At 36.6% G+C, this 72,089-nt stretch overlaps 2 long non-coding RNA genes and 1 other non-coding gene across 3 annotated transcripts; all 3 read right to left on the bottom strand.

Annotated features, from left to right (window-relative positions):
• Positions 1–3,860: 3,860 nt before the first annotated feature.
• LOC134476124 (uncharacterized) lies at positions 3,861–5,821 on the bottom strand. The gene is made up of 2 exons (XR_010047631.1): positions 5,546–5,821; positions 3,861–4,004 (listed from the first exon to the last, which is right to left on the bottom strand). It is a non-coding gene; the product is annotated as an uncharacterized LOC134476124 (long non-coding RNA).
• A 13,777-nt stretch (positions 5,822–19,598) lies between these two features.
• On the bottom strand, positions 19,599–55,738 carry LOC134476123 (uncharacterized). The gene is made up of 3 exons (XR_010047630.1): positions 55,390–55,738; positions 24,574–24,735; positions 19,599–19,704 (listed from the first exon to the last, which is right to left on the bottom strand). It is a non-coding gene; the product is annotated as an uncharacterized LOC134476123 (long non-coding RNA).
• Positions 49,428–49,552, bottom strand: LOC111753483 (small Cajal body-specific RNA 15). Its single transcript, XR_002788273.1, has one exon. It is a non-coding gene; the product is annotated as a small Cajal body-specific RNA 15 (non-coding RNA).
• Positions 55,739–72,089: the final 16,351 nt, after the last annotated feature.

Below are 72,089 nucleotides of genomic sequence, written 5' to 3'. Positions count from 1 at the left end.
GCAGTCTAACCTGATACTACATCCAATAATCTAAACATTGAAAGACTCTTCACAGACAGAGTTTTTATTGTTGTTGATAATGGGGTGGCACTGCACCAGGTATGTCTTTCTGCTCTAATGCAGTTTATTCTTCTGTCCACAATTGAAAACAGAGATGTATGTGTCTAAAATAATGGACCTAGTATGAGTTATGAAATGTGCTTTATTAAGTCATTTTAAGATGCAGTTTATTATTCCCTTAAGAACAAGCTCCTTTAAGTTCTTGACACTAGTGCTGAATTACTTTAAGAAATGTAACTCAGTAAAAATCCTCTCGTTTTTTTTTGTGTGCTCCTCTTGCGCTTTGCTGGGTTCATACAGCAGGTAGGGTGAGCAGGGCTCCCTGGCTTCTACGTCACTTCCTCAAGCTCACCAACTAGCAATCTTTCCTCCTTTTCTTTCACAGAGAAGCTTTTAATTAACCAAGACAAGAAGGACCACCGCTCCACTTAGTGTTTGAACCTTGAGTTAATCATGAAAGGGCCTGTTTGTCCAAAGTCTGCTTTAGTTCTACTAGGGCTTCAGCAAACCTTAGAAATTTATAACTTCCCAAATTTTTCTTGTGTATTTCCATCTTATCCCTTAAGACTTCAGTTTCTTTTTGGTCTGAGTCTCAACTGAAAATTAAAACTCCCTCTCCTGAAAAAGTGTCATTAAAAGTTATGAGGAAAAGAATGAGATTTAACTAATTCACAGTACTACATGAATAAAATAGAAAATTGAAATATACACATGCTATTTAACTACCATGATACTTTTCTTTCCTTTTTCTGCATGATCTCTAAAAATAGCCTGCTACTTTTAAAAAGTACTTCTTTTTAAAAATATTTTTTATTTCAAAGAGAATAAAACCAAACAAAACAAAACCAATCAAAACAAACCAGTGCAAGTGACACAGGACTTCAAAACAATATGAAATCAACAATGGTTAGTATAATGCCTCTTGTCTTCAAAATAGCTGCTGATACCTTCAGACAGTAAAAAACAAACAAAACAACAGAGTTGAATTCATAAAATCAAAACAATGAATGCAACAAAGGACCTCAAAACAAGCTAATAGTAAATCCAAAATGCTCCCATCATAGATCTTGCTGTCTTTGACCCAGCTGCCTTGCCTTTGGATACAATACAATCAAACAAAACAAAACAGAATAAAACCCAACCCAACAAAACAATGAAAATGATACAGGACTTCAAAACAAGATAATAGGGAATTAACAATGGTTACCATCCTCTGAAGGAGATCTGCCTAGATGCTGCACTGCATATCATGATCCTCTGAATTGATGGCCAGACCACTGGCCCTAGATCTGCAAAGTCAACGAAACAGCAAACACCATAAGCATCAGATGGCATTTCACCTCAATAGCTATCATGGCAGCCTGTGTTTCTCTGGATCAGCAGGTTGCTTATGGGGAGGGAGTGAGGGGGTGGTTGGCTCTTGGGGTTTCCCAGCCCATGTGCCAGATATGGTGTCTTTTGGTTTATGAGCATTTCTTAAAATAAGTTGAGTTTATTTTTTGGGTAGTTGGAATACATTTACCCATAAGTAATGTAAACAATGGCTAGCTTTTTAATCACTACATAAAATTCTGCATTTAACTATTGTCATAATGTAAAAACAGAGCAGTATTTACAACTACTGCATAGGTGAGTAATTAGACGTTAGGCAGGGAAGCAAGTCAACCAGTGGAGGAATTGAAGGTGATACTTGTATGCTAGGAACATTTTCCTCTTTCCTTGGGCAAAACACTGCCTCAGTGGAACTACGGCAAAATGCGCATTGTCTTTTGTGTCTGACTTGCTGATTTCTTTTCAACTTGTCCAAGACTTCTCTCCAGTTCCTGGCTACCCTCACATGTAAAGCCTCTGACCTTGTTTTACTGATGAAAACCTCCTTCCTTCAATATTATCTATTTCTTCCCTACCTGGATCCTTCAGACCTTTTGAATAAAATCTGCCTTTTCTGAGATTTTGTCTAATCAAACTTTTTCTAAGAAAATAATTTGACTTAAATATAAGACTCCAATGTGGTTTTTGGTTTTTTTTTGGTCTTTTTCCTTTTTTATCGGTACCAGGGATCGAACTTGCGACTGCCTGCTTGCAAGGCAGGCGCTTATGCTGCTGAGCTAAATCCCCAGCCCTGATGCCAATGTGTTTTAAAAATTGTGTTTTAAAAAGCAGTTATGTGGCAAGACAAAGATGCAAACAATAGTAACCATTTAAATTAGTTGATTAATGCAGAATGAAAGGATGCATTTTCATCAGGGGATAATCTCCTGCATATCAGTTTTCAGAGCCACCCCTCATTTTGTAGCTTCTCCTTTGTCCTTTCAAACAATAAGAAGATTATGGACATAGATCATTTATCTGAAAGTTGAAACATCTATAATAGAATTGGATTGAATGTATTTAACATTTATTCATTATTTTTTGCATGTGTACTAATGCAAAGACTTGCTATTATAATAAAACACTGGAATTGCATGGTATTCCAAGAGGCTGAGAATGGTGCAGTAGGTACTACAATCCTTGAGACATGGATGTGATCAGGCTAATATTCATAGTTAGACAAAAAACGAAAACAAAACAAAACTAAGAGCTTATTTTAAGAAATAAAAGTGATTTACATTGACCAGGAGAAATCCCAGTTCCAGAGGCCCCAACACAGACTTTCTAAGCAAGGGCAAGGAAAAGTCAATGACTGTTACTGAAAGGTCTTTCCAAGCCCTGTTAAGTCTTCGTTATACGTAGAGGAGTCTTCTGCAGCCACTACATCTGTGTGCCTGTAACGTGTGATTCTCACACACTGTACATGTGCATCCACACAGACATTCACTCAAGTATGTATTCATAGAGTTTCAGTGACTGTGAGATTTTTTTATGTGCCATTTTGTTTAGGTGACTGGTCATTGCAAATTCCTACTTTTAGTTGTAAGAAATAATAAAGTGCATTTGTTATAATTTTGTGAGTAAATGTTGGGCTTTTTTTTTTTCAAATGTAAAGGTGAGTGATTTAAGAATTCTATAACTCCCAGACCATTTCTACTCTCCTACTCAACCCTTTTCCATCACCATCTTCAGAAAGGGGCAGAGTGACAAGACCCAGTAAAGGCTTTGAATCTCAGGATACGAAAGGATTGGGAGAGAGAAGCAGACAGTTCCAGAATGGGGATCAAAGAGAAAGTTACTTATTTATTCATTTATCTTTTATCTGCTCTTTCCTTAGTTTTGGCAAATGAAGGGCTCTAGTGTATGTGCAATTTGAGAACACTGGAGAGGGAAGAGGAGAACAGGCATTTGGGGAAAACTCTGGTGGGTGTAGAAATGGATCCCTTTTGTTATTATTACTAAGAAATGGAATTCCATTTAACGTGTTATGCTTTTTCACATGATATGTGCAGTGTGGAGCGAAATCTCCTAAATCATAACCCAACCCTGGGATTTATACGTTTTTCAACTAATAACATGGAATAAATGCATCAGATAAAATTCAGAGACATAAGTGCCTTGGGTGCTCACTTATGTCTCACCTTAATAGGGCTCCATTTAAAGCCATAAAATATCTTTTCCTCCGCTAATTTACTTTTTGGTGAAAACTTTAAAATTTTTGAGAATGTACAAATTATATAATTTGAAATTTCATGAATATAGCATTTCATTAGAAAAATAATAGAACCACAGTATAGAAAATTTGGAAAAGAATAACAAGAAAGCTATCACTTGTGATAGTATTACCAGAATGCAAACTTCTTCAAATGAATACAGTGCCATTTTGGCTATTTGCTCCCCATTTTTTTCTTCCAGAAAAATCTAGTTATGATTATACCAAGATCTTTATTTTAGGTTAAAGCATTAGGGTCTCACAATTACCCCAATGTAGTGGCTCTCAGGGCATTTGGATCTGAGCGGTCTGAGCTTTGGTAACCAATTTGTCCACTGCAGGAGTTTACACATCAGGGTCTCTGTCAAGTAGGAACATGTTGAGATTTGTTAGATTCTAAAACTTTGGAAACAAACTCTAAATTTATGCTTAGGAAATACAATTAAAATAATGAGCAAAAATTTTAAATGAAATATCATTATAATGATCAGATTTAACACTATACTTGTATCGCCCCCCCCCCCATATTCTTATCAGTACAGCATTATTTGTTCAGTGATCTCTGTAGAGGTCAATAGGCAAAGATAGCTGAGAAGGTAAAGAAACCAATTTTAGCCTTTCTGGGAAAAGATTTCAGTTGTAACAAGGAACTAGAATTGAATTAGATAATCACTAAGGCTCTGATGATATATTCTGTTGACTTGAGAACATGGAGTTTCCTTCACTTAGCCTAGAGTTATTTTTGGACAGAAGTGCATTTTGTGTTCTTAAAATATGTATGACAGCAGTTTTCTAACAGTTTTTCTTACATATTGCTAAAATAGTTTTGTAAGCCTACATATCCTATTGCACATCTAAATGGACATTTAAAACTTCTCATCACTAAAGAATTATAAAGAATTGTGAAGTAATTTTCTGTATAATATTCTGTATACCTGTTATCTTTCTACAAATACATTCAATATAAACTAAAAACTGTGACAATGTGTCCCTAACTATTCCATTTAAAACTAGGTTATTAAAATTTACAAAGTAGAAGTTTCACTTACAGTTTTCATTGTATTTTTATCTCCACTGTAACTCCCCTGAATTATATTCTAATTGATTTGAATGTTTTAAAAATCCTTTCTTTACTAATTATCATATTACTATGTAATAAAATATATATACTTTTTTAAGAACTAATTTTTAAAAATGTTTATGTTTATAAGGTATAACTATTCAAACATTTCTTTTGGATTGAGTTTTAATTACAGTTATTAGTATAAAATTAAACTAGATAGTATAAATATAAATTTTGACAGATAGTATAAATATAAATTATTCAGCAAATGCATTTCTTTGGGGGAATAGATGCATATTTTCTACCTATTAGCTTATATATAGATGAATATTATTGATATACAAGATTGAACATCAATTCTGCTCTATCCTTGTCCTTACAGTTCAAAAGATTATGTTTACTCTAGAAGGTAGGTGGAAATGGAAATTTTGTTATGGTAATATCACTCTGTTCTTTGAATTCTTGAGTTATATGCATGTGTCCTAATGCAAAGACTTGCTATTGTAATAAAACACTGAAATTGTGTGCATACACAATTTTTTTGACAATTAATTTGAGTCAACTTGGCTAGGTTGTAGTGTCTAGTTATTTGGTTAAATCCTAATGTAAATGTTGCTGTGAAGGTATTTATGAAGATGATTAACAATTATTACCACTGATTTTGAGATTAATTTCCATAGTGAAGTTGAGCCTCAATCAGGTGAGGGCCTTATACCAAAGATAGGTTTCCTGAAGAAACATTCCTTTGTCAAGACTATAGTGTAGCAACCTTGATAATGTTTCAGCTTGCTGACTTATTCTAGAGATTTTGCACTCAAGATAGAAATATCATCTCTTACCTGAATTTGTAGCTTGTTAGCCTCATGTTTTAATTTTTTATTTACTTGTTTCAGGGAGAGAAAAGTCAGCATCTCCTGAGAATCGGCCGTGCTGGGACCTGGGGGACCAACTCAAGCAAACAACTAGCCAGCCTTCCTGGTGAGTTGCACACCCTGCATGGGTTCCTGGGAGATAAAAGTCAGACAGCACATCCCATGAGCCTACTGGGCTGAGACTCAACCCAACCTTAGCCAAGTAACCAGATGGTTTAGAGAACAGGCTGAGTTGATAGCAGCTAAAGTACATTAGCAACTAAATGCTTGTATTGTTTGGTTGATTATTCAGGCCTAGGGCCAAAGGTCTGAGCATCGCTCGGGAGGATGACAGTATGAAATACAGCAAATATGAGGATTTCTATCTTGTCTTTGAAGTCCAATATTGTTTTCACTGTTTTGCTTTGTTCAATATTCTATTGTGACAGATTTTACTGTGTTTTGTTTTTGGTTTGATTTTGCTATACCTGATTGAATAAGCAACTATTGTGAAGATAATAAGATATACTATGGTAGCTATTGTTGTTTTCCTTGTATCCTGCTCTGAAGTTCTGTATCAATTTTGCTGCATTGTTTTAATTGGTTTTGTTTTGTTGGATTCTACTATCTTTAAAATAAAAAGATAAACTTTTATTTATCTTATTTTAAAGAGAAAAAAGAAAAGCCCAAAAAATCAAGAAGCAAACAAATCTAAAAACAAAAAAAAAAAAGCAAGATGGCAGCAACAACAAAAACAGTAATTCTATAGGTTTTCAAAATAAGATGATTGGAATGTAACAATGGTTATTGTGCTGCATATTGTTATCTTCAAAATAGTGGCTTAGATTACCAGATATGGAAATAAAGCAAGATAATAACATGGAACAAAAAAAGGTATTCTCCACAGTTGCCACAATGTGCACACTGCCATCCTCCAAATAGATGCCCAGACCACCAGCCCCAGGCCTGCAGTCAATCAAACAATACAAACTTCAAGCTCTTCCTTTCACTTCAGTTGCTATCATCTTACCCTGGGTTCCTCTGGATCAGCCAGTTGCTCACGGGTGAGCAGGGGGATGCTCTTCTGGTTTCTCGGCCTGTGCATTGGCTGGCACATAGGTGTGGTTTGTCTTTTTACTGAGTCTCTTATCATTCCCTATGGTGGACCCTGGCTCACAAGAATGTGTGGCCCATCTTCTTGTTAGCCTCATTGTAGTGTCTACATACACATTAATCTTTATGTTTATTTCTATCTTGTTCTCACTCTAGTATCTATTGGTTCCTTTTTTTTTTTTTTTTTTTTTTTTTTTTTTGTCTTTTTGAGACAAGTTCTCGCTAAGCAGTCCAGGATAGGCTCAAGCTCACTTTGTAACCCAGGCTGGTCTTGAATTTACATCAATCTCCTGCCTCAGCCTTCTGAGACGGGGATTACAAGCATGTGCCAATGCCCAGCTTGGTTCCGTTTTTTAGGGAAACACTAAAGCAACCTGTGATGATTAATTTTGATTGTCAACTTGATTGGCTTGAGAGATGCCAAGGAGATTAGTAAAACACATGTTGTGACGTTGGGGAATATATCTGGTCCCTGGCCGCTTCTTGTCTGGTTCTTCTGCTTTCTATTTCTAGATGTCATAATCTGAGCAACTGTCCTCCACCAGATCCTTCTCCCATGATATTTTTTACTTTACTGGCAGCTGATCATGGACTGCAGCCTCTGAAACTGTGAGCCAAAATAATGTTTCCTCAATTTTTACATCTCAAGTGTTTTCTCCCAGTAGTAGAAAGTGGGTTAATATGCAATTATCCTATCAAGAGTATTTTTAATGATGTATCATTGACAATTGAACTATTAAAATTTTTCAGGACAAGAGATTGAGTACTCTGATTGCAATAAAACTATTTGATACTTAATCTTAACATTCTCAACAACTATACTAAAATTTCAAATCATGTCTTTGATACTTTGGAGTTTTTTTTTTTTTTTACATATTTCAAGCCATTTTCTTTCTTTTTTGAAGAGGAAGTGGGAAGTTGTGCAAGGAAACTGTCTCAGATGGATTTATCTCCTTAAAGCCATCTTTGTCGCAAAACCCCAGTGAGAGTGATAGATAACCTTGGGATTATATCTCAGTTTGAAAACTGCTGGTGTGCCTTATCTTGCTATCTACATGCTTAAACACACTTTTGTTGTTATTTATTAGGAATTGTATTTTGACTATGATAAGAATAAAATGCACTAAATGATATACTCAGAAATAAAGAAAAATATCAATGAGGATCACATATCTATATACTATGATATTTTAATGAGATTAAAATATTATGTTATTGATATTCAGCTAAAGAAATGTCAACAAAACTCGAATACTTGGACTTATAACCTGAAAGGGTTGTTGGCCCAGATGGGACACTGTAGCCAGAAAAGACCTCAGCCAGAATCAGAGAGCTCCTGTCTCCCCCGCCCCTAGAGATTTACCTGTAACCCTATATCCCCCCACCATTTAGAATCTGCCCCTGGTGCCAAATGTGTGCCAATGAAATACCTGTGCATCTCTAATGGCCTTAGGGCACTGCCCTAAGCTTAGGCTACTTATATTCCCCTAGCCACTTGTCCTTGAGAGAGATCCCCAGACTTCAGTGGCCGGCGTGCCAGTCATCTCTCTCCGTGTTCTCAGAATAAAGGCCTCTTTTGTTTTATACTTCTCATCTTTTGGAAATATTTTTCATCTTTTGGAACCATTTACAATGTAAGAACACACATGTCGGTGTCGCTCCCGGCCGGCAGGAAGAACACGCGACAGTATCGGCGGTGGTCAGGCTTTCTTTATTCTCCTTCTCCGCACAGTCTGCCCCGGGATTCTTCCCGGCCGAAGCCTCTACCGGTCCGCTCTCCGCGGCTCCTTCCGTGCTTCTCCTCTACAGTCTGTCCCGAAGCCTCTACCGGTCCGCTCTCCGCGGCTCCTTCCATGCTTCTTCTCTACAGTCTGTCCCAAAGCCTCTACCGGTCCGCTCTCCGCGGCTCCTTCCGTGCTTCTTCTCTACAGTCTGTCCCGAAGCCTCTACCGGTCCGCTCTCCGTGGCTCCTTCCGTGCTTCTTCTCTCGTGGCGGGAGAGGCACTCACTTTTATAGGGTTACAGTGGCCAATCAGTTCAAAGCGCGCGATGCGGGCTGATTGGTTAACATCAGTTGTTGCTAGGCAGACTATCTTACAGAGTGGGTTGTTTACCAAGCAGGAAGCAGGAGATAAGCGCCATCTTAGCACACTCGATGGGAGGGGTAATCTAGCTCAGGCTTTGCTCTTTCTTACAGGCCTCACGTCCGCCAAGTAAGGCGACCGGGCTCGGCCGCGGCTCCCAACACACACATTTACATATTTTTAGTTGATGGTTATTTATTTTGTTACTAGGAGAATTCACTAAACTGTGATTTGGAATTTTTGACCTGATACAGTATCTAACACTCTGCTTTAGCTCTTATAATGCTGAAAAAGATTAAAAATATTTTATGTCACCTAATCCAATTTCTTTTGATTCTCAAAGTACCTTCCAAACAGTATAGTATTTGAAACATGATGGGGACTTCATTTTTTGTTCGATTGACTGAACATACTTGAGATGTTTAGTACCCCAAAATTATAGCTCTCAGGATTTAAAGAGAAGCAATAACTTTTATGAAAATAAATATTTTTATTGATGGACAGGGAAGATGATAGAACATGCTGACACACAGGTTTAATCAAAGAGCCTACTAATAGCATAAGATAGACACACCACCTGCAAGCAGTTCTATTTTGTTACATAATCAATTCTACCAACATTGTAGACTTTTGTCATTAATAAAACATAATCTTAGTTAACTTGCAAGAATACAATTTAAGAGCCCTGTGTGAATTCATATGTGTAAGTTCAATAACTCTTAGTCATCGGTACAGTAGTTATTACCCCTTTACTTGCTTTGTTCTTTCCTTTTTTTTTTTTTTTTTTTTGTCTTTTTCCTTTTATTGTACTGGGGGATCGAACTCATGACTGCCTGCTTGCAAGGCAGGCGCTTATGCCACTGAGCTAAATCCCCAGCCCCTTGCTTTGTTCTTTCTATAGGCAGTACGATAGCTAACAGATTGTGTCAGCTTGATTAAGAAATGACCAAATAAATCGCTTCATCATAATTTTGGGGGTGGCTGAAGGGATTTACTGAAGACAGAAGACCACTCCGGATGTGAGTGACACCGATTACTAGGCTTGTTACATGAATGTAGTAAAAGGTAAATACAGGAAGGCTTGCTGCTGTCTCTTTGGAGGGGAGCCAGTGCTCACCACACCTTGGATGCTGTCCCTTAGCTTCCAGCATAGCCCCTTCAACCTCTTAATATAGATTTTCACGGGGTGCTACAAGCCTTAACTGGATCCTTTGGCTCTCCAGGGCCCTGACAGACCTCTTGACTTTTTATACCTGACTCTGTGGGCAGTTATTGTAAACCAATTTCATGATTTTTTATTTATTTGTGTATCTTGCATTAAATGTATTTCTCTTGTAAGCACTGACAGAGAGAGGCAGAATATTGTCTTCATTACAAAATTCCATGACTATGTTCGATGAATGGACCAGCTCAGTTCCTGTTTGAGGCAGCATCTGTATTTCTTTTATTCTTTAAGAATTGAAATTTCTTTGGTAATAGGGTTGTAAACAGACAAATTTCTAACATTTCTCTTTTTGTCTTGTTCTCACCCTTGCTCTCACTCTCTTTGTTTGGTATAGTATGTAAAGCTGAATGGAACAAAATAAGCCAATTTTTGGAAAATTATGTCTTATTTCAAAAATTCAGACATCATTTAGATGGTACAATCGGTTAGGGGAAAAATGAGATTTCACTTCCTGTAATTTCTCAATTAAAAAAAGCCTATTTCTAGGTTGAGTGAAAATGCCAGCAAGATCATTTCTTCTATTTGGAAATCTCCCAAAACTGGTGTTCCACAGGCCGGAGTGCAGCTGAATGATATCTCATATTTATAAAATCTTCTGTCTGTTTTACAAGGAAAATTCTCAGTATGAAATTGATGTTGCATTTCTGGAATAACAGCTTGAAAAGTCTTCTCAGGGCTGAACAGACTATGAAGGTAATGGTTTTTATGTATCTCATTTTATGAAAAAGACCAACAGAAATTCTGCCTGTCTTCAGATCTTATAATGCTGAAATTAATGACCTTAAAATATTTCTCGAACATATATTTTTGTTCTGCTCTTATCTACTATTATCTTGTTGAATTTTTTATTGTGAAAACATATTCAACCAACTTTCTCCTAGTTTTGATACTAGAGAAAGATGATGTCTGTGTTGCAAGATATTTTGTCTAAGTAAAAAACAAGTGAGTAGAATATGAGAGATTTTTGTTTAGCGTAAACCATATACCTTCCATGGCATCACCAGATTAATGAGATGCAGATTCTTCAGTTCAGTTGTGTTGGTTCCTGTCTTGGTTACTTTCCTTTCATTGTGTGACAAAGTACCTGATGCCCAAAATTAGGGAAGGAAAAGTTTAGTTAGTTCACAATTTATGGAGATTTCAGTCCATTATCAGCCGGCTCCAAAGCAGGGTGGCATGGCACAGGGGCAACAGCTCAAAGTGGCAGAGGACAGCAAAAGAACAAGAGCAAAAGAGGGGAATAAGCCTCTTTTCCTCCCTTACATTGTAAACAGGCCACACCCCCCAGGTGGTGGTGCTTACACCATTTCCACGCCATTCTCTTGCACAGGATGAGAATGCTTACAGAATGAGGACTGTTTCTCTCTGCTGAGTGGCTTAAACTTTTAAACTTCTTAAACTGACACAATGTGTCAACCATAACAATCTTCCTCTTATCAACTTGCCAACAAGATATATTTTTAAAACCATTTTCCAGATAAAGATGAATCTCACATTTGGGATTTGATGTTTTCATATCATTTCATAACTTGAACATTATGACACAGGTTTAACAGTCCTTAATCAGTATTAAGTCTATCATCATTATACTAGAACCATAACATTCCATCATTGGCCCCCAAAGACCAGGCACATTCCTTTAGTCAAAAGGCATTTAGTCCATTTTCAAGAGTTTCCAAGGTCCTGATAGTTTCAGCATTGCTGAAAATTTCAAGTCCCAAGTCTTCTCCAAGATGTAAGGCAAACTCTTAGCTGTAAGCCCCTGTACAAATGAAAACAAGGTTAAACACTTCCAATATTTAATGGCACAAGGTAAACATTTCCATTCCAAAAGTTACAAACAGGGGAATAAAAAGAATTAGGATCAAAGCAAGTCCAAGATCCAACAGAGCACATTAAGTTCTGTAGTTCCACAGTCAGCATCCCGAAGCAACTGATAGCAAATTGGTAGCAAAAATCTTCCTTGGTTCTACTCTTATGGCACTTCTAGTGGTTGCAGCTCCTGTGTGTTCTCTCTTAGGCCTGGTTTGCTCCCTCTTTGTGGTTTTCCTTAGATCATTCACATTCCAGGCTTTTCCAAACTTCTGGGATCTTTGGCTTCACATTCACAGCTTCACACCTTGCCCTCTCAGGGGCACACTGCCTGGCTTCCCAGGTCTTCTGAAATCAGAGTGGAAACTTTCTTTTTCCATAACTCTTGCATTTTGCATGCACATAAAAGCAGCACCTTGTGGGTACTGCCAATGTCTGCTGCCAGATGGAGCAGAAACCAGGTTTTGTTTTCTCTTGGCTACTGTGGTCGAATGCCTGGATCACTGGACACTCTGAACCCAATTGTGAGAAACAAATTCTCAGTGTCACTGCTGACTGGGAACAATGATGTTCTGTGGCTTTATCCTTATAGCAAAATCTTTCATTTTTGCAGTTTTGAGGCTGAAAAGAATAGAGACTTGCTGTTTCTTGTGATGCCCTCAGGACATATTTTCTATTCTTCTGTTCTTTCTCAGGAATTAACATTTCCTCAGTTCTATCTTTGCTGTTCATAGCCTTATTGGAGCTTCCCTTTTGGCAAAATGCACAGTGTTTTAAATCATCATTCTGGGCTATTTGTTCTTAATTCTCAACATAGACTTGAGTAAAAGCCTCCAACAATAGCTATGCCACAACTTCAACCTTTGACTACTTTGAATTTGTTTTCTGCTAGATAAGTTAACCATTGCCCTTAATCTTAGTTCCAGGCAAAGTCTCTGTACATGAGAAAAATACAGAGAAACTTTTTGCCATGCTATAGCATCTGGAGTCCAGCACTCAGTGCAGTCCCTTTTCCCAGCAGAAATGTCCCAAGCCTGGTTTTTACCAGCAGGATTTCCATCAGCAGTCTGGTCTTCTGAGCTTTGCCCAGAATATCACTCAGAATGGCCCAAGATGGTCCAGTGTTACTGTTTCAGACACTATCTCTGAACATTTCCAAATTCTTCCAACAAACCATTCCCAAAGGCTCTTGAATAACATGATCAGGTTTCCCTGGTTCAAATTCTGCCCTTTACTTTTCTCTCATCCTGGGACAAAATACTGGAACATCCAACATTAAGGAAGGAAATGTTCATTTAGTTCACAGTTTGTAGAGGTGTCAGTCTATAATTAGCTGGCCCCAAAGCGGGGTGGCGGCACAGGCACAGCAGTTCAAGTTGGTGGAATACAGCAAAGAAACAAGAGCAAAAAACCGGGGAACAAGTCTCTCTTCCTCCCTTACATTGTAAACAAGCCACACCCCCCACCCAGGGTGAGTGTGTCACTCATACCATCTGCATGCCCTTTTTTTGCACAAGATAAGGATGAGGATGTTTACAAAGTAAGGACCATAGCTTCCTGCAGAGTTGCTTAGTCAAACATCTAAACTTCTCAAAGTGACACAATGTATCAACCATAACAGTTTCCAAGCATTGCCCTCGTCTAATGTGCTGAAACTGTCCCGTGTCAGTTTGTGAGAACTAACTTAAACTTTTAAAAGTCATAGAGGTAGCGTGCAATCAGTCATTGGAGAAAATATTGACAAGAAGAAGACCAGCACATTTTTTCCTTAGGAAGAGAAGTCAGTTAGACATTAACCTGCATGCCACTACCTATGTCATGTATTACCTCTCTGTCATGTATTACCGCTCTGTCCCTGTCTCTGTTTCTATCTCTATGGTTAGGGGTGAACAATTCAATAATTAACATCCAAGAGGCTGTTGAAATTGTCTACAAAGTTGTAAATCACATACACTATATTTTTGGGAGAAAAGGATGCAGGCTGGACAAAAGAATATTTTGTAGTAATTCATGAACTGGTTTTAGAGCATATAGTTCTACATTTTCTCTCCAGTCATGAATATGTCCTATTAAAATGAATAACTGGTTTACTACTGTAATAAATAATGGCATCATTTACAACTCAGCAACTGTCTGTTTTAGAGGAAGTTTCTTAAGAGATTCTTTCTTATATCTGATAAAAGGAGCCCAAATTTAGACACAATTTCTATTTAAGATGAGGCAATATTTCTTAGCAAAATAAGAGAACTGTAGTGGTATTCTACTAGTATAGAAATGGCTTCAATGTACTCTGTTCTAAATACTGTTACTAATATTAATTGTACCTATGCCATACATACACGTAGAGAAAGTAACGTGCATTGGTAGTAGCCCTGTGCATGGCACACATTTACTTGCCTGAGTGGTTGTATACTGCAAGACCAAGTAGTGTGTGAAATAGGTAAAATTAATACCATTTGTGCCTAAATAGCTTTCAGTGTGAAATTCTGCGATTCTTGTTCCATGTTCTAGAGTTAACATAATGCAAGTCACTGCATTTAGTGCTCAGTCATGGTGATACACATCTGTACTCCTAGCACTCTGGGAGGCTGAGGCAGGAAGATCATAAATTGGATCTTGCCTCAAAATAAAAAAAAGTTAAAATACCTGGGATATAGCTCAGTATGAAGGCCTTGGGTTAAGTTACCAGTGCTTCAAAACAAACAAACAAACAAACAAACAAATGCACAAACCCCAAAAGTTATTGAATTCCATGATTCCTAAAACAGATGTGCAGATCAATGGAGTTCCAATATTCTCTCACAAAGCCACTTTAAGAAAATTTGTAGATCATATTTCTTTCATTCATATAGTTTTTTCTCCCCATACAGACAGCCTTGTACCATTGTTGTGAAATACCTTGCAACAAGCTGAATGTGTGAACCATGCCTGTGATCCTAGCACTTGGGAGGGAGACTGCGACAAGAGAGTTACTGTAAGTTCAAGTCCAGTCTGAACTACATAGTGAGGCTCTGTCTGTCTCAAAAAAACTAAAAAAAATCTTGCAACATAGATTTCATTTTTTACTATCAAGCCTCAGAGAAGATAGTTGAATACAGCTGCATAGAAATGTTCTATAATTTTACATTTTTAAGAAACCATTTTGAAATTTTGACAAAAAGTAATCTTTATAATAATAAATTGTTTATTCACAATTGACACAGGCATCTGTGGTTATATAATAATTTGGTCTGTTATCTTTAATAAAGGGTTTTATGTTCCATTTATCTTTTTGCTATTACATATTAAGGCATCAGATTTCTATTAGTCATTACCTCTGTTTACTGTGTTATTTTGTTTGAATGAGTTTTTATAAATCATTTATATAGGATTTAAAACTGGGATGCACCTCAGAGTTTTTTGTCCTTTAAAACGTAAATTTCAGATGGGCACATTGGCACAGGCCTGTAATATCAGCACTCTTAGAGGCTGTAATAAGAGGATTACAAATCTGAGCCCAGTTTGGGCAATTTAGTGACTTAGGAGACCATATCTCAAAATACAAAAGGGGTTTGGGATACAGTGCAGTGTAAAGGCCCTGGGTTCTATCACAAGTACCACGCACACTCATACACACACACACTCCCCATAGGTACATTTAAGCAATTCATTTTTTTATTATTGGTAAATCTGAACTATTTTGCAATGTCATTTTATGTATTCAGTTTGTCATTCTTTTTTTTTTGGTGTTTCATTTTCTATTTATTGTTGGGCTGACAAAGATGTATTACCATTTCTATATATACTTTGGATGTTGTACATTTTTATTTTAAAAAAATTTTTTAATTTTTATTCATTTTTTTATAAAAAGGGTTAAAAAAACCCAACAAAACAGAACAAAGCAGGTCAGAAGAAAACAATGCGAAAGTGACACAGGATTTCAAAGCAAGGAAACAGGAGATCAATAGTGGCTACCATAATGTCTCATTTTCTTCAAAATAATTGTCTATGTTTTCTCACACAATGAATTCAAACAAAACAAAGTAGTATGAAACTGATCAAAACAGAAGAATGAAAGCATTACAGGTCTCCAAAACCAGACAACAGGAAAATAAAAAATGGCTACATAATGTCTCTTGTCCTCTTCAAAATAGCTGACTATATCTTCATATATGTTGAAATTAAATAATACAAAACAGACTAAAACCACTCTGAACAAAGAATAAAAGTATTACTGGATTTCACAGCATGAAGATAGGAAATCACCAATGGCTGCCATGATGCCTCTTTTTCTTCGAAGTAGATGTTCATTATCATCACACATAATATAATCAATTCTCATAACCTGCTTAAGAGAAGTTCTAGGCACGAATAAGCTTCTATAAGTACATCTATCCTTTCTGCATTAGAGGGAAAAACAAAACAAAACAAATTACTAGAAAAACAAGAAACAAAAAAGATAAATATCAATAGCAAAGAGCCCAAAACAATGATAATATAGGCCTTCAAAATAAGGTGGTAGGAACATAATTGAGATTGTTATTTTACATAGTAATAACCTTCAAAAGAGTTCTTCAGATCACCAGATAAGAGTTATGGGAAGAAGTTTTCCACCTTGAATTCAAAAGGCCTGGGAGGCCAGGCAGTGTACCCTGAGAGGGGAGGATGTGAAGCTGTGAATTTGAGGCTCAAGGTGCAGCAGAGACTTCAGAAGTTCGGAAAAGCCTGGAACGTGGATCGTCTAAGGAAAGCCACAAGCAGGGAGCAAACCAGCCCTAAGAGAGTAGTTGTGGGAACTTCAACCACTGAAAGCGCCTTTTTTTAAAAAATTGGTTTTATTCTGTTGTTTTATTCGATTTTACTATGTCTGAAGGTAACTACGGGCATTATGGTAACCACTGTTAATGTTTTATTATCTTGTTTTGAAAACCTATGTCACTTATGCAGTCTTGTTTTAGTTGGCTTTATTCTGTTTTAATTTGCTTGGTTTTTTTTTTCCTCTTTAACATAAAATAAAAGAAAAACTCTTAAGAAATGAACATGAATGTTTGGGGGATCAAGGTCAAACTGTTATAGTTCTAAGGGCCAGGGTTTTAGCTCAGTGGCATATACCAAAAACAAACAAACAAACAAACAAACAAACAAACAGCAAAGTGTTATAGTTCTAATGTACCATAATGTTGATCTTTAAGGGTTGTTAAACCTGTGTTCTTATGTTCAAGTTGTGGAATGATAAGAATAAGCATGTCTTTATACTTGGAGACATTTAAAAATGTGTCTGTTTGCAAAGTTGACAAGGAATGGATTGTAATGGCCGATACACTGTGTCAACTTGAAAAGTTTAGAAGTTAAACTAATTGATTCATCATGGGGCCAGGAGTCTCATTTCCTAAACATCCTTATCCTGTGCAAGAGGAGAGTTTGAAGACCATGTGAGGGCTCCATCTGTCCTAGGGAGGGAGTGGCCTGCTTACAATATAAGGGGGGAAAAGAGACTTTTTCCTCCCTTTTTTGCTTTTGCTGTCTTTTGTCGCCTTGATGTATTGCCTCTGTGCCATGCCACCCTGCTTTGGAGCCAGCTGATTATGGACTGAAATCTCTACAAAATGTGAATTTAATAAATGTGTTTTTCATTAATTATGGGTGTCGGACATTTTGTTCCAGTAATGAGAGAAAAATAACCAAGACATATAAATTATGTAAAACAATTTAAGTACAAATGTAGAAAAATTTTTTAGTGTTAATATGATTCTTGAGCTTTGAGGAATGCTAAAAGTTCTTCTATAACAATGTTTCACTATTTTTTTTGTAGTATTACATTTGAGGAAAAGATTATCTTTGAAAAAAACAAGTTCAAGTGATTTCTGAAAATCTGAAGTATATTCTGAAAACCATATTATAGATACTATTTAATTAAAAAGTTCTTGATAAATGAAAGGTCACACTAATTCTTTTGGTATTGAAATCATCACCTTTAATGTGATTAATTGACATAACATTTAATACATAATTGTGCTTACATTCCACTGTTATTATATGGAGATACTGATTTGGATTCAAGAAGAATATCAAAACAATTATTAATTGATTCTAGTTGTGCTAATCTTGCATTTAATTCCCTTATCACTTTAACGACATGAAATAACTTCTCTTTTATAAAATGTAACCTACTTTGCATTTTAACTTGTGTTTTGAAAAATAAAAATTCAGAAAGTGTTATGTATGAAATGATACTACTAAGCATTTGTAATATAAGTTATGTGATCATTTTATATGTTAAAAAGGAAAGCTTGCAAAGTAGTTTTTTATTGTTAAGGAAAAGCAACTATAGAACCTTTTACCTTTTATTTCTTTGCTGTCTAGAGATGGTTTGTGCTAATTTAAAATGTGGAAATTCTCTTATGTGAAAATTCTCTATTTTCCTTCCTATTCTTTGTAATAGGTAACTATGTTGACTCGAATGCAAGCAAGTTCTGTTTTGACCCTGGGTCTTGGTATAACATTTAATTCCTCTTATTAGTATGTAGGTTGTGGTGGATTAATTTTAAGTGGTAATACTCATTTGAACTGAGTCAGTGTGGTTCTGGGGACGGAAGACCCACCCGAGGATTGCTGCCAACAGCTTAAAAGGAGGACAAGAGGAGAAGATTGCATGCTGCTGATTTCTCAGAAGCTTTGTTGCAGCTGGTCTTCCTGATATGAACTTGGGTCCTCACTGTCACCAGTGCTGGCTGTTGTTCTCTTTGGGAAAGTTCTGGTCTTCACCTCAAGTGTTGTTTTCCTGGTTCCAGGGCAGATCATCTTCTGTTACAGATCCTTCACTTTCTAGGTTCCATCACTGACCTTTGGGACTTCCCAAAGGGCAGATCCTTGATATGGAGTTGCATAAGACATTGCTGTAGGTTCTAAACCTTTGGCTGGACTCATATGGGACATGGCATGGGATCCAGGCCATGGAATCTTTAGATCTCTAGCATGTAGACAGGTCTCTTGCATTCTTCTGCATTTGACTTTTTGGGTGAATGTTATGAGATACTTCCATAAATTTATGTGTCTTGTATGAAATCTATTCCCTTGCAACCCACTGACTACATTTGTCTTCTTGGTAAATAGAATCTTAGGCTTTGTAACTTTTATCTTCATGTTGAACAGAACATTTCTTGATTTTGCCAAGCACTCATGATCTATTTTTTTTTTTTTGTCTTTTTCCTTTTTATCAGTACCAGGGATCGAACTCACGATTGCCTGCTTGCAAGGCAGGCACTTATGCCGCTGAGCTAAATCCTCAGCCCCCATCTATTACTTTCAAAGCAGCCTTTAACTTTTCTGGGGACTCCTTTAGTTCCTTTTCTAATAGTTTAGTCCCCATAGACCTCAGATATTTTGTTCTTAGACCAAAACCAGATATACTCAGCTGGTTAGGGCTGGGCACACATGTGTGGTCTTGCTAAGTTCTGCTGAGCTCACTTAGGTAGCTGGAGACTATGCTCCACGATGCAATAGCCTAGGTTTAGTTGAAAAGTCTTAGCTGGCCTAGCTTTTCTTGATTAGCTTATTTTCCTGAAACTAGTAGACTATTACATGCAGAGCAGAAGTACAGGAGTAAACAAGCAGAAATGTACAGTCTCTGGAAGCAAAGGCTTAAAACTGACATAAGTGTCAGCTAATCATATCAAACGGAAGAGCTCAGAGTAGGAGCGCACAAGATTACATCGTAAGTCTTATGGCGTTAAGCACATTGAGGAATTGGGATTTTTAAATATAATTTGTCACAGTAGTTAGAACCATATCATACTACCCCTCCTTAGCACCAAGGAAACAAAAGCACTTGCCTGAAGACACTGATGGAGAAACAGTGCTTATTTTCATCCTTTCTTCTTTCTCCTTTCATCCTTCTCTACCTTGTCCTTTCCTTCATATTCCTTTTTCCATTTCTTTTAGCAAAGAAAAGAAAGTAGAAATAGATATTAAGTGCACAGTGAACATTGACAGTCATTTTCTTTATAGTTCTCTTATTGCTTTGCTGCAATTGCTATTTCTCTTTGTCAGCCTATCCTTCTTGGTATCTGTATATTTTAATTTCTACTCCTAAAACTCTAACATTGAAAGTTGCATACATACCAAATTTCTCACTTGTCCCCTACCCTTCTCCTGGTGCCATCTCTTGCTGTGTCTTGGGAGTTCTCTGAATTGCATATGCTGAATCTGGGGGTCTTTACATTCTAACCACTTCTAAATCTCCAATTAATTCTGACCAATATTAGATGAAAGAAAGTTGAAAGAAAAAATAATGGTATTTTTGATGGGTGTTAAATACAGATGATCAAAATTACTTGTCATCTGACTAAATGTGACTACCAAAAAATAAGATTAGATAAAATATAATAGATGAATTAATGCTGAAGAAAAAGTAGAAATGAGAAGCTTAAATCAATAGCTATTACTGAGAGCCTAATGTGGGCAGGGTTCCTTAAATTTAATGGTTATCAACTGAAATCAGTGGAGGAAGTCAGGTGGAAAGCTCCGTGGGGAGAGTGGGAAGGTTGATGTGAATCTGGAAAGACAAGAAAAAATGACATGAAGTCCCAGCTGGATAGCAAGTCCCGGTAAGCCAGTCTTGTTTCTGACATTTTCAAGACAATTTTTGAAGCAGATTGAATTTTTGTGTGTGTGTGAACTAGACTTGGATGTTGCCATTCATATGTTCCTTATAAAATCAAGGTTTTAAATATTATGTTCCTCAACATTTGTTCCTTGCTGCTCCCATTATTTTTGAGTATTTCAGATGTAATTATGATATTAAAATTAAAGCAAGTTTTGCATTCAAGTAAGACATTATAAAATATAATTTATGAGACAAATCAAATAATATCGTCTAATTTTTAAAATTTAACATTGATTGAATTTCTTGGAATCCTGGCCACATTCATCTGAGTGAATATTTGCAGTATATATCTTAACTAAAAGGTACAGTATAAACATAAAGCAAAAGTCTAATTGAGAGTTTTAATTTTTATCATTGTCACTGGCACTAAATTAGATTACAAAATTCTTTATTTTGATTTTTTTAACTTAAAATTTTTGAGTTTTATTAGTACATGTTTGCAGTATAAACATGACTACATTCACTGTAGGGCATAGGTTCATTTACATAATATATTTAAATTCCCTTCTTTTTTTCCCTCTCCTTCAAATCCCTTTCATCCTTCCAGCATCAGATTTATTTATTTACTTTATAAGACTTTACAAAATTAATTAACATTCATGCAGATTGAAAACCTAATAGGAAACATAAGGATTTAAACATCACTTAATGTCCCTAACCTCAATCATACATCTGAAAAGCTGATTGTATAAAATTATATTATTTTTAAGAAGTTATGAGTATAAATCATTATTAAATTAAGTTCATAGTAATAAAGTCAAATATTTATTTGTCTCTCTAATCCTTAATTTTACATTTTATTCACCAACAATAGTATCTTACTGGTATCCTATAGAATTTCAATAATTTTACTTGCTTAAACAAGTAGTAGAATTCCCAGGCCCTAATGGAAGAGGAAAGCGGACCATTGTATCCTTGATGTGCAGCATCCAGCAGGTAACTTGGTAACTCTGGGCCCCCGGGGAAGATGTGGGTGAGAAATGACCAGTGCCTGCATGCCTTGATCCCTATATCTCAGGTCCTGCCTTATAAACTGCTTTGTGTTTAATTTCTTTTTCTCCTGTGTCCTGGTGTTGTTTTGTTTTTCCATCTGGATTTGAGCTCTGTCTTTGAGCCTCAGTCTTTGGGCTCTACTAACTCCTGATTGTTTTTTCTGAAGCCAAGTACAGCTTTTCACGTTGTAGAGCCAGGTACTCCTAAACACACCCAGTTCTCATCTAAGTTCAAGCCAGTCTCCTCTTGGCAATATGATTGTCCGAGTGTGGCAACCATGTCATATGGAAACACATAGTAACATGGATATTTTTAGGTCTGTGGTGTTTTCTCACATGTTTACTGTAAGTTGGACCATAAATGGGAATCTCAGGCCAGCCTGAGCATCTGAAGGCCAGGATGTAAGCACAGTGGGGCTTAAAGTTATTGGCTCTGAGTGTTCCCACAATAACCTCAAACTATTACTTAGATCTTTCTAAAAGCAGACAGATATTTGGCTGCCACCGGTTCTAGCACAGATGCCTAGAGGACTGCCATGAAGTTTGCTGCTGATTAACTGTCTAAAAAGACTACATGCAGAATCTGAAACCTTTAGATTATTGATGGATTTTCCCAGAATAACTTTTCTAGAAGTTAGGTTTCTGTGTCAGCTATTCTGTTGTCTAACATGCTGTTGTATGAAGTACACAGAGCCATTGAAATGCTTTTGCCATATTTGGTTCAAATTTAAAAGTTCATTAAATAATATATGAAGAGTGAATTGAGTATAGGCTGAAGAACATATATATGTGTTCTAGTCAAAAAGCAAATCCATAGGGAAATTTTTAAGAAAATGATTGTCTTAATACATATATCAGATTAAAAACGTTATGTGAGACTTAACTAAGTCTACTGGAATACACTGTCACCTAAATTTTGGGAGAGAGGTTAGAATACAAAAAGTCACGAACTTAAATGATTTTCTAATTCTGTTCATTTACCCATAGAAATTCCACAGATTTTTATGTAATTATTTATTTAAAATTCTCTTATAACAATTACAGTGGAAGTGAAAATGATAGAAACACTTTCTCAGGGTAACCCAGCATTAGAGCTCTTGCTTAAAATGTGTGAGAAACTGGGCTTGACCCAAGATACAACAAAAACAAACAAAAGACTCCAGCAAAAACTCCATTAAAAAAGACATATTATTCATTAACACTTAATTTTTTATATTTTACTACATATGTATGTAGAAATGTTCAATATTTTAGTTGTAAGATTATCACATATACTTTTCTTTTTTAAAATAAGAATATTTCTTTTTAATTTTAATTTTTATTAGGACATGTTTACAGTACATAATGATCACATTCATTATGAGGAGTTGAATACAGAGAATAATATGAACAGATATGTACATATAACTAAGCTTTAACACATCTCAAGAAAATCTCATAGTTTCTTCAGCTATATCTCTTAAAGTAATAAAGGGTAAAAAAATTAAACTTTGTAGGCAGTCCTCCTTCTCCAATCAGATCTTCTAGTTTTGCTTCCTCTTTTCCTTCGTCAAAGTAACTATTATCCTGACTGCTTATTTCTGTCATTCATGTCATTATTTTTTTTTAACTAGGTAATGGTTTTCTCTTAAGCAACCTGAAATATTGTTTTCATGGTTTTATACATCAAATAATGTTTTACTAGGTGTTGTTCTTTATGTACCTTGCTCATTTTCCTCTACAATTGTGTGCTAGAGAGTTATTTATGCTGATGCCTACAGCACCAGTCCATTCATTTAAAATGCCACAGCAGGTCATTATGTGAATGCACTATGGCACTAGTCTTTTCTCACTAATCTGGGAGTACAATTATTGCTTTGTAAGCCTGGTTACTGGAGTGGTTTGTTATGCAGGTTTACTATGGCAATAGTTAATCAGTACATATGTATGTAGTACAAAGGTATTAGACTGCCAAGTCACTCTCCTTGAGATGTGCCATTTTCTCCCACTGTGCCCTTCTTACATAATGTCTCTGTCTGGCCATAGACCGAAAGTGATGGAGCCAGCAGACCATGACTGAAAACTCTGAAAGCTGGAGCTGGACTAAATCTTTCCTCTTCTCAATTGTTTTATCTCATGTATTTTGTCATGACAACCAAAAAATAATTTTCAGATATTAACATTTTAAGGTTATGTTCACTGTAGTACTATTATTTTAATCAACTTTTTAACAGTGTTTTCCAAATTTCTCCATAAAGGACTGCAGTTTTCTCATTTTATTTTAGGAATCTTTTAGATCTTTCTTGTTATAGTGAATGGTATCTTTTTTTATTCTATTATACTGGCTTACTAATAGTAATAGGCAATCTATTTTTGTTTATCATCTTTATGTTCATTAACCCTTCTCAACTCTCACTAATGTAGATGATAATTCTCTTGGCTTTTTTATGTGGACATTTATTATGAGCAGGTAAGTGTGGTTTTTACATTACTTTTTTATTGTCTTTTCATTTGTTGTTATAGATCTTCCAATAGACTGTTGAATAAAAGCAGTGATGAGAATATTTTTGTATTAATTCTGGTTCTAAGGGAATGTCCTTAATGTCTGTTTGTCTTGTTGATAGATAACCTTTATTAGGTGTACAGGTCATTGAGCTCTTTACTCTCAAACTTGACATTTTCCTGAAAACTGCATCTCACAGACATTAGCAGCTGAGTTTTGGATATCTTTATCCATAGAACATACTGTTAGGGGCCTGGAGTAAAAGAAAAAGCATTAGGGGAGTTCTCCCCGAGCCTTGACACTTTAGTACTTATCTGGCAGTGGCTCCATCTCCTCCATAATATCATTTCCTAATTTCACAGTCCTAACTTATACTAGACAGTATCTATGTACATCTTTCTCTTGCCTGGTAGCCTTACATCTTGATTCTGCTTAAATTACCTCCTCCTTTTTTCTCTCTCTTGGAGATACAATAGGTGCATTAGTTCCTGTTACTTTTTTGGCTTTCAGCTATCTGAATACCTTTGTAATGCTGAGTGGCATGATTCCCACTTCTATCCCTTAATTTCTAGTGAGGAGAGAATCAGTACCATATATTGCGCACTGATTCAAAGCAGATGAAGGTTCTGGAGAAACTTACCACAGATCTGCAAAGTACTGTTACCTGGCTGGCTCTGTAACTGCATCTTCCAAAGGCCATTCCACCCTTCTCTCATTTAAGCTGCCTCTGGATGGTAGGGAACATAGTAATATCAGTGAGTTCCATCCATGAGTTCACCGCATCCCTTCTTTGGCTGTGAGGTACATTCTTCGGTCAGAAGCAATACTGTGTAGAATAACATAACAGTAGATGAAGGATCTTGTAACTTTACAGATGGCAGTTTTGGCAGAAGAATTATATGCAGGGGAGGCAAATTATACTGGGAATAAGTGTCTGTTCCAGTAAGGATGATGCACTTCTCTTTCCATGATGGAAATAGTTCAATATAATCAACCTGTCACCAGGTCACGGGCTGATCATCCTAGAAAATTGTGTCATATCAGGGACTCAGTGCTGATAGATCAGGCATTCAACTGTGGCTGTAGCTGGATCAACTTTGTTATGTGGAAATCTATGTTGCTGAGCCCATGCATAACTTACATTACTGCTTCAATAGCCATTTTGTTCATAAGTCCATTGTTATAATCATGGCAAGCATGGCTGTTAAAAAAGATTGATTGCTCACCACAGAATGGGATTATTATGTTCTGTTCTGTTGAGGTCATCTTTTGATGAATATTTACATGGAACACAAATATCTTTACATCCTTCACCTCTCTATCCACCTACCTCTCCCTCCAAAATTTTTGTCACCAATTTTCTATCGCATTATTTCAAATCCATGACCATCTGGCTAGGACATTGACTACAGTGCATTAATAGGTATATACTTGTACATCTGGCCATTTGCTCTTCCAAGAAAAATGTGCAAACAAATACACTGTCCAAAGTTCTGTTTCCTGTGAATATTTCCTTTGACATTGCTTTTCAGGTATATCCTGGAAAGGGATTGTAGCACTTTAAGATGTAAATTTTCAGATTTTATATAATATACAAGACAATCTGCATGTTTAACCACACCTGGCTTTCTCTTTCTTTGTCAAATAACAATATGGCATACCCCATGAGACCATAGGTACATGCTGGGAGATGTACAGCAATGTAGCAAGAGTATGAAACATGGATAATTATACCACTTCATGTTACTTACTTGTACCTCTGCACTCGCCTAGGCTAAATCACATACTCACCATTTCCATTTGATGATGGACTGTTGCTATGCCTGTCCAATTTTATGGCTTAGTGGGTGTGCAGTTCATGATGGACAACTTAAGTTGTTTGATGATCTGGTATCCTGTGTTCAAGTATACAGTTTCTACTAAGGCCCAGTAGCAGGCCAGTAGCTGTTTCTTAAAAGGAGTGCTGCTGTCGGCAAATGACTTGCTGGAAAATTCTTGCTTCAAAATTCTCAGGCCCTCTTCTGTGGTTCACCTGTAGGGGTCTTTCAGAGGCTCCAAATAGCATCACTACCTGCCACTGACACCTTGAGTGCCACTGGATCTGGTGTATCATAAGGTCCAAGTGGTAGAACCTGCTTCACAGCCTTCTCTTGTTATGGGCTCCACTTAAAACTAGCAATTTTCTGAGTCACTCAGTAAATGGGCCAGTATAAGACACCCAAATGAAGAATATGCTCTAAAAATACAAATGAATTCTACAGAATCAAGAGAAGAGACCATGACAACCTTATGTCTCACCAAAGTAGACAGCCAACTCCAGGATTCACTGCTCCTTACAATTCTGCTTCTCTAGCACCATGCCTGGTACCAAAGTCTGTGTTAGAGTTCCCTAGAGGAACAGAATAAATATAACAATATATGTATAATTATGCAAAGGAATGTATTAGGTAGGCTTACAGGATCAGCAAAAGAGTTGCAGTGGCCATCTTCAAGAACAAAAGCAGAAGAATCCAAATGGCCATCTGCATCCTGGAGAGCTGCATATGTAACAAACTGAAGATCTGGAGGTTAACTGTAGAGTTGGTGCACATCTGTGTCAGGAGGAAAAAAGTCTGCATTAGAAGGTTGAAAATTCTAAGCCAGAGGGCTGAAAAAACTGGAGATGAGTATTCAAAGGCAATGACAAAGGCCAAAGTTCTCCACAGAAGAGAAGACTCCCTTTTTTTTCCTGTATATATTCTATCCAGGCTTCAAGCTTTTTGGCTGGTAGCATCTATGTCTGAAGGGCATCTTCCTTCTGTAAGGTAGTTCACATAGATGTTTACATGTTTTCACAGAGTTACTTACACAACCCTAGTGTTTGCCATGGGCTAGTGGCAAAGGATATGGCTGCAAGTTTGGCCCCATGGCACCTGCAGTTATTTCATTGTACTGATGATGTCATGTTAGACTTTGATTCTCTTGCAGGACTGGAGCAGGTTGCTGGTTTCCAGCAGTGCTTAGTGGCATGTAGGTGGGCCATCAATGAGACCAGGATCCTGGAACTTGTCCTCTTTGTCACATGATTCAGAGTTGTCTGGTTGGGTGGAAGAGAGGTTAATACCAGAGGCTATTGTTGGTAAGATACAGAAGTTTCCTCACTCTACCACAGTGAAACAGTTACAGACTTTCCAAGTCCCGTGAAGTCCTTGTAAAGATGTGGACAACTACACAGTGGCTGGGTGGCTAGAGTTTTAGATATTTATCCCCAAGACAGGGGTCACTCAAGTGTGAATGCTGACTAGATAAAGTAACAGAGTGCAGAACATATGCTTAAAAATGTTTCTGCTAAGTTTCAGCAGGCATTAGGACTGATGGAGTATACAGATGATGTTGTACCTCGGTCTCTCCACTCAAAAATCCAGAAACCTCCCCCCTGTCCCCCAGGATGGTCAGCTACCAACTCCAGCAAATGTTTGGTGTATGGATGGGTTGAGGCATGGAACTGCCACACAATAGACAGCCATTTCTGTAAGAGTGGAAACAGACAGTATTTAATTTGATACATGTACTAGACAGAGGGTATGTAGGTCATTACCCAGGAGGAGGGCCCTCTTATTGTGTACACTAATAGTTGGTGATATAGAGAGGCTTTATGTTATGACTTTCTATATAGAAGGCCACAGGTTATCTAGTTGCCCATTCTCCTGGGTAGAGCCAAGTCATGTGGCAAGATCTATAAGAGGTAGGTCTCATAGAAGAGGGAAAACATATAAAATAGACATGCCAGAACATGATTGGCACTGGGACTAACTTGTATTGTTTTACAGGTTAGGCACTATACCAATGTCCACAAATAAGAGGGGTTTGTTCAGAAGGGAGAGCTATTTTCCATTCCCCACCAAGGCACTGTCCTGAGTGGGGACAGCCCAGCAGGAAGAGGCCTCTGTCTTTAGATTCTTGGAGATTCCTGGGTTCCTAGGGTCAGGAAAAGAGACTATGGTGAGATATTTAAAAAGAATTGGAAGAAGCCACGCTGGGTCTGGGAGGAGCACTTCAAGAAGCCAGTTTGTCTTTCCGATAAGCTGTGTAAAGCATGCAGGGCCCAGGAAGAGAGAAGCCAGTTTTCCCTTCTTGTAACCAGCTGTTTTGGAGGATAGGCTGAGTTGAGAGCAACTGAGGTACAAATATGATTAAATGCGTGTATTGTTTGATTGACTTTGCAGGCCTAAGGCCGGTAGTCTAAGCATCTGTTAGGAGGATAACAGATGCAAGATAGCAAATATGTGGGACTTGTATCTATCTTGTTTTCAAAATCCAATATTGTTCTCACTGTTTTATTCTAACTTAGTGTTTTGTTTTATGCAATGTTCTGTTTTGGTTTTATTCTGTTTTGTTTTATTTGATTTTAGTATGTCTGATGGGATGGACAACTATTGTGAAGGTAACAAGATATATTATGGTAGCCATTGTAAGTTTCCTATTATACTGATTCAAAGTTCTGCACCACTTTCACTGCTTTGTTTTAATTGGTTTTACTCTGTTTTGTTTGGTTGGGTTTTGTTCTCTTTAAAAATGAAAAAAAAAAGTTGGAGTTGGCTTGGTGGCAAATGCCTGTAACTCCATCACTTGTGAGGCTGAGGCAGGAGGAACACTACATTTGAGGCCAACATGGGCTGTATACTGAGTTCAAAGCCAGCCTAAACTACATGGCAGGACCCTATTGAAAGAGAGCAATGGAGAGAGAGAGAGACAGAGAAAGAGAGAGAGAGAGAAACAGAGAGAGAGAGAGAGAGAAACAGAGAGAGAGAGAGAGAGAGAGAGAGAGAGAGAGGAACAGAGAGAGAGAGAGAGAGAGAGAGAGAGAGAGAGAGAGAGAGGGAGAGAGAGAGAGAGTTGGAGAATTAATTTGGTTCCCAGCCTTCTGCTAGCTGAGTGTGTATTCTAGTCTGGCCACCAAAAGTGACTGTACACACAGGTGTACAAGCTACTATATTATGACCTACAATGAGTTCTTCTAACATGCTGTTGTAACATGTGCATATGAGGATTGGCTCTCGTGGTCTGCATATCCAAGCAATCACACCCCACAGACAGAAGCAAGGGAGTATGGGGAAAAATGAAACTCAAGATAGCATAATAGTCCAGGCTGTTGGGGTCTGATAAATTCCCATGTCAGCAGAATTCCAGCACGGGCACACCTTGCTGTCTCTGTGTAAGTAGCTTATATAACCAAGATCACTGCTGGCAAGCAGCCACTATTTTATACTTTTACTATAAATCTGAATTTCTGCAAGAATTGAGGGACTGAGAATCCAATTCTATAGTGATAGTTGGGAGCCACAAGAGCAGTGAAGCCTGTGGGCTGGTGGGGCCTGAGCTCTGCTGTGAGTGTCAGCTAAATAAAAGTTGGCCTATGGCCAAGCAACTGGATGGCTAGACCGATGAGACAAGCCCATTTAGCAGCCAAATAAGGGCTTATCTGATAGTCTCTGGCTTTGGGCTGTCCTTATCTCAATGAACTTTCGCAGTCTGAGTTGGTGACACAACACATAATTTCTTATGAAAAGTCATGGGTTATTCTTATCATTGTTCCTCTGTGTGTGCTGTGTCTTCCTTTCCAAGCTGTTTTTAAAACATTGTCTTTGGTATTTAGTAATTTGACTGTGATACTTGTAGATGTGCCTTCTGATATGCATTGTGCTTGGGTTTCTTGGACTTCCTGCATCCGCAACTTGAAATTTTAGCAATTAATTTTGCACAATTACAATTTTCTCTACATATTTTCTTGTTGTATTCCCTTTCTCTTCTTCTGCAACTTTTATTGCACATATGCTATGGCACTTTAATGTATTTTTAAAAGTAAGTGCTTTGTTTTTTTTGTAAACTATTTCATTTTGTCTTTTGGTTTACATAATTTTTATTGGTTGCTGGCCTGTAGTGTCTTGTTTGCTCCTAACCTCTTCCAGCAAATTTTGAAATTTAAAATATCATATATTTTGTTTAGTTATAGAATTCTATATGGTGCTTTGCTCCTAAAATACTCATCTCTACCTATTATATATGCTTTCATGTATTTATCAAATTTATTTGTGTTTTCTTCAGTTAACTGGTTTACCTTTATTTCTGCTTCCATTGAATGCTTATATTCCAGACACTGTGATTAAAAAGGAACATTCAAGGCTTCTTGTTTTTCATAGATGGTTGATGTTCTGGTTTGTGTCTGGATGACCCCCAAAGCCTCATGCAGTCATAGGGCTCTTTCAGAGGCAGCTGAATCTAAAGTTTGTGATTGGCTTATTATCTAGTGATGGGATTGGCGGTGTTAGTGCTGTACCTGCCCTGGGGTGAATAGCCTGCATACACTGTAAGGGAGGGAAAGAGGTTTGCTCCTCCCTTTTGCTCTTTTCCTCTGACCACTTTTGGTATCTGCTGCAGCCCCCACAAATGTTTGATCCTCAGCCATACTACCCTCCCTTGACCCAGATGAATATGGACTGAAACCACCCAAAACTGTAAGCTAAATAAACCTTTCCTTCATTTTGGGTATCAGGTGCTTTGTCTTAGCAATGAGACAAAAGTAACCAAGACAGTTAAATTGTCAGATTTATCTCAGAATGATTTCAGATTGCCTGTAGGTTTACTTAGCTCTAGTTTACTTGTCAGTAGCTCATTACCCAACTGTTGATCATACCTCATTTGAGTTGGAATGGAGTTACAGGAAGTTAATCACAGTAAGATTATGTAGGACTATGGTGACGGATTCTCCTTCACTAGTGCTGTGACATGAAAAAAAGCGTTAATTTTGAGGCTGTGCGTGTGTGTGTTTGTGTGTGTGAAAGAGAGAGATGGAGGGAGGGAGAGAGAGACAGAAGAGATATTTCATTTCTTCTAGTTTACAACTTGTCTGTTGTCCCATACTCTTTTTAGAATTTTGTTTAAATTTTTCATTGTATCTATAATTTTTTATGTTTGTTGACCCTATTAATAGTCTATCCTTACACTAGATGTGTCCAGGTATGTATTTATTTTGCAAAGATTACTTTTTTCTGAAATTGAAGAAAATTATTAATATTGAATAGTCACCTGCTACTCTTCATATGTTCTCACTGTTCTTCATACCTCAATTCCGATTGGTCTTGTGTTAGAGCATTTTAGTCTATCTTCCAAGAATCTTAAATCTTTCACACTAAGAAATCTCTTTATATCTTTGTATTGGTTATGATACAATTTTTCTGTCCTTTCTTACTATGTATTAATGCTCTCTTTGACTAGGATCTGTATTATATATTACTTTCCACAATATTATAAAAATAAATTTTAATTTCTAGAGTTTTAAAGGGCTGTTTTTCCCAACCAAACCTTCTTTATCCTTTTCTTACTTCCCAATGATTTTTCAAAATGTGTATTTCCTTTGCATAGTTTGTTATTCCTTTTTAACTTTTTGAAAATATAAAGAACATTAATTTTTCTAGAAAATTTTTGTTTAACTTTGTTTCAGTTTTCCCATTTTTGAGTGACATTAGTTAGTTGGGCTATTTTTCATTTTTGTATGTAATCTAAAATTCTAGTTTGCAAGTTTATCTTATGTAGAAGTTTTCTGTGTGTCTCTCTCAGTACCCTCTCTTCTACATCTGCCTGTCCCAACTTGGTCTGTGGTGTCTCTGTCAACCTTGACAGGGTTTCCCATTTGAAAAAAGTCCTCCAATATATGGTTGGATTAGGACTTTTGTTTGAAGAGATACTGAAGATTGACGGCTAATCAGTTAGGTCTAGTTCCTGTGGCTCTTCCTGTCAGCTCTAAGAAATGGGTCTGTGGAGGCCTCCATGGTGACAATGCACTGACTTCTGTCAATGAGTGGAGAAGCTCCTCGGGGGCACAATCAGTCTTGACATGAACACCATGGGCTTGTCTTCCCTGATTCTTGACAATGTCTGGCATCTCTATTCTTGCTGTTATAGAAGAGATAACAATTTTTTGTCTATTTGAATCCCAGAGTCATTGCTTACTTCCTGGTATTTTTGTCACATTTTTTTCTTTCTTTCAGGTACCATTTGTTTATGAAGTATGTATTTTCTTTGTTATGTTGGGGTGAAGGCAAGAGACAGAACGGTGGCTTCCATGTAAAATCACACATGATTTTGAGCAGAAATCCAATTTAATATTTTAGAAAAATAAATGTGGAATAAAACAAAACAGTAGATTAGAGGGCATTGGGGTTTGATAAATGACAAAGAATCTCTCCTGAGAGATTCCTGGGAAAAACACAGTGGCCTGGTAGAAATAATGGAAGAGAGAAAAATTATCAAGATTTAGAAAACAGTATACAAGCAGCGATGGAGCAGTTGTTCTCAGAAGGGCTATACTGCCTTCCAGGGCATGTTTCTGAAGTCATTGGTGGCAGTAGTGAAGGAGAGCTGATATTTAGTAGTCGGGGGCCAGGCCTGGTGATTTCTTACAACTGTGCAGGATGATCTTGCACAAGTCTTGTATGCCTCAAATGACTGTCAGACATCCAAGGTAAGCCCTAATGTGCATAAAATATTTATTTAAAATGATATAAGTGAAGAATTTATTTGACATATTAGTACTAAATGTTTTTCACAGGTTTCTATTATGTTGAGTTTTCCAGAAATGCAGCCATATTCTTGATTAACTGAAACTTATACTTTGTTTGGAACTTCATCAAAATTTTTTCACTATTTCAGAAAATCAGTTCACTGATAGTGACAGTACTTTGTGGTATGGAAATCACTAAAATCACAAATCTGGACTATTTTATCATCTCTAGCTTTCAATTATGGTAAGAGAAAAGAAAAGATTCTTTTGAACAGGCAGAACCAAATATTGTTTTATAGAATCACATGAAGCATAAGAACCTCACTAAATTTTATTAATAAAGTTGTTTGTTACAAGAACTTTGTATCTTACTCATTCCATACATTTTAATTTTTAGTGTGGTATATTGATAATACATGTTGAAAATTTCACAGTTGTTTGATGTTGTTTGGGGGCTGCCTGCACTTTTAGGCATTGTTCTGATAATGTCTTCAGAGACCTAACACTGGTTCATCGTTGTGTGTATGGAAGTTTCTTCTAAAAACCTACATACTTTACATCACCTTTCAAGAGCTATCATTTTTAGAGTAGATGTAAAATCTGAGACTAAGTATATGGTTCCATGTACAGGTAGATTTCAGGAAAGATGACAGTATCTTTACTACCTGGTCCCATGTTAAAACAAAAGGATTATTGTGGAGGATGAAGAGTTACTTTGAGGCTCTGGCCCCCTCATGACCTGCAATAAACAATAGCCCCCGGTATGCAGGACAGAGACAGGACAGGAAGGCCCGACCCCAGTGAGGGAACATGTTCCCCCCTCTAAGCCCATACTGTACTTGGCTTTGTTTGCAGAGTCATGAGGAGGTGGCCGACCTTCAGGTGGCTAGAAAGAACAAACATAATTAAAAGCATTCTTGGGCTAATGGGATTCCTCCTGGGTTAGTGTGGCTAGAAGAACTGTTTTTGCTTGTTTAACTTAGAGAGTAGAGATAAACATTGTAGCTGGTCACAAGTCTTGTTACAAAGAATGTTTTTCAAGATAATTGCCTGTGCTCTGTGAGTTGACCTGGTTTACTATATAAGAGCCCTGGAATAAAGACTTGGTGTGCAGTTGCAATTGCTGTTTCTCTCTGCTGCTTCTTTTCTTCGCGCTGCACCCCCCGTGTCCCGACTTGGTGTGTGTGTGCCTCTTCCGGGGGTTCAGAGTGCACTAGACACTCGCAACAGATTATCCTGGCACTGTACTTACAAATATAGTCTAGCTCATTTGTGAGAATATCTTACATAAACTCATTTCTTCCACTTCCACAGTGTTTAGTTAATTTTGGCATTTATTTTTATTTTGTTTAATATTAATTTCCTCTTCTTATATCCAAATAATTGTGGTCTATTACTTATCCTAATAAATTTTATTCTAGTGGTACTCATGTCACTGCCCTTGCTTTCCTATAGCTCTATATAGTTGGTTTCTGATCATTTTTGCTTAAATTTTTATTATAGATATAAGCACTTGACTTCAAAATGTCTTCCCTGCAATGACATCCAAGAAATTACATGTTGAAACACACAGTAATTTACCATAGTCTACTTATTTTTAATTATCTTTTCATATTGTAGTTTTGATCTCATTCTGATTATATTGATATGTTATGCACTGATTATATTGATTATTTTGATAATGTCATGTGTTCCTCTTTCAAATTCGTGTATTGGGTTTTAACTCTGGTAGAACCCTAAATGTGACTGAATTAAATGTAATAACTAAGGTTAAATGAAATGTAATGTGAGACCCTAATCTAACATTACACTGGATGGGCCCATACAGTGAGGGGGCCATGATGAAGATACAACAGAAAGGTGGCTATAATTGCAAGTTAAGGAGAAAGGTCGAGGGAGAAACCAAACCTGCCAGCACCTTGGTCCTGAGCTTCCAAACTGAAGCACTATAAGAAAATATATGTCTGCTGTTCAAATAAACAAGTCTGTCATATTTTTGTTATAGCAACCCTAGAAAACTCCTACAGATCCAAATGATTTAAGAGGGGTCCAGCAAAGTCATTGAATAATCACAGATAGCCATATACATCTTAATATTTTCCCACTACGTGGGACCATAAGATCAATGTTGACCTAAAGACTGTGAGCAGAAATACTTGTGTTACTTCTAGGTGAAACCATAGATTAGTTAGGTGTAAGTTTCAAGATCCATCTCTTTGAGTTGGGTCAGCAAAGCCCAGAGTTCAGATGGTGAAGCATAAGAGCTCTGAGATAGTTACTCTTGAGGATTGCAGAACTTACACCGGGCATCATGCAAGTGAAAAATAGAACTCTCTGGGTCAATGGTTAATTTGTTAACATAACATAGTTCACTGGTCACTTGACTATAACAAAATTTGGTTTTGGGGGAAGAAAGATGCTAAAATATGCTCACAAAAGCTAAAATGTGTCACTGGCTGTTCATTCAGGTAGTGGTAGGCGAGGAAATTGTTATTGGAGGCTGAAATGTTATGCAGCATCAAAATATGTTACTATTATTACCTTTGGTAATATATAATTCTAACAGGTATAAGGAAGTGGCTGGAAAAGGGAAAATTATTTGTGTGTGCTGGGTGCTATTGGTTATGTTTAGTAACGTAACAAGAAGAGAGATGGTTGGGCAGATGTGTTGATGCACTTCTATAATCCTAGCTATAATCCTAACTGGGAGGTTAAGGAAGGAAGATCACAAGTTTGAGGCTAGTCTTGGCAACTTAAGAAAAACCTTCAAAATAAATAAGTAAATAAAATGGCCTGGAAGGTGTAGTTCAGTGATAGAGCACTCCGGGAATTAACCCTCAGTTTTAAGAAAAACAGATGTGAACTGAGTAAAGCGTTCTGTTAAATAAAGCGAGCCCATAACCTTGCAGTTTGTGAAAGGATAACTTCTTTGTGATCTTAAAGACAAGAGGAAATTAAACAAGGAATTTAGAAATAGATACTTTGGAAACTTCTCAGGTAACTAAAAACTAACAGGAAGAGACTAGATTGACATTTGGATCTTTCCATTGTTGACTCGTAGCTTCAAGTTGGAAGCTGCTAGACTAAAAAAAGACTGAATAAATAAAGAGACTAAACAGTGACTTCATGTTAATAGACTGATGACATCATAAACATATGTGAAGGGATAGTTTCTGGATATTGCATTTAAAACAAGCAGGCAAATGTAAAATCCAACAAATTATTTAGAAAGCTATCCTACCAGTGTAACATACATCTGGTTAAAAAAGAAAAAGGCAGTGACTACTGTGGATCTAACAGTATCTTGATAGCTTAGTATAAATGACTTTTCCCCCTCACTTACCCCTGACTTGACACACATTCAGCGGCTCTCGGAGCAGCAGCCCCCGTGTGTCCACAGCGGTGCAAACTGCTTCTTCTTGTCATGCTTTCCCTTCCCATGTGGGTGGGTTCAAAAATCACCACACTGGGTACAGATGAAGCTGGAAGTTCTCTCAGGATTTAAATGCTTTAGAAGTAACACAGGACATTTCTGGGTATGATAGGGGATGATGTGTTATGGTTTTGTTTTCTTTACAGTTCCTTGATTCCTAGTGATTACCAGTCACATTTACTGACCATTTGAATTTCTCCTTCTGGATATTTGCTTCCCTTGTTTTTTATGCACTGTGGGTCAAACTCAGGGCCTCATACATGCTAGATGAGCACTGCTGGATGAGCTACAGCCGCAGCCTATTCATTCCTTTGGCTCATTTTTTCCCTTGACTTTTTGGGTTATACTCACTGAATTATATACAGACTACAACTATTATATACAGGCTACAAATATTTCATTTCCTGATGGATTTTTTTTAACAATTTTGTTGTCACAATTTTTAAAAGTACTGAAGTTTTACTTTTCCATGTTGTTCAAATAAATTAATCTTTTGCACTATGAACATCTTAAAAACTTTTCTAAGTGTTCTTTTTGTATAAAAAACATTTTTTGTTAGGCTAGCCATGGGACAATAATGTCACAGAGTAGCAATAATAACAGGCAGATTGCCTTGTTCCTGATTTTATTGGAATATTTTTAACATTTCATCATAGAACAGTGTATTTAGTAAAGGGTTGATTTGTATTAGCTGAAATTCTAGGTACATAAACTATAGATAGTCATTACTATTTATTATTTGGCAAACCACTCAAACCCTCTATTCCAAGTTTCCCTACTTGTAAATAAAAGATTAAAGTTGGATAATTTAGAAAGCTTTTCCAGCACAGTAAGTCTTTACATTCCAAGATAAATTTTTAAAGCGTCTCATGTCATTTTTTTCCATCTAACTGAACAACAGTGTCAATTGTGAAATAAAACACATAAGCACAAAGACAAGCTAACCATAAGCAGAAGGGAGCCCCGGTCGTCTCAGTAACTCAGAGACAGCTACATAACATAGTCTGAAGCAAAATACAGTCTAATTTTGGGAGATTTTTGTAACTTTATGAATTGTTTGGCAACTTTTAGTAGAGGAAAAAAAAATGAAATTGGAGGAAATGAAAATGGAGCAGTGATTGGAAAATCACTAGTGAATATGGCAATATACCAGGTCCAGAAGCCAATTGTAATCTAGTCTGTTTTGGAATAAAAACAAGTTTTATTGCTGATATAATTTTTTCCCATCCAGTGGGATTGAAATTCAGTGTTTGGGAGGTACAGTAAGAGTGAATAGTGAATGTGGGAATAAATGATTAATTCTCTACTTCCATAAACAAGATACAAGAAGCAAAGAGAAGAGACACATGCTCATTGGGATAAGCAGTTGAAATTGCTTAAGAATGAAAATTGAGAAGGAGCCAGAAACTATGCTGAGTGAAGAGCAAAGATCGCAAGAAATTGGCAGGCAGTCATGATGGATAAAGCCAGAAAGGAACACACAAAGGGCTTGAAATGAGTCCGACTTTATAAAAGGAGTTCTAGCAGAGGGGAGAAGAAAGCATAAATAGAAGTGCCCATTGGAGTCAGGGAGAGCTAGAAGAATAAGGCAAAGCTCCAAAACACAGCTTCACCAGTACAAGTGTAAATCTAGTGCCACCTCAAGAAAAAGAGTAGGTTAGCAGAATTCCAGAGAGTAGATTGTGGATGAGAAATGGTCCCCAAATCCAAACTCTGTCATCTGATGTTGCATGTCATCACGTGGACTCGGAAGGCAGGGGCAATGTGGGTGGCATTACAGAGAGCAAAACCACCTCCTTAACCAGTTGGCAAAGGCTACGATGGAAGGCAGGACACGGTGGGGAGAGAGGCAAAAAGAACTCTCACCGCGTCATTTGTGGAGATGGAGCAAGATCACAAATGGAAGCCCACATACCGCATGTCTGAATATTTTAAAAGTTTAAAGTATCGAATTACTAAATAATGTATTCTACACATCTATTTTGACAGAAGACTTAAAAATATAAAGAGCCAGGTTTGTATTCAGAATGCTTGCATTTTGGGGAGTTAGCCAGGTTATTATGGTTGTATTTGGAAGTTTACTCATGGTCAAGAGTCTTGGCTTCTATCCCTCCCTTTCCCAGCCCTTCTCTTCATTTCTTCCTCTGTCCTGCACAGTGAGAATCTGGATCACTGAGTGCCAGTACCCTACCTTGCTTGTGTGCTTAAACTTCTACTCCACACGCCTCTCAAGCACTGTGTGCAGACAACCATTGCCTTTTGTATAATCCTCAGGCCCAGGAGTTGCTTGGGAAGGAAGAATAGACCTGGGGAAAGGGATGTGCCATCCTTAGAAATGTGTTTGAGGTGTTTGTGCTCAGGTCCTAAGCATTCTAAGTCTGGGGTGTGAGCAGGTGGAGTCCTTCTGGCCCTGCTGGAGCCTCATCCCTTGGAGTGGAGTTGATTTCTAGAAGGCAGAATAGATGTTCTAGAGCATGGAGGTCAGGGAGGAATCCCCTCTTCCCAGTTCAAAGGGTAGGTCTCATTTCTAAATATTATAAAATAAAATAAGATATTTTTGTACCTTCAGAAAAAAGGTATTTTCTGCAAAAGTGATACTGTTCTATAGCAAGCACAGATACTTCATTGACTCTCATCTTTTCTTACCAATTTTGGCTGGTGTGGGAGTCCCTGGGCTTTCTCTCTGGGTGTTTCTGTACTGTCACATTCAGCATTGTGTCCAGAGATGAGGAGCAAAATATTGGCACGTTACCCATGTCGTCAAAGAAGAACTTGCATGTTCTCTGACACATAGGGAATCTAGATAGAAACATTCCAGTATAACTTATAAAATTCTCATAAAGATATAACAACATGTATGTTATCATTTTCATTAGGTAAATGCCCATTTGTTTAATTTCTTTGAAGTCTTGGCTCATTCTTATTAATTTTTACTTCTCTATTCTCCTTTGAGGATGTTCTTATTTCTGAAACATTTCTCAGCTCAAGTTGAAGAGATGGGTTCTGGATACTGTGTGCCATGAAGATTTTTTTTTCTATTAGCTGGTCAAGAAGGGCAGTTATGCACAGACATTTGTCCTTCAGCAACCAGAATGTGATTTTGGTATGAGGGTAAGACTATTTGAATCATCTGAAGAGTTTATTGGATGTGTGTGTCTTCCCAAACTATGAACTGACATTAAACTGAGTGTTTTGGTCATTTACACTTTTTCTAGAAAGCTTAAACCTAGGATACTAGTGGCCCTTAGAATATGATTAATATTCATTCAATTAATTCATATGTGTTTTAGTACTTTGCAGGGGAATGTGAAATATAGGATGAAAAAGGGATGCCTCTGACTGGCAGAGTTATATTTTAAACTTCTCGAAAAAGTGAGCTTTTCATGTTCGGACACTCTCAGAGTTGAAATACTTTGAACTAGTTTTTAGCTAGTCCCTGTTTAAATTTAGACCCATGAAGCATGAGGGCAGAGGTAACCTGGCTAAAACTACAACATTCCTGCACAAATCAGATGGCATGGGTCTCCACTGGGGAGGTCCACAAAAATAAAATAAATAAATAAGGGGGGACCATTTCGGTGTTGCCCAAGATTTCACATCTCCAGTATCATAGACATTTAAAGCTGAATATTCCTTTTTTGAGGGAGTTGTTCTATGCATTGTGAGAAATTTAGCAGCATCCCTGAAATCTTTGTTTTCTAGAAGCCTTTATGCTTCACCTTGCTTCCTTAGTTGAAATCACAGAAAATGTCTCCAAACATTACTAAGTATGAACAGGGTGGGTGGTGGGGGAGGAGAGGGAATGTCAAAATTAGTCTTGATTGAGAATTTTCTAGTAGCTGGCTAATTTACTATTCTCTTCTATGCATTTCAGGCAGGAAAGTAGTTAGAGAAACCTATAGAAAAAGAGATGGAAATTGTTTTTGGCTTCTGAAACAATAACAAGGGAAGGGCAGAGAAAAGAAAGGAAGAAAAATGAGCACTTACTGAAATTGGTGTGCAAAAGATGTATTCTATGTGTGCTTTTATTTGAATTTGGATTTCTCAAGCTGAAAGTGAGGGTAGGGCTGCACTAAACTGGAAGATAAACATTATAGACTCGATTTTACTTTATTGTAAATACTTAAAAACCTTATTTTTTTGATTTAAATGATATGCATAAGTAATAGAATATAATGTATGCATAAGTAATAGAATATAAAGTATGCATTAATATAGAAGCTCAAGTAAAACAGCTGCAAAAATGTTTTTCACATGTTGGTTACTGATGACTAGCTCTGCTCCAGAGTCTCGCCAGGCAAGGATGCATTTCCAACAGCTCTTGGGTTCATTGGTGGAAGCAGCTGGGAAGTATGTGGGATGTTAAGCAGCATACTTCCCTATGAATAAAGTGGGTGTATAATTGTTGTCCTACTTAATTTTAGTAAAGAGAATAAAACTCAGGTTGAGTAACTTATTGAAGCCATCCAGTTCTCCTACAACCACAGTTTGAATTCTTAAAATCTTTTTTCAAACTTCATGTCATTTTCAAACATCATGTCCTTTTAATATTTTCTGATATGTTAATAGACAGGGTTACCTCCGGGCAAAGTTTGGAGAATGGTGAAACTTTATCTTTTCTCTCTTATTTCTGGGCTTTTTTTCCTTCTCTCCTTTTAGTCCTCTTCCCAGAACCTCACCCAGTGCTCTTGCTCTGTTCAGACGTGAATGCCCAGCAGCATCCTTGTTATCATCCTATGGCTGTTTATTACCTGCAAGACAGAGCTGATAATTCAGTGTGTAGGAGCTCTGTGCGGTGGTGGCATGGAGGTGATGGTAGTAATAAGTGTAGGAATTTCCTTTAAATCACACTCTCAGCTTGATCTACTCAGTGGGAGCAAACAGAACACAAAGGTTGCAACCAGACCATCTATCTGGGAGGCCCTGAAGACTTTAATTCTGGGCCTCTGATGCCTAGAGGGTTCTACCCTCTAGTTTGGTAGAGCAGATCAAATTGTCTTTAATTTTCTGGAAACTTTCAGATGAGAAAAAACAAAAGAAAGCGTCTTAGTCACACACTCTCCTTCCTCATAGGACTCTCACCATATTTTATGTTTGTTTCCTTGCTCAGCACTGTGCTTATCACTGTTTGAGAACGAGGGAGACCCAGCTGTTAGGTTTTTTTGTACCAGAGATAAAACTCAGGACCTTGTTCTTGTAGGCAAACACTCATGCCACTGAGCTATATTCCCAACCCTCTGGTAAGGTCTCAACACAGCATTTCAGTCTGTGCTGTAGCCCCTTCCCTTAGCTAACTCCAGAAATGTATAACTTGATTATGTCAAAATAACATTAATTTCAGTCATTTAAGTAATCATGTGTCATTTATTCCAGATTGTTGTGTAATATGACAGTGATTTTGCATATATTTAAATACGTATCACACTGGCTTCATGGAAGATTTAACCCAACATTAACACTGAATTATGCTTGGGATTCCTAGACTTTTTGGTTTGTTCCTTATATGATATTATGATTATTTCATAGCTTAATAATTTAAAATGTTGTTGTTGGAGAAAAAACCCCACTATTTCTTTTTTCCAACCTCGATAGAACTATGAAACTGATAGGTATATCTATAATTGCTATCTTTAGGGTCTCTACATTTTTGATTTCACAGTTCAGTATATTTTTCTCTTTAAGTGTTGGGTATGAAACTCAGGGGTTACTTATATTATACAAGTGCTCTACTATGGAGCCACACACTAGAAACCTAGTTCTTTTTGATGCATTTAAAAATAGTCTCTTTTGATTTGTTCTTTAAAATGTTTATGTATTTGTCTTATTGAATGACTCCTATATTTTTCTATTCACTACAACTCTTCACTTATGTGTAATATTGTATGAATAACTGTCCTTCATTTTTTTCCCATGGGAATAAAACCTTAAAAATTTACACCAGGCCATTTGCGGACTGAGGGTACAGAGAACAGAGCCATACCAGCAAGCAAATTCAGTCTGGAAACCAGCAACATGTGTGGGCTGCCACTGGACTGAAACAGACAGATTTCAGCCCTTTCTGGTGAGCCAAACAAGAAGTACTAATCACATCCCCTCTTTAAGACCCCTGTTATTGACCACTTTATCTGGAGAAACACAGGCTATGATAGCTATGGAGGTGAAATGCAATTGGATGCCTGTGGTACTTTGGTGTTTCACTGACATGGCAGGTCTAGGACCAGTGGTCTGATCATAGGTGTAGAGGATAGTGGCATGCAGTGTGACATCTAGGGGTGATCTCTTTCTGAGGGTTGCAGCCATTGTTAATTCCCTATGGTCTTGTTTTGGAAGTCCTATATCATTTCCATTGTTTTTTTGGATTGGGTTTTATTCTCTTGTGTTTAGTATGATTATATCAAATCTGATGGCAGGAGCAGCTACATCAAAGATAGCAAAATATACTATGGTAACAATTTTGGATTTAGTATAGGCTGGATTTGAAGTTATTTATTGCATTAATTATTATTATTTTGTTTTTATTGTTTCTATTCTATTCTGTTCTGTTTGATTTTTACTATGTCAGAAATTATTTGCAGCTATTTTGAAGACATCAAAATGCTTTATGGTAATTATTATTGATTTTGTAATGTTTTGAAGTCCTGTATTTTTTGTACTGGTTTGTTTTGATTGGTTTAATTCTATTTTATCCTCTTTAAAATAAAAAGAATTCGCATCAAATATTACAGTGACTGTAGGTCAAGCTGTTTTTAAAACTTCTTTAAATGTTTGTACATTGCACTTTTTTTTCCCTTTTTCTTCTTTTTTTATCAGTACTGGGGATCGAACTCACAACTGCCTGCTTGCAAGGCAGGTGCTTATGCCACTGAGCTAAATCCCCAGCCCCACTGCACTTACTTTTTAAACTTTAAACATTTCATTACATTTATTTTCAGAAAATAATCTTTCACAGTGAACTGTTTCATGAATATATGTTAATTTTTACAGTTCTTCCAGCATATTAATTACCCCCATGATGCTTATCTCTACCAAACACTCATGTTTTAAGACTTTGGTCATTTACTTAGAGTGCACAACCACAGGTTTAACATCTTGTAATGCTTATATGGTAAAAAGCAACAAATAAATAGACCTGTTCCAAAAAAAAAAAAATTTAAGAGGACAGGAAATATTTCAATATGTATGTTAATTTGTTTTGCTTACAGTTTATCATAGTTTGTTGACAATTTGCAGTAATATCTCTTTGATTCTTTTCAGTAAGAAACATTTTGGCTTATGTCTTGTACAGAGTAACTACTTTGAAGATAATGTTACCCAGTGCATTGACTATTGTTATTCTCTTGTTATTTTACTATCAATTATTTTTCCATATAAATGATAAGGTTTCGCCTTTCCTCCACACACTCAGGGCCAGCCGACAGAACCAGAAGGCCTGCCTTTGCCTGCTGGGTGCCGTCACTGGATGGCCACTTCCTCTGCATGCCCAACATGGGCAGAGAGAACCAGAGGAACCTGTCTCTGCCTGTTGGGAGCCGCTGCCGGAAGGTCCTTTCCTCCACATGCCCAGCTCAGGCTGAAGGAGACAAACAGATTCACCTATGCCTGCTGTGCACCATCACCTAAAGGCCACGTCCTACAGGCTGTCAATGTGGGCAGAGAAAACCAGCAGATCTACCTTCACCTTCAGGGAGCTGCCACCAGAAGGCTCCTTCCTGCAGGCAGCCAGCAGGAGCAGGGCCACACAGCCAGGTAAGCCCTGGGCATCTGTAGGCCATCATTTGAGGCCCTTGGTTTCTTCAGACAACCATCATTTACTAGCAGAGCCAGACAAACACATTCCTATGTGGCTGCCACCATTGTGGGAGTCTCAGTGTAGACACACAGGCAGAGAGAAGCAGCCTCACTTCCATGCATCCTGGATCATCAGAGAAGTCACAGTGAAGCTGCATAGCTCTGAAGCCTGCTCCATGCCCTGTAAATCTGGAATTAGAGGAACCCAAGCAGCTATCCTATCCCCCTACCCTGCCTAGGGGCAGCCAACGTGGGAAGTACCTGGGACTCTACAACCAGCTTGTTGGGACAAACTCAGGAGAATGTCAAGATGAAGGAGCAAAAGGCAAACTGAGGCCTCTAGCCCACACACAGTAAGTCTGGGAGATACAATCATGGAAGAAAATGAAAGTCACACAATTGAAATCTCTGAGAGGACAGCAACTGAAGTAAGGAAACAACTTCATGAGATTGTAAAAGCAGTCAAATCAGAAATAATGTCTCAGGTAAAAGAAATCACAAACATGCTGAAAGAATTATTCAGCAGTTCTAAAGAAGACAAACAATAAGAGAAGCATAGCAAAATGATGGAAAGCTTGAATGAATGTAGAAAGGAATTACAATGCATGAAACAGGTTTCAAAAAGAGATGCAGGAAATTAAAAATTCAGTTGAAAGCTGGAAGACTGCTTTAAAGAGACTGAAGATAGACTAATGAAACTTGAAGACAGGATTGCCGCTAGTGATCATGAAAGGGAAGATCTCTTAAAAATAACATGGAATCAGGAAATAACAACTCTGGCTACAAGATGAGGCAAAGAAGCATAATTTAAGAGTGATAGGTATTGGTGAAGAAGCAGGGGTCAACACAAATAATATTAAAAAGATATTCACAGAAGTAGTTAGGATATTCACAGAAGAAAACTTCCTACACATGGGAAATGGATCTGGCATGCAGCTAAGTGAGGCATATAAGACTCCAACTAGCCACGACTAAAGTAAATCTACACCCAGACATATGATAATCAAGATCCCAGAAATTCAGCACAAGAACAGAATATTAAAAGCTGTTGGAGAGAAAAGATAGATCACCTATAAAGGAAAACCAATCAGAATCACAGCAGACTTGTCACCACAAACCAGAAAGGCAAGAAGAATTTGGAGTGAAGTGTTTCAAACCCTGAAAGAAAACAACTTCCAGATTGAGCTACCCAGAAAAACTATCTTTCAAAATTGATGGAAAAATAAAATACTTCCATGATAAAAAACAATTGAAGGAATTCATGACTACCAAACCAAACCTATAGAGAGTGCTAAAGAATATTCTCTTTATCCTATAGAGAGATAAAGATGACCATGGTTCCAGGAACAGCAGCAGAGGAGGATCACCAAACAAGACAGGCAATTAAATGGAGGGAAGAAGTGGAGGGTCAACAACAGGAAGGTAGCAGGCAGAGGCAAACCAACGTATGCTGGCTGTATACATTAATGTAGATGGTCTCATGTCAGTAATAAAAAGAAACACAGGGAGAGTGGATCAAGAAACAAGATCCATTGATATGCTGTATACAAGAAACACATCTAACTGTAAAGAAAATTCATAGTCTGAAAATCAAAGGAGAGACAATAACATCAGCTACAGAATGGATAAGAAAGATATGGTATTTTCATGCAGTGGAAAACTACCCAGCTATGAAGTAGAATAATCTCAAGGCTCCTGAAGGTGGATAGACACAACTGGAGATCATGTTCGTGGCCGAAACTGTTCGAACTCATATGTGTGAACTCTAGCATAAGCAACAGAAGGAGTTAATGGGATCCAAAACAAAATATTTAATGTAAGAGCAAAGGGGAGGAAACACCTGGGAGGGAAAGGTGGAAACTACTGTCAACTCCTTATTGTCTTGTCTTGAACTCTTGCATTGTTCATACAATTTTGTTAAGGTTTGGCTTTGTTCTGTCTTATTTTGTTAGATTTTCTGCTGTCAGATGGTAGGGATAGCTATTTTGAGTATAATGGGATGTTTTATGGTAATCATAATTTCCTACTATATTACTTTGAAGTCTTGTAATGTTTTCATTCATTGGCTTGATGGGTTTTATTCTGTTTTGTTTGATTTTATTATGTGTGATGGTATGAACAGCTATTTTGAAGAAAACAAGACATTATGGTAGCCATTGCTGATTTACTATATCTTGTTTTGAAGTCCTATCATGCTTTTGTTCTTCTATTTTGATTGGTTGTATTCTGTTATTTGATTTTATTATGTGAAATGGTATAAACACATTTTTGAGGAAAATGATATATTATGGTAGCCATTGTTCATTTTCTGTTATTTGGTTTTGAAGTCCTTTAATATTTCATTCTTTTGAATGGTTTGATACTGTTTTGTTATGTTTGCCATTATTGTGTGTGAAAGTATGCTCAACTATGTTGAAGAAAAGAGACATTATGGTAGCTCTTGTTGATGACTGGTTGTTGTGAAGTGCTGTGTTGCTTGCATTGTTCTGTTCTGATTTGCTTTGTTCTGTTCTCTATTGTTTTATTCTCTATAAAATAAAAAAATTTTAAAAGACAAGGTTTTTTAAAAAGGGCTGGAGATAAAACAGTGTGAAGACTCTGGATTCAAACCTTAGTGATGGAAAAAAAAAAAGCAAGCAGTGAAGCTTGGTGTACCTGAGTGGCAGAATAAATACAGGCCTAACACGTTGGGTTAAAGAAATCACCTGGCCAAACAGGAAACAACGCAGCACTACAAAAATTCTTATTCTCTGTGGATCAGTAGATAGTCTCTCCATTTCATAATATTCAAAAATATCACGGGCCCAGGTCTCAGCCTTGTGCTTTATTTTTCATGTTCTGTTTCTTTAATTTGATTTTATTTATCTTTCTAAAGATGCTTCACATTGGATTATGGAAGTCAGGAGGCATGGAAAATATGTTCAACTATACTAGTGTTTGCCTGAGAAAGGCCATAGTTGGAGGAGTGCTGTGTGGAGACATGAGGAGGAAATAGCTGCTGCTCTCTATTTTTTCCACACAGTGCTGTAATCACATTCCGGAGTGCCTTACCAAACAATTGTGAAAGGCAGGGAACACAGGTGCCACCCATGTATTATCTCTGCCACATAAAGAATGACAAACTTTTAGTTACAGTTCAACCTCAGATTTCTTAAAGACAAAAGAGGGGAGATAGAGTGGAAGAAAAAATTGCACCAAAGTTTTACCATTGTGGGAAGCAAATTTTACAATTAAAAATATTTCCCTTTAAATTAAATTACTGAGCTGGACTTTGCACCTGTCTCTCTTAACTACTGAGACAAATCCCACATGAAGATAACATGACTGATGGCTTAAGTGTTTATCCATCATGGCCCACAAGTGGGGATTAAAACAGCCACTTCCTGTCAGGTTTGCTTGCCAAGTTTCAGGCAGATTTTTAAAAAAGAGTAGATTTGAGGACTGTTCATGATTTTGGTTGCAATGATCAAATTTGCCACTAGACCGAGCTGTTTGTCTTATTTTTAGCCATTGCATAGTTTAGGATTTACAAGAGAACTACAGCCAGTGACAAAGAAAATAGTAAATATCTTTTATGAACCAACGCCTTAAAAAAATACACTTAGTGCTGGTTGTACATATTTCCTGGTTGATCAGTATCATTGTCACTTTGGAAGCTGCCACTCAATTCTCAGTTTTTAACTCAGAGCTAGGAAGATTTCAAGGGCTAATAAGAAATAATCAGAAAGTAATATGAAATTTGCTTGTTCTTTTATATTACAGTAACCAAAGTCAGAGTGACATTTTAAGTCCGAAAGTTTTTTGAAAACTTATTGGTAATTTATTTTTTCTTCTGTCTAAAAACAGCCTATTGTATAAGACTAAAATTTGAAATAAAATGTATGCTATTATATATGCTGTATGTTTTATTTGTACAGAATTTTTTATATAGATGAAGAAATGTTGAATTTTAAATTACTCCCATTCACACCAAATTCATCCTGAGCTTAATTCAGGAAGCCGTGAATCTGTATCATTGTTTAAAACTTAGAATTTAGGAGGAAGGTTCTGGGCAGAGAATATAGTGACAGTTTCTTAATCTCTACACACTTTAATTGCTTTTACTCTTCAAGGTGCACAGCTCTGGAGTTCCCCAAATACATAGTTGCCCTTCAAATTTTGTTTCTACACAATCAGTATCAGAATTTCCTGGGAACTTCAGAATAATGCAAATGGTTAGGCTTCACTCTAGAGCATTTGAGTCAGAAACTCTGGGAATAAAATGCCTTAATCTGTGTTTCAATAGTGTTTCAGCTGATTCTAAAGCAGGTAACATTTGAAATTTGCTGATACGTCTTTCAAAGGAAAACAAGACATCGAATTAGTGGAAAAGAAACCAATTTCTTTTGGATGAATGTAAAAAAATCAATATATATGGCAATAAGAAATATTAAAAAATGTTGCTGTAAATAATGATCTCTAAGAGATAAAATAATGGTAGAAAGGGTATGATACAACTGGAATTTATGTTAAATAAATTAGTTTAATATGTTAAACAATTAGTTAAAGCATCTTGATGCAAAAAAGAGAAAATAACAAATCTAAGATAAAATTGTTTATTTTGAACCAACACGAATGGGCATGACTCAGAAACAAACACAATCTCAAGTTAAAAACAGGACCTCTGGAAGGACATGGTTCCCTAAGGATGTGGATCTGTGAAGAGCATGGTTCTTACTACAAAGAGATTATACAAGTCTTTATGATCTCAAATGGAAAAAAGAAGGGTCATCAAATAGGTGAACTATAAAATAGTAACTAAATCTTCCACAAAACACATATCATCTCATTTATCTAATAGAGGCTAGAAATCCATTAAACCCAATGCTTGTTTTAAGATTTTATCCAATAGTCACACACACACAAAATGCTAAGCTAGATGCAGAAACAAACAATAAATGACTTTCAAAGGAGCCTAAAATAACCTAATGCAAATTAGATTTTTTAATTTATAAAACTACCTCTCAACACCATCATAATGTTCCAATTAGTAAAACTTCTTTAAGTTCTTTAAATACAAATTTGGTTTATTTAGAGAAATTTCATGTCACAAATATTTAAAATTTTATATAAGTTTAGCTAATTAAAATATAAATTCAGGGGCTGAGGATTTAGCTCAGCAGCATAAGCACCTGCCTTGCAAGCAGGTAGTCGTGAGTTCGATCCCTGGTACCAATTAAAAAAAATATATATATAAATTCAACAGGAAGAGCTGATTTCTAGGTAAAAGTACCTAGAAAGAAAAAAATTCAAAGAAGTGAGGAGGAAAAACTAGATAAAAAACTAAAAAGATTAATAAAAGACTTCCAAGATCTGCATAGGATTTTCATAGAGATACAGGGTACATTATCCAATAAAAAATAGAAAATATTTCTCAGAGTACAAATCCCTCGATTGAAATAGCCTACCTTCAGTCCCCAGCCATGCAAAAGGCCCACAGCAAGGCACATTATGTGAAAGTGCGTAACACTTGGTAAAAGAGAAGATTCTAAAAGTTGTAAAATCTAAATGTCTCATAAAAAGGAAAAGGGAAATCACCATGAGACCTGAATCCTCACTAGTAACACTGCAAGTTAAAAAACAATTCAAATATAGAAGTGAAAATAAATTTTAAAATAGTATATTCAGTACATCAAAAATATAGAAAATTTGACATTTGGATTGTATTTTTCTTATGATACAACTAAAATATATACTTTCGTTTATTTATTTATTTTTTTGCTGTTGGTAGATAAGTAGGTCTTGGGTTTCTTTTGCAAACAACCTGTTCTATCTACCTTTTCATTTAGGAGGCTAAATGCAGAGTCAGCTTGACTTCAAGGACACTGTTTTCTCAGTCTTCAGAAGATATATACTTTTAAATCAAGAAACAGGAAGGCAAGGCATTAGGAAACCCTGGCTCAACACAAGACAGAAAGAAACGAAGTTCTAGGGTAAAAATTGTGCAGCAAGCCAGGAAGCCACCTGTTAGGCCACTGATGCCGAAAAATGGAATTGGGTCTTCTGGGGAAAAAATTGGAACTGTTTGATAATCCCATATGGTTGATTCCTTGGAAAATATCATTAGCAAGCAATTGATCATAGTAAACTAAGTAAATTTAAAACAAGACAAATTATACGTAAGGAAACATAATCCACATAGTACAGTGATTAACTCAGCAATGAACATGTATCGTAACATATAAATACAATCATACACTTCCATTTTAAACAAAGACTGAAAAAAAAGATGACCGCCAGATTTTACTGCATAGAAAATACCAGAATCAAGCTGGCGTTCCTTACTCTAGTGAAGCTGACATATCAGGATTAGCAGTTACACAGTTTTTAAATTCTGAATGTTGTTCCATCAGAGACAAGTTCGTATTTTGCTTTTAGGGGAACTTACAATTTTCCTAATAGCTCTGACTTACATAAAAGTGCCATGCTCATAATATTACACTCTTGGCACCCAGTAAGGGGAACCTTAAAATGATCATAAATGGAACTGACAGTCTTCTCTATAAAACCTGTCCTCAACTTTTTATGGCCTGTCTCAATAATCAGAGCCCCATCTCATCAACTGGTCAGGCTACCGATAGGAGATTTTTCCTGTTAGTTAATTTGAGATACATTGAATGCGTGTTATATCCCAGTCACTCTTTTAGAAGCTAAGGATTCTGTGATAAGCAGAAGAAGACAAAAATTCCTGCCTTCCGTGAGTAGTGGGGGATAGACAATGACCAAAATAATAATCATATATTGTAATTAAAAAAATAATAGAAATTAAGGGGAAAACTTGGGAGTATCCTGTCAGAGTACTCAAAGAAATTGAAGGGAAATATCAAGAGAGCCCTTTCTCAAAAGGTGCTATATAAATAAAACTTGACAAGTTAGGTATCAGAACGTATCACTACCTGGGCAAAGTATAAAGCAGAAGCAAATGCTCAAAAGAAAGAATATGCCTGAACAACTGCGAGACACCAGGAGAGTACTTTGAGTGAAGAAGAGCAGGCTTGTAAGGGCAGTTGTGCAGAGTGAAGGAGTGGGTAGGGGGTGCTATAGATTTCATGAGACCTTGTAACCTGTATTATGGTTTATATCTAGATGTCCCCCCAAAGGCTCAGGTGCTCATAGGTGGGGAGTTTTGAAGGTGGCTGAACTAGGATGTGTTAGTGGGTACTAAGGGTGTGATAGGATCAAGGGCGTGGATAATGGCAGCCTCACCCTGGGTGTGACTGGCACCAATCAGTAGGGTTGCCCTGGATGGGATATAAAGGGACAGAAAGAAGGCAGGCTTGCTGCTCACTGCCTTCTGCCTGGCATTCCATGAGCTGTTTCTCCTCTGTGCTGTCCTGTTTTGGAGCCAGCTGACTGTGGTCTGAAACCTCTACGCACTGCTAAATAGATTTTTCTCCCTTAACCTGTGAATGGAGGATATGTTGTCTCACCAGTAAGAAAAGTAACTAAGATACTTTGTAAAGATCGAAACCTTGACATGCACTCTGAAAGCTCAAGCTTTCATTGTGAGTGAGGTGAGGTCCATTGCAGGGTTTTGAGCTGACTCATTTGAAAATGATTAGTTGCCATTTTTCCCAACCCTCAACCAATGAGCCTGACCTTTCAGCTCTATTCTTTCTGTCTCTCACATTTGTCTCAACTTTCTTCCTCTGTGGCTACCACACACTAGGTTAGAAAGCCTTAGTTTCTTATCTGAGTTATTTTAATAGCTTTTTAGTGGGTTTTCCTGTTTCCTCTTTGCTCCCTTCAAGTTCATGTCTATAATGTCACCACGGTAACCACTCTAAATATTTGACAGATTTATGTCCCTACTTTAAGTCATCAATAGCCTCCTTTTTTAACACTAAGAATAAATTTTAGAAACTTCAGTATGATTTTCCATGATTTGTTACTCTTTTTACTAGTTTATGTATAACCCAGTCCTCCTTTTTCACGTGATCTATCCTGGTTGTACTGAATTTACATTTTAGTTTGCTGTTGAATCTTCAAGGTTCAAGTACTCTCGGAAACCTTGCCTGAATTTTAAATCTGGATTGACTGAATTCAATTACATCTTTTCTACTCTTGTACCACTCTCTGTTCCCTGACACTGAACTTGTCATCCCATATACCAGTTGTTTCATTATGTTCCCACTCTTCTGTTAGGTTTGGTGAAGATGATCTGACTTGTACCTTGTATGCTCAATACTGCGCCATCTATGATGCTTTGAAGGTGACTAAAATAAATGAGATAAATGATAAAACTATTCTATAAATACCAGTAATTTGAGGATATTAATGAATTCCTTTTTGTCAGAGCCTGGAGACATTCAAATATTTGTTGAATACTTGAAAGATGAAATAAGAAAAGAAACACTTTTTGTTTTCTTCTCTCCATCCTATTTTTATTTGTTTATTTTTATATGTTTTTATTAGTATATGAAGCACTATCTACTAGAGAAATGCAAATTAAAATATTGCTGAGTCTCCATCTTACTCCACAGAGAATAATTATTATCAAGAAATCAAATAATAAGAAATGCCGATGAGGTTGTGTATGTGGGGGAAAGGAATCCTTCTTCATTGTTAGTAGAAGTGTAAACTAATGTAACCTCAAAAGATCTAAAACTAGAAATTCAATTTGACCCAACTCTTCCCCTTCTAGGTATCTTCCTAAAAGAGTTAAGGTCATTGTAGTACAGTGATACATGCACACTATTTATAGCAGTATAATTTATAAAGCTAAATCTTGGAAACAGCCTGTGTGTCCACTAACAGATGACTGAATAAATAAAGAAAAGACATTTTAATTTTTTGTAATTGGTTTATTCATTCTGATTTTCTAAATGCTTATCCATAATGGTGATTTGCAGCTACTCATTGGTCTCATTGTATGAAGACCAGGTACTGGTTTATGCTGTGTAACTCATGTGGATCTACTCTGACTTCAGCCCTGGAAGCAGATATATATGAATAGCACTGATTTACACCAGTTTTGAACAACAGATTAACTCTAGAACGCCAAGATAGCAGTGATATAAGTGATGACTAGCAGGATTGGTGACATTAGTGGATGCAAATAGTTTCCACAGCCAGAGAAGAAGTTCCATACTGGGTCATTTGTTTTTTTTAAACTTATTTTGATACTGGGAACTCAGGACCTTGGGCTTGCCAGGCAGGCACTTATGTCACTGAGATATATCCTCAGCCCCATTCTGGGTTCCAATTACAGTAATATTACAAGTTTTTAAATTTGTAGGCAACAGAAGCCTCAGTAGTGAGTGGAGACAGATTGAGTCATGAGCTCATCTGAGACACACCTCAGATCTTCTAGAAAAAGTAGGTAGTTTTGGAAACTTGAGGATCCCCAGTTATAAACAGATGAGCATATTTTATTTCTATCTTTATCAGTAACTAGACAGATCAATGTTAATACATCACAGTTGTGTTTTCGGAATCTAGAGAAATGTTTGTTCGATCATTTTACATATAGCACCTACTGGACTCTTCTCTAAATCATTAGACAATTTGTAAGTAAAGCAAACTAAACTTACTAGAGCTCACAAGAGTTAGGGAGATTATTGCCTTGATAGTTCTTGCAGTGTCTCAAAAGGAAGAAGTCAGATATAGTATAAATGTACGGTTTTGCAATCTGAAATCAAGTGGCTCGAGGAGAGTCTTTCAAGGTGAGGAACTCTTTTGGATTGGGCAAAGTTTCGGACCTGACAGTTTAGAGTTGGTGGACTCTGTGAAACGAGGCACTTGAAACAAGCCTACATAAGTAAAGTTGGTGTGATAAGCAAGTATTTGCCCAGGTGAGCCAATTCTTGCCTTTGATAATTGATCTGTGAGAATCTCTGAAGCAAACATCAAGAAATTTTTAAAAAATTGGTTTACAGCTTTATCTTTCCCAGGCAAAGTTTCCTGGAACAAATAACTAATAGATGTTGACATAGCTGGTTTGCATTCAAAACAAGTTATGACAACACAGGTGGTCTCAGAAATGTTTTCATTCTTGGACTTCTTGAGACATTTATGTGTCTTGCTGGTGTCTAAGAACCTATTTTGAAAAGGAGACAAAATAGGGGGTAAAGTATGAGGACAGAGGAAAAGCTGTGTGGAAAGGGAATGATGGATGGCACTGAGAAAGTTAAGGGGATAAAGTAAAATTTTGTACAATATTGTTTGAGGCCAAGCTTTAGCCAACAGAAGGATCAAACACATTTTATCTTCTCTTCTAGAAATAGCACCTGTAAAAATGCAGCACTGCTTTCAACTATGGTAATTAAAATTGAAGTCTCCTTCCTCACTCCAACCTATGGATGCATTTTGGGGGACGCTGTTGGACTGCGTGGTGCTTTCCCACGTCTCCGTCTCTCACTGTCCAGGCCCTTTTTCATTATGATGATATGTCAAAAGATGCAGTGGGGAAATGATAGTGACCTACTATGACAACTATGTCTATCAAAATACCTATAGATAGTTCTCTGCCCAGTGCTCTGAAACATCCTCATCCCCTAATTTACCAGGGCTGAATTTATAGTGCCGGTGGACACATACAAGACGCAAAGTTGTAACAGTGAATAATCCAAACTCTGGTGGGGGAAGGAGTTTGTTATGAATCCTGCCCTTTAAATATTTTATCTTTGTGATTTTAGGTAAGTTGTTAACTCAGTTGAAAACTCAATTTTTTTCATATACAGTGTACATCTCAGTCTCATTATTTCACATATAAAACGAGATAATAGCCACTTGGTAAAACTGTAGAAAATGATAACTACTACATTAAACCTTCAGTCTAGTTCATATTGTGTGCTCAGTAAATGTCAGCCCTTATTATTATGGTTATTAGGCAGCCATATGTGTTTTGCTGTTCATTTGAAGATGAAAGACAGAGAAACATAGAGTGATAAATAAGTCGGGAGGGACCACTGAGTAGTTCCAATCCAGCACCTTTATTTTACAAGAGAAGAAACTGAAGATGAGTGGGAACAAATGAGTGAAGGAGCCGGTTAGGAAATTGAAGCGAGATGTTTCCATTGCTTGACCTGCTTGCCAAGGTTGCCTGTGGGGAACAGCTGTGGGCAGGGCGCCTGTAGGCTTTTGATGATAACTCCTCAAAGAGAGCTTTTGTTTATCGCTGTGGAGGGCTAAAACTCTGCTGTAATTTGCAGTATTTGCAGTAGAGAATAGGAAGTGGTCAGAGATAATTTTGTCTCTTGGATTCTGGATCCTACATTTTTCTGGCAGTTTCATCACTTGGCAATAACTGATATCTCTAGAGTTCAAAGTAAATATTTAAGGTTGATAAAGCCTGCAACAATGCCGTGCTCCGCTGTGACCACATTCTTTCCCTACTCAGCAACTACTCCCAGAAACTTCTCTTGCCAACAAAATACCAACTAATGTTAAAATAAAAATAAACTGTTGCAAATATTGAAAATCTATCTTTTAAAGGGATTTCCAAAATGAATGACTGGAAAACCTAGAAAGTAGTTTTACTGCGCAGTAAAACTAACCTTTAAGAAATTATTTTTAGTTCTGAATCAATAAGATTTATAGAGCATTTGCTTTGTATAAGACATTGTATTTGCTTTAAAGAAACTTTTTTTTTTTTTTTGCTTTTGAAGTGCTGACAATGTAATAGGAAAGATGAAACAAAAGTAAGTTTATGAGAAATGAAATAACAAAGTGCAACTTACATAACATCTGAAGATGAATGCCAGAGCACATCAGCAGGCAGAGCCGGGGAAGTTGCCAGATGAATGGTGCTGTAGCCCTTTGGTCCAACGTGCGTTTTCTCTCCTTTCAGTTTGTGGTTTAATCTTTCCCTGCCAATCTTGGGGAGAAGGGAGCTAATAAATCAAGGTAAGCTGGATTTCTGTAGTCCAGGAATGATCTTGGGCACCAGATCATGCCTGGGATGGCTTCCAGAGTGACCCGGTGTTGAAAAAATATTGTAGCTGATAAAAACATTTATCCTGTTGGCCCAGCTGGCTGCTGTTCCTCGCTGAGCAATGAGTCTCTAGCCTTGCAGTCAACTGTTATGCTTTTAGCTCCTCAGTGTTTTTGAAATAGCTTCTTCTACTGTATGAGTTCCTGAGTCTTGATGTATATGGTAGTGGTAGATGGAAGGAAGGGCAGGACACTTTCAGTGAGTGTCACTGATGAGAAGAGAGGATGTGACATTCATGAGGGACCTGGGAAGAGGATGAAGATGAGCAGAGTACTAGGACTTCATTTTGTGATATGCCATGATTTCTCTTAAACACTACTGGACCTTCTTCCATAGGCTGTAAAATACAGCTTGTTCATGAATTCTGAGGATTTAATGCTTTGCTAAATGGAGAGCCAGTGCAGTAGGGTTGGGAAAAAAATGTCTAATTCTTAAGCCAAAAATAGTAACAGATCATGACAAAATAAAACTACAGAGGCAAATGTAGCTAAGATAATATTTCTACCTGAGAGTAGCTTAGGGGTTTTCCTCTAAGTGGGCTTGAAGTTTCTAATTCTTATCTTGGCTCTATGATAATGCAGGATTTTTCTTCTGTGTTTGATATTTTAATGGTAAATAAATTAATTCTTTAGTCTACCAAGATTCAGTTAATCTAGTCTATGCTTTATTCATTAAGCAAGATAGGGTATTTGGAAATCATGCTGCCCTCAATACACAGTTCTTATTAATATTTGAACCTACATATGGTGTTTGTAAAGAGCTCTGAGGCTCTAGTGAATATAATTTTGCAAAATCACTTCACAGGTAAAACAGCTGTATTCCTTGACTAAGTAATGTGGATTAAATTCTGTGTTGACACACACACACATTCTTCCTAGTATTGGTGAGAAACACCAACATTTTGGGCTAGAATTTGGTCCAGTTTATATTCCAGAAATTTTATTGTTGGCAAATGTGATGAAGAACTGGAAATAAAAAGATAGAGAGCTTAGCAAAATCTGTTTTCCTCCTTTTCTTCTAAATGCATTTTCTTTTGCTAAACCAAGCTCTCTTTAAATTGTAGAAAAGGAAAATAAATTTTATTAATGTGGTTTTAGAGGAGGAAGTAGATTTATCTGTGCTTGTGGAATTAAAATATTTCCTACCTTGATTTTTCACAGTAAACTAGAAATTCTTATATTTGAATATCTGGCGAGCTATAGAATAAAACACTACATTTGCTTTTACATTTATTCCTCGATGGCTGGGCAAATTTTAAACATGAGGTCAATTAAGTAGGAAGAGTAAAATCAGATGGTACTGAATAGTGAGAGGTAAAGCTGGAATTTTTTCATCTGCTTATTTGGTTTTACATTTTACACTTATTTTTAAAGCCAGCCTAGAATCGGACAGTATTATTGAAGTGAAAAATAGAAGGAATTTCTTAGTCATTTTTATAATAAATTTTGAGTTTTTAAAATGCTGATATCTAAACTATGTTGGAAAATGATCAAGTATGATTTTTTTATTGTAAAGAGGGTAAAACAAAACAGAATAAAGCAGATCAGAAGAAACACAGAAGTGACACAGAGTTCAAAGCAAGAAAATAGGAGAACAATGGTGGCTACTATAATGTCTCTTGTTTTCTAAATAGTTGTCTACATCTTCACATACAATGAATTCATACAAAACAAAATAGTACAAAACTGATTAGGACAGAGTAATGAAGCATTATAGGCCTTCAAAACCAATAGTAAAATCAACAATGGCTACTGTAATGTCTCTTGTTCTCTTTAAAATAGCTGCCCGTACCTTCAGGTATGTTGAAATTAAACAATACAAAACAGACTAAAACCACTCTGAACAAAGAATAAAAGCATTACTGAATTTCACAGCATGATGATACAGAATCAGCAGTGGATGCCATTCTTCAAAGTAGCTGTTCATTAAATCACACATAATATAATTGATTCTCATGAACTGTTTAGGGAAAGTTCTAGGCATGTATAAGCCTCTACATGTAAACCTATCCTTTCTGCATTACAGGGAAAAACAAAACAAATTACTAGAAAAACAAGAGACAAAAAAGACAAATAAATAATAGTAAAGATCCCCAAACAATGACGATATAGGCCTTCAAAACAAGGTGGTAGGAGCATAACTAAGTTTGTTATCTTACATAGTGATCTTCAAAAGAGTTCCTCAGATCACCAGACACAAACATGCAAATTTGCTCCAAACCTATGAATGTTAACTGTTTTGTTCCAAGAACTTACAGAATTCGTAGCACAATCATCTTAGCTTTCCTAAGTGTGTTTATAGAAATTTAGGTATTTTTTTCAAAAAGAGTTTTTGTAGTAGGGATTTCTCCCAGCATATATATATGGAAGATCTTTGGGACTCTTATTCTGGTTTGTTTATGCTGCCATAGTAATTGCCATTTTTATATCCTCCAAGTTATTACTTTTCAACAGGGTAGAGCCCAGAGAGTTGGGGCTTTGTTTTGTTTTGTTTGTTTAGAGGGCATTTATTTATTTATTTATTTATTTTTGGTACCAAGGATCAAACTCACAACCTTGTGCTTGCCAGGCAGGCACTTGTGCTGCTGAGCTAAATTCCCAGCTTGGGGCCTTTTAATTAGAAAATTATGTCACACATCCAGTTCTTATGGAGAACTCAGGTTGATACAAAAGTGTTGTGTCTCTGACTTCAACTCTTCAAGCTACACAACTATGGATAAAAGATTAAAATTCTGACTGTAGATTTTTGAGTTTTTAAATGAAATTGAAATAATTTTCATGTTAAAGGCTCACTACGAGCATTAGAATTTGCATTTTAAATGAAGTCATTGAAAAAGACTGTGAAAATATGCCATTCACAGCTGCATCAAAAAATTTAAATACTTAAGTACTGACCTACCAACTAAGGAAATGGAAGATCTCTGCAATGAAAATATATCAGACTGAAGAAGGAAATCAAGAAGAGTATCAGAAACTAGAAAAAATTTCTTGTTCCTAGTTAGGTAGAACCAACATAATCAAAATGGCTATATTTCCAAAACATAGATTTGTTGTAATCCCGATTAAAATGCTGATATCATTTCTCACAGATCTAGAGAAAACAATCCTAAATTTTATATGGACTCAGAAGAGGCCCAGAATAGGAAAAACAATCCTGGGTAACAAAAGCCAAGTAGGTGACATCATGATTCCAGACTTGAAGTTTATTATAAAGCTGCAGTGATTAGAACATCATGATATTGGCACAAAAACAGGTATGTGGATTAATGGAGCAGAGTAAAAGAAGCAGGAACAACTCTGGTCACATACATCTACTAACATACATTTGATCTTTGATAAAGAGCCAAAAACATATACTGGGGGAAAGATAAACTCTTTAATATCAGTACTGGGAAAATCACGTATTCACATGCATAAGACTGAGTCTAGACTCATATATATTCTGACGTACTAAATTAAAAGCAAAATAGATCAATGCTTGAAATAATAAAATGGAAACAATCTACTGGAGGATAAAATAGGTACAATATAGGTATAGGAAGGGATTTTCTAAATAAAACCCCAATGGCATAAGAAATAATACCGAGAATCAACAAATGGTATCATATCAAATTAAAAAGCTTCTGCACAGTAAAGGAAACAACCAACAGAGTGAACAGACAATTTACAGATAGAAACTTTTTTGCCTTCTATTCCATGGACAGAAGCCTAATATCAAGAATATATAAAGAATTAAAAAAATAGAATCCCCTAAAATAAAAGACCCAATTAAAAATGGGCAGCCAAAATGACTAGACACTTCTCAGAAGAAGAAGTAGAAATACTCAGTACATTCATGAAAAAATGCTCTTCACAACTGGTCATCAGAGAAATGTAAATTAAAACTCCACTGAGGTTCTATTTTACCCCAGAAAGAATGGTTGCCATAAAAAAAATCTAATAATAAAAAATGCTAGTGAGGATGTAGGGAGAAAAGAATGCTATATATTGTTAATGAGAATGTAAGCTAGCACAATCACTATGGAAATCCTTTTGGAGAGATTCTTCAAAAAACTAAAAATAGAAATTTCATTTGACTTAGCAAGTTCACCTTCTAGGTATCTTCCCAAAAGTGTTGAAATTATGCTAGAGGAGTGCATGCATATCCATGTTTATGGCAGCACAATTTTTTAATAACTAGTTTTTGGAAACAGTGTATATGTCTATGAACAGATGAACTGAGAAGGAAAATGTGGTATTTATACACTATTCAGCACTATGGTACCATAAAGAAAAACACGAGGCATTCATAGGTAAATGAATGCAGCTTGAGAACATGCCGTTAAGTGAAATAAATCAGACATACGAACTCAAATATCATATGGTTTCTCTCATATGGGACATATATGTCCATATAAGGCCTCTCTGTATATGTACATGTAATATAGTGTATATAAGTATATATATATATATATATATATATATATATATATATATAAAGAGAACAAATTAGCACATAAATGATTATTTCTGATATAATTTTGAACATATATCTTAGCATGCAAATATTTTCTTTCTAACTCCAGAATTTCTCTCTTAGAGAGCTTTGTATCTTTGTAAGCTTAGTTCTTCATTCATATGTCATATAAAATTAGAAAAATGAAGATGATAAATAGGGCAATAACCTGAAAAGTGGAATAAAAGGAAGGAGATGAAGTAGAGTGCCCATCACTGCACTTCAGGGCTGGGAGCTGGGGTGACAGGCACTGTACTGGGGGATGTCAGTAAGTTTGGTGGCTTGTTGAAACAGAGGTGCTAGAGAGGTACCATCCCAAAGGACTTTCTGCAATTTCAGGATTTTTCTCATGTATTCTGTTTTGTAAGGCAGCTACCATCTGTGCATTTGCTGAGTTGTAGAATGCCTCTAATGTGACAAGAATTTTGAATTTCATTGTATTTTAATCCATGCAAGTTTAAATAGCCACTTATGGCTAGATGGCTAGTGGCTACTGTACAGAACAATAGAATTCAAAGAAGTCAAGGGAATATAAGAGCCTGCAGGGAGGAAGGAAAGGAAAGGACATTTTAGCAAGCATCATCATGGACTGTGAATTAGATACTCCTTAATATTTCTTGAGATGTGCATATACACAGTTTTCATTTAGAACTCAGCCTGGTATATAAATATTATGTCTAGATACCTAATTTACAAAACTAGAATTAAATTAGAACTGTTGTAGTTACAGTTTACAAGGCAATCGATTTTATGTAGGACTCATGATCATTTACAGGATTATTTCATAATATTCACCCAAAAAAGTCAAATGAAGAAGGGTGCAAGAGTGCACTAGAAATCCAAAGAATTCATCTGGGCACCTGGATCCCATGGCAATGTCTTACACAAGTCCTGTTGTAGACCTCAAGTTTGTGGCAGTGTCCTTCATGAGTCCAACTGGAGGCCTAGAGCCCACAACAATGTCTCCTGCAAATCTGTATCAAAGAGCTACACTCGAAAGGCCCAAAGGTCAGTGGTGGAAGCTAGAAAGTCTGCACCAGCAGAGTGAAGGATCTGTGACAGCAGGCTGAGGGATCTGCACTGGAGTCAGGAAAAAGACACTCAATGTAAAGACCAGAGCTCCCTCGAAGAGAGCTGCAGCCATTCTCAGTGACAGAGAAGACCCAAGCTCCTCTGACAATGAGGACAGCTGAGTTCATATGAGGAAAACCAGCTTAACAAGCTCCTCAGGGGTATCAACAACAGTCTCCCCCTCCAGTTGATTATGTTGTGACACCCAGATGAACTGAATCAGCATGGTGCTGGATGTGGAAGGCCCACCTGGCAACAATCCTCAAGTGGGTCTTCCACATCCAGCACCATGCTGATTCAATTCATCTGGGTGTCACAATGTAATCATTAATTAATCCACCATGAGAACCAATGGTCTGCAGGTTTTATATTGTACCAGACAGCAGCAACTACCTCTGTCAAGATCCACTTTCTGTCTAGCAGTCCTATAGATGGATCATGAAGATTCAAGAACTTAACCCAGAAAGGAAAGAAAATGTGTGTGCGTGTGCGTGTGCATATACATGCATGCATGCATGTGTGTGTGTGTGTGTGTGTGTGTGTTTTCTGGGAGGTATCTGACATTTGCTATAGATTCTGTATTGTATATTTACTCTCTTGTTTTTCTTTATATGCCTGGTTAGTTGTCAGCACTGCCATATGAATCTTATTGCCATCCCCTACTGTAAAAGGTGAAAATGTTGGACAAATACTTTCTCTACTACCTGTTAACCCCCAGAACTGGGATGTGACATGTGCCTTGCTTTACCAGTGTCCTTGAATTGCAATTGGGATTTATAGGCTAAACACGTGGGGCCTGTGGAGAACTCTCTGAGAGTGGTGACAGTGACAAGAGTGAGATCTGAGGCCAAGATAGCTGTCATCCAGGCCCTGAGCCCAGTGATGATGATCAAAACACTGAAGTCTCAGCACGGATACTCAGAGACAACAGCAGGGGTGTTCTCATTGAAACTGACTCTCCAGGATGATTCTGGACACAGTTCCTGCTTATGTAACTACAAAGTTTTCTTCATCATGCTCAGCCATCTAGTGTACTTATCCAATATTCTCACTGAATTAACGTTCTGCTTTATTCTGTCAGTTTTAGCTTTTGTTGCTTGCAACTTTTTGAGCTGACACAGATATTAAAAAGTCTCTGTAACTCAAAAAATGACCATACTATCCTCAGTTGCTGCCTCTATGATCATCACTAGTGACGTGATTAAAAACAGAAAACAAAAATCCAGAATTAATTGAAAAAACTGTTTGCATCAAGAGACAGTGTTTTCTTGAGAGTATAAATTAGACCAAGACATAGAAAGGGGATCTTAGTAAAGATCCTTGATTTGAGAAAGAGAGTGTTACAATTCCCAGAAACACACACACACACACACACACACACACACACACACACACACTCACACACCACACACAGTTTTATTCATTTGTAGGTGAAGTTCTTGGACCCCTTCATAACCATATTGGACTGCTAGACAGCCTCTGCTTAACTCCATTATGGTGAACAACTTGATACCAAAAACCCTATTCTGCCTCAAGGCTCAGAGACCTTGTGGGCAATGCCATGAGTAGGGACCCTTTCCTTCCACTCAGTAATGTGAATCCAATGACACTCAGTATCTTTCCTCTTTCACCCTTTCTCTGAATTTGATGTGAATGATATTTCCAGTCAAGACTATGGCAATCTATCTAAAAAGTCAGTCAAATTATTCAAACAAATATTACTCTCAGTGTGCAATGCAACCCTGTCTCTAGATTTGTAAAAACTAACATAAATAGTCAGAGGATTTGTTCTCAGAATTTCATCTGCTATGTATGAATTATGAAGGCACAATTTTGCCCTGTGTATTTTAATGGAAGTTTCAATTAAAAGCAGATTACACCAGAATTTTAATGATGCTGGACAGTTTCATCTAGGGACTAGAAGTCTGAGATACAATCCTCCTTTCAAAAAGAGAAAAATGACATTTTACTAAAGGAAATGTAGTCTTCCATCATTTGCTCAGTGTTTATAGAACATTAGCTTCACTGAAGAGTAGCCATATGCATCAAGAAAGAATGATGAGCATTCCTTTATTTTTACATAATGAAAGTTCTAAATTGTCACATAGTTCTTATTTAATTATGAATAAATTCAAAATTAGCTGTTATATTTACAATTGAACCATTCTGCACACATGTTTTCAAACCCATTATCAACTAAAGTCTCTTTGCCTGAATGAGAAAAAATACATCATGAAACTTGGAGAATGAATATATTAAAACATGTTTTATTATTATGTTTTATTATTATGTTTTATTTCAAACATATGAAGAATAAATAGTGCTGTGTACTCCTGTACTTGTAACATCACTTCAATGATTGTGAACGTTCAGTTACATTTATTTCATCTTTCCCCACCTCTGCCACTTCGCTCAATGTTTTAAATTTTTTGTCTGGAGTAATTTAAAATATAAAACATTTGGCGATTTCTCCCTAAATACATTGTCACAGTTCACAACCACGGTGAGGGGCAAAGAATGAAGCAAAGTATTATAGGGAATCAAACTCTGAGAAGGCCCGAGGTGGTTGCCTTTAACTAACCCCCCAGTGTGAGGACGTCTCAGAGGACGCACCTAAACCAAAAGCTATTGATAGAACCAAGAAGCAAGGATGCATGAAGAATGAAGGGTATCTGGGCATAAATTCATGTAGGGGACAGGGACAAGGCAGGGGAAGGGCAGGAAGGTGTGTTAAATGACTGATTTGGGGATCAATCTAAATGATAAATTGCAGTATGGGGAGGAAAAAGGTCAGAACATTCATTCCTTAAGGCAGTGCGTTGATGCTACTTGCACTTGTGGCCGGCGGCTGCCTTTTAATCTTAGGTTTGGGGCATGTGGCTCCAAAAGTCCTTTGCTCCGTCTCATGCATACCTGTGGCTAACACTCCCACAACACATTAGCGTGCACATCCAAAATCTAATACAGCCATGGTGGCATTACTATACTTAATAAAATTAGAAAATAATTTCCTTATATTATTTTGTACCTATTCCAAATTCATTTTTTTAAGATTTTATTTTACAAAGAGTAAAATTAAACAGAATGAAACAGATCATAAGAAAACAATGTAAGAGACACCAGTTTCAAAGCAAGACAACAAGAGATCATCACTGTCTATCATATTGTCTCTTGTTTTCTTCTAAATAATTGTCCATATCTTATAGAACAAATGGGACTTCCAATTCCAGCTTTTTGAGAAATTTCCAGACTGACTTCCACAATGAATTCATGCAAAACAAAATAGTATTAAACAGATCAGAATAGGATGATGAAGGCATTTTAGGTATCCAAAACCAGACAATAGAGAAGTCAATAATGGCTGCCATAATGTCTCATTCTCTTCAAAATAGCTGTGCATACTTTCATGTATGTTGAAACTAATACAAAACAGACTAAAATCACTCTGAATGAGGATTTCATATCATGATGCTCAGAATCAGCAGTGGGTACCTTAGTGTCTCTTTTTCTTCAAAGTAGCTGTTCATTTCATCATGCATTATAGAATCAATTCTCATAAACTGTTTAGGAGAAGTTCTACACCTGCATGAGTCTTTACATGTATACCTCTCCTTTCTGTATTAAAGAGAAAAACAAAACAAAACAAAACGAGACAAAACAAAACAAATTCTTAGAAAAACACAAAACACAAAACAAACAATAGCAAATAGCCTAGAACACTGACAATATAAGCCTTCAAAACAAGGTGGGAGGAGCATAACTAGGGCTGTTATTTTATATAACGATCTTCAAAAGTTCCTCAGATCATCATACAATAATATGCACAACTGTCCCAATCCTATGAATGTTAACTATTATGTTCCAAGAAATTATAGAATTTGTAGTATAATCATCTTGGCTATCCTAAGTGTGTTTGTATAATTTTAGATATATGTTTCTTTTCCCTTCTTTTCTCTTTTTCCTCATTTTCTCTGAGATATTATTTTTCCCCTTAAAACAGATTCTTATCCTTTCACTGTATTTATTGAGTTTTTTGTATCTTATTCACTTTTACCATTTCTTACAGTATGGAGACTACATAGTATTTACACATATGAGTTTAATTTATTTCACTTACGAGTATGGTCTCAAGTTGCATCTATTTACTTATAAACATCTCAATGTGATCATTCTTAAAACTGAGTAGTATTCCATTGTATAAAAATGCCACATCTTTTTTATCCATTCCTCAGATGATGGGCCCTTGGGTTGTTTCCAAGATCTGGCTATTACAAATTGTGCTGCTATAAACATGGTTGTACATATATTACTGTGGTATGATATTTTCAGTTCTTCTGGGAATATGCCTAGAAGTGGAATAGCTGGAACAAATAGGACTTCCAATCCCAGCTTTTTGAGAAATCTCCAGACTGACCACCACAATGGTTGCACCAGTTTATACTCCCACCAACAGTGCAGGAGAGTTCCTTTTTCCCCACAGCCTCTCCAGCATTTGTTGTTGGTAGTTTTCTTGATCTTGGCCATTCTTTCTGGAGTGAGATGGAATCTCAGTGTTGTTTTAATTTGCATTTCTCTAAAGAGTCATGATACTGAACATTTTTAATGTATTTATTTGCCATTTGTATTTCTTTGTATTTTTTTAATTAAAAAATTATAAGAAAAAAGGAGATTAAGATAAAAGAGGACATAACAACATAATAACACAGGACATAACAGAACAATTTAAGCAACATAGTGTTTCACCACAAGATAACCTGACATAACAGTAGCTACCATAGTGTTTCTTTTCCTTGAAATATTCGAGTATAACTTTGTATATTACAGCATCAAACACAACATGACAGTGTAAAACCATTCAAGAGAATGAAAGTATTACAGAGTATTTAGAACCAACTAACAGAAAATGAACAATGGTTTCTATATTATCTCCTTGTATATAAAAAAATTTTGTTTAGACTATCACATATAATAAAATCCAGTAAGATACAACATGATAAACTGATGGAGACAGAAGAACAAAAGCCTCATGGGACTTCAAAACAAGACGAATGAGCACTAGCTATTATATTGTCTTGTTTTCTTCAAAATAACTGTTTATACCATCACAAACAATAAAATCAAACAACCCAGAATAAAACCATTCCAATTAATGAATGAAAACATTATAAGGCTTCAAAGCAATATAATGGGAAATCATGATTACCACATACTTTTATGTATTCTTACCATTTCTTATACTAGGGAAGCTATTCGGTATTTATACATGTGAGTTTGATTTATTTTGCTTATGAGTGTAGTCTCAAGCTGTGCCCATTTATTTATAAATATCTCAATGTGATCCTTCTTTATAGCTGAGTAGTACTCCATTGTATAAAAATACCACATTTTTAAAAATCCATTCCTCACTTGATGGACACTTAGGTTGTTTCCAAGATCTGGGTATTACAAATTGTGCTGCTATAAATATGGGTGCACATATATCACTGTGGTATGAGGTTTGCAGTTCTTCTGGGAATATGCCTAGAAGTGAAATAGCTGGAACAAATGGGACTTCCAATTCCAGCTTTTTGAGAAATTTCCAGACTGACCTCCACAATGCTTGCACCAGTCTACACTCCCACCAACAGTGTAAGAGAGTTCCCTTTTCCCCACAACCTCTCCAGCATTTGTTGTTGGTAGTTTTCTTGATCCTGGCCATTCTTTCAGGAGTGAGATGAAATTCCAATGTAATTTTAATTTGTGTTTCTCTAAGGAGTAATGTCAATGAAGATTTTTTCATGTATTTATTTGCCATTTGTATTTCTTCATCCAAAAATTGTGTATTCATCTCAGATGCTCATTTTTGGATTGGATCTTTGAATTTTGGGGGTCTGATTTTTTAAAATTCTTTATATGTTTTAGACTGAAGACCTTGCCTGAGGGACAGTTCACTAAGATTTTTTCCCAGTTTGCGGGTTTTCTTTTCACTATGTGGAGATTTCTTTTCACATGGAGAAACTTTTTAATAAGATGTGATCCCAGTTATTGATTCTGGGAAGTATTTCCCATGTGGTTTGAGTCTTGTTCATGAATTCTCTACCTACCCCTATGTCTTCAAGGTTTTTACCCAATTTGTCTTCCCATAGATTTAGTGTTTCTGTTTTAATATTCAGATCTTTGATAAATTTAGATTTTAATTTAGTACATGGTGATAGGCATAGTTCTAGCTTTAGTTTTTGGCACACGGGGAGCCAGTTTTTCCAACACCATTTATTAAAGAGACTGTCGTTCGTCCAGTGAACATGTTTGGCCCCTTTATCAAAAGTAAGGCGGTTGAGTGTGTTTGTAGTTGTGGTTGTATCTTCTAATCTATTCCATTGATCTTTGGTTCTGTTTTGATTCCAATACGATGTTGATTTTACTACAATTGCTTTGTAGTATGACTTCAAGTCAGGGATTGTGATGCTTCCTGCCTTGCCTTTGCTGCTTAGAACTGTCTTTGTATTCTAGGTCTCTTCTCAATCCAGATGAAATTTAAGAGTGATTTCTCGAGTTCTATGAGCTATGTTGATGGTATTTTTATTGGGATTGCACTGAATCTGTATAGCAGTTTTGGGAGAATGGCCATTTTCATATTTATTCTTCCTATCCATGAGCAAGGATAGGTCTTTCCATTTTCTGAGATTCTCTTCAATTTCTTTTTTAAGTGTATTATAATTTTCCCTATATAGGTCTTTCACTTCTTTCATGAGAATAATTCCTAAATATTTCATTTTTTTGGTTGCTAGTGTGAAGGCTGTGGCTTCTCTTATTTCTTTCTCTGTGATTTTGTTATCAGTTTATAGAAATTCTATTGATTTTTGAGCATTGATTTTGTATCCAGCTACATTGCTGAATTTATTTATTATATCTAGGAGTCTTTCAATGGAGTTTTGGGGGTCTTCTATGTAGAGTATCATGTCATCCGCAAATAATGATAATTTAACTTCTCTTACTATCTTTACCCCTTTTATTTCTCTCTCTTGTCTAAGTGCTCTGGCTAGCATTTCCAATACTATATTAAATAGGAGTGGTGATATTGGGCATCCTTGTCTTGTTGCTGATTTTAGGGTAAAGGCTTTCAGTTATTGGCTGTTTAATATGATGCTGGCTGTTGGTCTGTCATAGATGACTTTTATCATATGGAGGTAAAGACTATCTATTCTAATTTTCTGTAAGGTTTTTATCTTGAATAAGTGCTAGACCTTATCAAAAGCTTTTTCTGCATCTATGGCAATGATCATGTGATTCTTATTTTGTCTCTATTGATATGATGGATTACATTTATTGATATACATATGTTGATTCACTCCTGCATTCCTGACATGAATCCCATTTGGTCATGATATATAATTGTCTTGATGATTTGCTGCATTCTATTTGCCAAAATTTTATCGAGAATTTTTGCATCTATATTCATTAGGGAGACTGGTCCGTAGTTCTCTTTTTTGGTTTGGTCTTTCTCATGTCTTGGTATTAGAGTACTGTTTACTTCCAGGAATGAGTTAGGAAAAATTGTTTCCCTTTCAATTTCATTGAAAAGTTTGAGGAGTGTCAGCATTAAATTTTCTTTGAATTTCTTGTGGAATTCTTAAGTGAATCTGTCTGGATCTGGGCTTTTCTTTGTAGGTAAAGACTTAATTACATTTTTCAATTTCATTAATTGAAATTGGGTTATTCCACAATTTTACATCTTCTTGACCCAGACTTGGTAATTCATATGTTTCTAGGAATCTGTCCATTTCTTCTGTGTTATCAAGCCTATGAGAGTAGAGGTTTTTGAAGTAGGTATTGATGATGTCCTGTATTTTCACAGGGTCTCTAGTGATTTCACCTTTTCCATTCCTTATTGCATGAATTTGAGTTTTTTCTTTCCTTTTTAAAATAAGGTTGGCTAGAGGCTTGCCAATTTTATTTATTCTTTCAAAGAACCAACTATTTGATTCATTAATTCTTTGTATTGTTTTCTTAGTCTCTATTGCATTGATTTCTGCTCTGACTTTTATAATTTTTTCCCTTCTTTTGGCTTTGAGCTTGACTTGTTCTTTTTCTAGATGTTTGAGGTATAGTATCAGGTCGTTCATTTGTATTTGTTCTTTTTTTCTGATGTGGGAATTCACTGCAGTAAATTTTCCTCTGAGGACTGCTTTCATTGCATCCCACAGGTTTTGGTAAGATGTATTTGTATTTTTGTTTGCATGTAAATATTGTTTAATTTTTTCTTTAATTTCATCAGTGTCCTAACGTTGCTCAGGAGTGCATTATTTAATTTCCATGTTTTTGTGGGGTTTTTGCAGTTGCTTTGTCATTAATTTCTAGTTTCATGGTGCTATGATCCTATAACATGCATGGGATAATTTCAATTCTTTTGTATTTACTTCAGCGTGTTCTGTGGGCTAGTATATGGTCTATTTTAGAGAATGTTCCATGTGCTGTGGAGAAAAATATATATTTTGATGTTGGGTGGAACACTGTATACATCCACCAACTCCATTTGTTCATAGGTGTGATTCAGTTCTGTTATTTCTTTGCTGATTTTCTATCTAGTTGATCTGTCCCTTTGTGTCAATAGTGTGTTAGGGTCTCCTGTTATGATTGTGTTATTACTTATTTGATTTTTCATTTCTGTTAATATTTTTTTAATATAGCTGGTTGCTCCCAAATTTGGTGCCTAGATATATTTAAGATTATTATCTCTTCCTCTTGAAGTTTTCCCCTCACTAGTATGTAGTGACCTTCTTTATCTCTTTGGATCATTCTTGATTTGAAATTTATGTGGTCGTCTGCAAACAGAATAGCTACCCCTGGTTTTTTTGGATCCTGTTGCATGGAGTTGTATATTCGCTTTTTAAATGCATTTTTGCAGATCATTTTAATAGAGATTTAAACAAGGTCGTTTCTACATATTGATTTTTTTTTTCTCTCTAAAGTTTGACTCCCTCCTCTTCACACTCTTGCATCCTTATCTTTTCAAGCCATTGGGATATTGAAAAAATTAAGTCCATTTATTATACAAGTCTCACTGTCTGGATATGACTCTTGCTCTTTTGTGGTGCTATTTTTGATTCTTTTGTCACGCTGTGCCTTATGAGTTCAGTATAAGCAGTTTTGAACTTCTCACTGTTAAGTTTCCCTTTAACGTTTCTAATAATTCTGTCCTCTATAGATGACCACTGTATGAATTTAAGTTGTACTTAGAAGGTTGCAAAATATCGGTTTTATATATCTTCATGGTTTTTGCATTTGTTAGCTGGGCTTCTTGTTTACAGAACTTCCCATCATTTGAAATGCTATGTAATTGTTCTATCACATTTCAGAAATGCAGCAGGGAGGAGAGAGGATTGGGGAAAAAAAGAAGAGTCAAGATATATTATGCACAGATACAAACTCCCTATGATGGATGTATTATGTATGTCAAAAAAGTATCAAGAAAATTAATTTTTAGGACAGGTCTAACAAACTCTAGTTTTTCTCTAATTACCTGTTGTTGGGGGAAAAAGTTGGCACTTGAAGCTGATGGTCTGATACATTGCAGGGCTCTCTTCATTCCCTAACTGTGAAGAAGCTTGGCAATGGCTGCTCAGAACTGAACCTGCCTCGGCAGAAGGCAGTCGGCTTAACCAACGTTACACAAGGTCCCTCCACTCGGTCTTCCTGGGACTTCCAGATCCGATGACTCACCACTGGTGCAGGCCAGGAGGCAGAGTCAGAGCTCTTCAGAATGATCACCTCTTTTCTAGCCCAAATAAAATCTAAATATCACAGTAAACTACATTCCTGCTCCAAACAAAGCAATTTCATTTTCATATAGTAGCATTTCATGCATGATTTTATTTCCAAAATGTATTCTAGAACTAAAGTAATTTTGAAAACCACTGATAAAGACAGAAGTCCTGATAAATTAGTAACAAGCAGCATTTGATTAACAAAACATGTCATTTATTAACTCAGAATAAAGTGAGCATTCTTAAGATTTCTGACCAAAAATGAATAAACTATGATATCAAACTCAACTGTTTTGAAAGAAGTATTTTCATAAAAAATATCTGAATAGATGAAAAACATTTTAATAACAACTAAAGTGCTTTATAGGGCAATGAGCTGATAGAATATATCAGGTTGGAAGGTCAACTATACCCTCAAACTCCAGAAGCAAACTCTGGCCTTCTTACTCAACTCTCCAAGATTATCTGGTGGAATATGGAGAACAGGATCATTTTCCTATTTAGTATCAAAGTTTCCCTTTACTTTTCATGAGGAAACTCTTATTTTTCATGTGTCATTTTTTTGAAAAATCTTAGGCATGGATCTAGGTTACTATATATATGGATCAGCTAATAGGATTTTCCTAGTGACTTTTACTGATGCCCAAGTCACCAAAAGGTGCATCTTACATTCTCCAATTGAGGGAGATGCTTATTTTGGTTACTACTGCATGCTAGCAAAGAAGCTCATTGCCCCACTTGCTGCCGGTCATTCGCCAAGGCCCTGCAGTGGACTTGTCTCAGAGTGAAAGAAGCAGCAGGGCCAGCAGAACAGAAAGATGGACAGCATTCTTGGTAACATTACTGGAGTCCTTAATCAACTGAGACTTTTCCTTACGTACCATAATTTTTTTTAACTGCTCAGCTTAGTCTTTGTTAGAGTTTCTTTCACTATCAATATTCCCCTAAAATACCTCCACTAAACAACACAATCATATTAACAAATTCTAGGGAAGCCATAAAACTGGGATTTCATTGTTTCCAGGGAGAAGCAGCCACTGAAGCAGGGTGCTGAGCCCCAGGTGTGTCATCTTGCCTGGTCTCATTATGTGTTTACTCTCCTTGAGTCTTGAGTCCTGATATTCATACTGTGCTTTCC

This window comes from Cavia porcellus, unplaced genomic scaffold, assembly GCF_034190915.1.
Source record: "Cavia porcellus strain 051 isolate PalLab524CR breed Dunkin Hartley unplaced genomic scaffold, mCavPor4.1 scaffold_5, whole genome shotgun sequence".
Lineage (NCBI taxonomy): Eukaryota > Metazoa > Chordata > Mammalia > Rodentia > Caviidae > Cavia > Cavia porcellus.
Note: the sequence above shows the minus strand (reverse complement) of the source record. Positions and strands in the feature narration are given on the sequence as shown.